Source organism: Oryzias latipes, chromosome 7 (genome assembly GCF_053564925.1).
Source record: "Oryzias latipes strain Hd-rR chromosome 7, Olatipes_Hd-rR_3.1".
NCBI lineage: Eukaryota > Metazoa > Chordata > Actinopteri > Beloniformes > Adrianichthyidae > Oryzias > Oryzias latipes.
Window position 1 is genome coordinate 11,202,501 of NC_136243.1, and position 68,764 is coordinate 11,271,264.

General features: G+C 40.1%; 2 protein-coding genes and 3 long non-coding RNA genes across 7 annotated transcripts; 3 read left to right on the forward strand and 2 right to left on the reverse strand.

Moving 5' to 3' along the window:
• Positions 1-3,537: 3,537 nt before the first annotated feature.
• pfdn4 (prefoldin subunit 4) lies at positions 3,538-9,621 on the forward strand. Its single transcript, XM_004086289.5, has 4 exons — positions 3,538-3,689; positions 4,038-4,145; positions 4,438-4,578; positions 9,274-9,621. Exons 1-4 carry the CDS (start codon positions 3,660-3,662, stop codon positions 9,403-9,405), a joined length of 411 nt encoding a protein of 136 aa, XP_004086337.1. The 5' UTR covers positions 3,538-3,659; the 3' UTR covers positions 9,406-9,621.
• A 21,511-nt stretch (positions 9,622-31,132) lies between these two features.
• LOC144994039 (uncharacterized) lies at positions 31,133-36,190 on the reverse strand. 3 transcript variants are annotated; one of them, XR_013657416.1, is made up of 4 exons: positions 33,802-36,190; positions 33,224-33,281; positions 32,106-33,075; positions 31,133-31,612 (listed from the first exon to the last, which is right to left on the reverse strand). It is a non-coding gene; the product is annotated as an uncharacterized LOC144994039 (long non-coding RNA). The 3 variants fall into 3 exon arrangements; XR_013657417.1 differs by having other exon boundaries at positions 32,106-32,201; positions 33,017-33,075; positions 33,224-36,167; XR_013657415.1 differs by having other exon boundaries at positions 33,224-36,190.
• Positions 36,191-43,538: 7,348 nt separating this feature from the next.
• Positions 43,539-45,092, forward strand: LOC144994040 (uncharacterized). Its single transcript, XR_013657418.1, has 2 exons — positions 43,539-44,072; positions 44,497-45,092. It is a non-coding gene; the product is annotated as an uncharacterized LOC144994040 (long non-coding RNA).
• Positions 45,077-46,633, reverse strand: LOC144994041 (uncharacterized). Its single transcript, XR_013657419.1, has 2 exons — positions 46,066-46,633; positions 45,077-45,443 (listed from the first exon to the last, which is right to left on the reverse strand). It is a non-coding gene; the product is annotated as an uncharacterized LOC144994041 (long non-coding RNA).
• Positions 46,634-62,517: 15,884 nt separating this feature from the next.
• On the forward strand, positions 62,518-64,562 carry LOC101160718 (N-acetyltransferase family 8 member 3). The gene is made up of 2 exons (XM_004086293.5): positions 62,518-62,656; positions 63,147-64,562. Exons 1-2 carry the CDS (start codon positions 62,638-62,640, stop codon positions 63,890-63,892), a joined length of 765 nt encoding a protein of 254 aa, XP_004086341.1. The 5' UTR covers positions 62,518-62,637; the 3' UTR covers positions 63,893-64,562.
• The last annotated feature ends 4,202 nt before the right edge of the window (positions 64,563-68,764 follow it).

Consider the following 68,764-nt stretch of genomic DNA (forward strand, 5'->3'; position numbering starts at 1 on the left):
CAGAACTCCGCTGCCCGACTTCTAACGGGGACCAGACGGCGTGATCATATCACACCAATACTGCGCTCTCTGCACTGGCTGCCTGTTTCTTTTAGAATTGATTTTAAAATCTTACTCTTGGTTTTTAAATGTTTAAATGGTCTGGCACCTCCTTATCTTTCTGAGCTCCTGCAGAGCCATTGTCCTCGTAGAGCTCTGCGATCTGTAGACCAGATGCTCTTAGAGGTTCCAAGGACTCGACTGGTGACCAAGGGGGACAGAGCGTTTTCAGTGGTTGCTCCCAAACTCTGGAATCGTCTCCCCCTGTCTATGAGATCTGCCAGATCCTTAAACGATTTTAAATCTCTGCTAAAAACTCATCTTTTTACATTGGCTTTTAACACCAGAGAGAATGATAATTAGACAGTTTTTTTTTTTTTTTTTTTTTTTTGTGTGTTTTCTTTTATTGATGATTTTATTATCATTTTACTGTGTTTCTTTGAATTTTACCTATGGTTTTAGTGTAGTTATACGTGTGCAGCACTTTGGATGTCTGGAAGATGTGAAAGTGCTATACAAATAAAGATTTGATTTGATTGATTGATTGAAGAATGAATTGATGAATGTATGAATGGATGGTCGGATGGATGGATGGATGGATGGATGAATGGATGGATGAATGGATGAACGGATGGATGAATGGATAAATGGATGAATGGATGGATGAATGGATGGATGAATGGATAAATGGATGAATGGATGGATGAATGGATGAATGGATGAATGGATGGATGAATGGATAAATGGATAAATGGATGAATGGATGGATGAATGGATAAATGGATAAATAGATGAATGGATGGATGGATGGATGTCAGAGATGGTTAGGCTCTGTACACCACTGCAAACTTGAATGAAAAACCATTAACCATCTGTACCAATGACTGTTAAATGTCCAACAGGATGTGCATGACGGTGTGACAGCAAATCAAAAAAAGTGTGTTTACACTCTTGCTTTGAGTTCCTCTTACAGTAACTTTGGAATATTTTGTACTCGTTCTCCATCCACCTTTAAAACAGATCTACAGTCATTATTTTACTAGTCCCATATTTGCTTTATTGTTGCCGTTTCCCAAGTCAAGAGATTTTTCTAATAAAGATTTTGTGTGCATTCAGCCTTTAGAGCAATCATAATTCAGTTTGATTTCCTACAACACCCACCTGTCAAGCCACATTTTATTCAAGCCCTTTCATTCTGCAGTATTTTGCCATTTGTCAGCAAAGTTATAATAGAAATTGCCAGGGAAAAAAAAGGAAGAAATGTGCAAAATGTATTGAAATTGATGATGACAAGACTTGGAATCTGTGAACACAATGTCCTGATTGTTGCGTAAAGCCTGCACACTGAGGTGGGAGTTGGATTTGGATTGTGCTCTTATGACTGCATGCAAAGGCTGCAGCTGAGAGACTTCAATCCAACTCTTCATGAAGTTCCAACGCAAAACAGCCTACAAGCTTTTATCAGCAGCTCCATTCTGACAAAAGACCTATTGATTTTATGGTAGAAGTAGCAGCAGATCAAATAAAACTCATGAGGTTTGGAGGAATTTGATGCCACAATTGCTCCGCGCAGAATTGAGATTTGTCCCTCCGATGTGGTAAATATTTGATCTTAGGTGCAGTTCTGTTTGCTGCCCAAACATGCACACAGCAGCAGTTCCGGATGTTATAGTATCAGCTTTGGCAGGCTTGTAGGTTATGTTTTCAGCATTTGTCTGTGATTATAAAAAGCTTAAGCAGAATGAGTAACGTTTAAATCTTGTAACGTGGGTTATCTGAAACCAGCTGCGTGATCGAAAGGCAAAAACAGACAGAAAGCTCTGCCAAAACCACGGAGGATTTCCTCTGATGCTGTAAGAGAGGGAAAAAATAAGATGAAGCGCTTTTGCAGATGATAAAACAACCGAAAAGTTCTGCTAAACAGGTACAACTAGTTAGTTTCTAAGATCAGCTGAAACTACGGCTGTTTTCACTATGTAGAGGATATTTCAAATGGCTGAGAAAACAATACTGTAAAACCAATAAAAACGTTACAGTTTTGTTAAAAACGAATCATTTAAAGCAGGTCTTCACAATGGGAGACCTGTAAGGAAGCCATTTGTTAAACTCTGCTGCACAACCCTTTTGTTGACATAAAATGACTTCTGTTAATGACAACAAGTCTATTTTTCTTCTCTTTATGAACAAACGGCTGCAGTTTTTGAGAGGTACTTTCTGCACGTTGAAAAAGATTAAACCTTCTTCAAAAAAAGGTGTTTTTGGTGTTTTTAACGTTTTCTTCTGGCATTTTTCGGATGACGGAGGTTATAAAGAAAGTCACATTTCTGAACAGTTGTTGATTCAAATGGTTGTGAACCAGAAGAAGAAGAAGTCTTGATGAGCTGGCATCTGACTCAAAACTGTACGGCTGTAGGTTGGGGGCGTGAGGGGCTGTAAGCTACCAGGAGAGCAGGTAAACCGAAAGCTCTATACAACTATGAAAGGAAGGAGCCCCACCCACAACTCAAAAGCAAATTTCTAATGAATTCCTGCTGCTCTGCAGACACTATGTTCTACACTATGACACAGTTTTTTTTTTGGTTATTCTTATTTTAGCTAAAACTGCACGAACATAATTGAAAACCACATGGGAACACTGTTAAAATGGATCCAAAGATGATCAGAGTCAGTCTTTAAAATTGCACAACGTCGTAGTCTTCCTTGAGCATTTTTACCTGTTTGATTTGGGTCAATGTACAATTGAGAAGAGCCATTGCTTGGTTGTCTCGGTTTTTTTGTTTGTTACCATTTGTGTTATTTGCCTCTTCTGTTATAGAAGTGTCAGAAGAAGTGCTGTAGCCTTTAACTTTAACATGTTGGCCTTTGATTTTTTTTCTAATCTTTATATAAGAGCTGCACTGTGGTGTAGTGATTAGCACTGTTTTCTCCCAGCCCTGGTTTGAATCCCAGCTGGGTCCTTTCTGAGTTGGTGTGGTCTCCTTGTGCACACTGACTTCCTCCCACAGTTGACAAACATGCTTCATAGGTTAATTGTTACTCTGAATTGTCCCTGGATGGGAATGTGGGGTTGGTTAGCCCTGCAACAGACTAGTTACCTGTCCAGGGTGTACCCCCGCCTTCAACCAGTGGTGGCTGGGACAGGCTCAAGCAACCTCTGGTTCCCAAAGCAAGTTTAAAAGGCAGATGGGTGAATTTTCTATGTCAGAAAAAAAACAACTTCACCAATTTCTTTCTGTGCTTAATTTAATTTAATTTGTTTTAATTTGTTTTAATTTAATTTAATTTAATTTAATTTAATTTAATTTAATTTAATTTAATTTAATTTAATTTAATTTAATTTAATTTAATTTAATTTAATTTAATTTAATTCTGCATGGTCACATGTGCCACCATTAGATGGTGTATTACTGAGAAGCACTTTTAAAACAAAGAAATACTTTTCCAAACTCAAATCTTTTTTGTCTTGCTCATTTAAACACATTTATTTCGTGTCAAGCTCCTGTTGGCGTTAGAAGGCGTTCAGTGGGTTGTGTAGTAATAACCATCCAAGCCGCTAGGTGGCGGTGTCGCTTAACCTCTCTGTGCAGCAGCAGCGTCTGTTTCCCGTCGAAGAAGGCACGATGGCAGCAGCCACCATGAAGGCAACAGCAGTAAGTGCCTTTTTCAAACAAATATTCTGTTTTCTTCCTTTGATGATGCTTTTTTTTAATTTTAGTTATAGAAACTGTTCAAACAAGAGGTTCTGCTTTCAAAGTAAAAGAGTCACTTGCGTGTGCTAGTTTTGTTTTAAAGCGGCGGTTTAGAAACGTGCAGCGTTAGCTAGCTAACTCTAATGAATCAGAAATGTAACTGCTAGCTCTGACATTTACGACAATTATAAAATAGTAACAATTAAAGAGGTGGCACAACGACACACACATGATAGTTAACTTGTCAAGCTAACTCTATCTAAAGCTTTTGAGGTAGTCTCTGTAACGTGCAGTGTTTACTTTTTTCAGGGCGTTGAAGACATCGTGGTCACCTTTGAAGACCAGCAGAAGATCAACAAATTTGCCAGGAACACGAGCCGGATCAAGGAGCTAAAAAACGAAATCGAGGCAAACAAAGTAGGTAGAGGAGAAATCCTACAACTGTGTTGACCTACAGGTTGAACAAAATATAGAAAAGTAACTAGAATTTACCCTAAAAACTGCAGGTGGATAGACGAATTTAAAGTCACTGCCTTTATTTATTATCATTGAGTGATGCTTTATTATGAAAGAACTTTTCTCTCCAGAATCGTAATGTTATGTACAAATGTTGGCGAGGCATTTTGAAACACAGCTGGATAAGCACCAGTTGACGTGTTTTGTTGTTGCTTTCGCTCATCTTTAACAGCCGCTTGATGTCTCCTCTTAGAAAACTCTGCAGAACCTGCAGGACGCCAGTGATGACATCATGATGCTGGATGACGACACCATGCTCATCCCGTACCAGATCGGTGGCGTTTTTGTCAGCCACTCGCAGGAAGAAACGCAAAAGATGCTGGAGTCTGCAAAGGTCAGCCTGAAATGATTGACACTTTGTTTGACACAATTAGCAGTCAGACAGACGCAGATGTGCAGTTTAAAAAAAGAAGACAACTTTAACTTTTTTTTGTCTTTTTAAAGATTAGAGCAAAACAATAGATTTCTGTTTATTAGACTGCTGACCAAGCAGCAGAGAAACAAGGTGACTTACTCAGACTGGATTTCACTTCTATCACATTGAGGTCTGTGACTACTTTAGTCTTAAAAGGTCAATAAAATATTAAGCAATTTTGCAGAAGTTCCTTGCTTCAGATATACTTTAACTTTAACCTTCAGATATACTTTAACCAAAAAAGTGGATCCACCTGGATTAATTTTAAATCACAACAATGCTATATATATATATATATATATATATATATATATATATATATATATATATATATATATATATATATATATATATATATATATATATATATATATATATTTGGGGGATATATATATTTGGGGGATTGTTTTTACAGGTATTTTTGTGAGCAGCAAGCAGACGATATTCAAAACCTTTTAAGAAGACAATTTGATCTTGCACGCATTTACTGGGAAGATTTGTCGTTGATTTACATGATCCAAAAATGTTACAGTGTGAGAACGAGTGGCCGTTAAATTCCCTAGGTTTATAGACGGACTCGCAGAAGTTAATAGAGAACTGATTTCTTCTGGCAGAGGAAGTAGAGTAGAGCTGTTTTAAGAGCACACCTTCCAAAACAACCATTACCATCTGTAAAAAGTTGCTGTTTTACTCCTTTTGTCCAAATCAGTTTGCAATCTACGCCAAGATTGAAGATTGATTAAAAAACAAAAAAGAATAAAGCTCAGGTGTAGTTCACAAGGTGGCCACTAGGTGGCCCCCTTGCCCCCTCTACTTGAACTTCTCTACAGGAACAAACACATTTTTTTTTTATCCCAAAACCTGACAAGGATCCTAGACTTATAGACAACAGAAGACCTATCACCTTAAGAAATTCAGACTACAAATTATTACCGTACATTTTCGCTTCTCGTCTCAAGACCGGACTCTCAGGACTTATTGCGGAAACACAATCTGGTTCTCTGAAGGGCCGTTCAATTCATAATAATATAAGACTGGTTATGGACATCATTGAATACCGACACCTTATAAAAGATAATGGTTTTATTCTCTTTCTGGATTTTTACAAGGCCTTTGATTCAGTGGAGCATCCGTTTATAATGACAGCACTGGAAAATTTGGGTTTTGGTACTAAATTTAGAAACCTAATCTATGGTCTATATCAGAATATCAATAGCTGTGTTATCCTTCCTAATGGCACCACCCCAAGTTTCAAAGTTGATGTAGGGATCCCTCAAGGTTGTCCCATCTCTCCGTATCTGTTCTTATTAGCCACTGAAATGTTGGCAATTTATATTAAGAATTGTAGTGAAATCAAAAAGTTAAATGTCTTGGGCACAGAGATCATTATTAGCCAGCTAGCAGACGCCACAACACTGTTTTTAAAAGATGAGCATCAAATTAAAGCAGCTATTGAAAAAGTAAAACACTTTTCCAAAGCATCAGGGTTAAACTTACATTTAAAGAAATGTGAACTGTTGGCTATTCATGACACACCTTTAAAAGAAATCAATCATATCCCCATTAAATCAGAAGTTAAATACTTGGGCATCTATATCAACAAAGACCAAAAAATAAGGCAATCAAGGAATGTGGGTGAAAAACTTAATGAATGTAAGACGAGGTTGAATATGTGGCTCCAAAGAGATATTTCGCTGTTGGGTCGGATCTATCTGACAAAGATGGAGGGTTTGTCTATATCAGTGTTTTTCAACTAGTGTGCCGTGGGAAATTGTCCTCATTAACTGATCTAAAAACATTTTCCATCTCCAGGATTTCAGCTCTCTGTTCATTCATACAGGCCCTGATAAAACACTGAGGAGTTAGGAATATAAAAGATCATAAAATACTTTTTCTTTGCGTTTATTTTATTTTATTAAACACATTTGATAAGAATGACTGTACAGTACCGCGATTCAGCTGCAGCTCCGGCTGTATTTTGGAAAAGTCCCGCCCCTTTGACTGTCTCCACCAATCATTCTTGGGGAGCTTAATCACATGTCATCAGTTTGACCAATCAGAAGTGGTTAAAGTCTTCACTTCCTTGTCCCGATTTAGCTCGTAAAGTCGCTCAGCTCTAACAAAAATACCAGCTAAAGCTCGTCTTTAGCGGTGTAACTTTCCACAGAATCCGGTATCAGACCGTGGAACAAGTGAACAAAACAATGAAGCTCAGAAAAGCGATCTCCACCGGCCGTTTAATGCACTACATCTCCCATGATGCATTGGGTTGTGAAGGTGACAGCGCACAAGGAGATCTGTTGTTAGTCTTGAAAACAACGAACACACTTCAAACTTTTTTTAAATCTTCTAACTTAACTTTTATTGCATCTTTTAGAAAAAAACAGCTGCAGTTTCCAGCTTTTTCTGTAACAATTATCTCAAAAATGCATGTGAGATTGTGGAGGGGCTGTAGATCAATACAGACTATGACTTTCTCTTTTTTTTTTAATTTTTGGATGCTGGTGTGCCGCAGGATTTTTTTTAAGGTTAAAGTGTGCCGTGGCTCAGAAAAGGTTGAAAAACACTGGTCTAGATGTATTATTCCATCTTACTCTAATGCCATCCCAAACAAAATGATCAAATCCATCAACCAAATGACTTTTAACTTTATTTGGAGAAACAAGCCTCATTACATGAAAAAAAACTATATGGTCACAGGAACAAACACATGCAGCCTGGTTTTTCATGTATGATTAAACGAACTACCCATAATAAGTCTAATGGGAGTGAATCTGTTTGACCCAAAATGGGGGCGTGGTCTTCTATTTGACAAGTAACTGTTAAATCTTTAGCTTTCAGGCACTTTTGTGGTGTAACCATCCATTTGTACGGTTTGATTCAAATCCTCATTTGTGGTTTAGCCAAAAATTCCTCCAGTGTGACTCGGATAAACAGCTGGTACTAAACAGTGCTGGTAAAGTTTTCCACTTTCCTTGTATTTCTTCCAGATCATCAAGTGTAAATTAAATAAGTGTGCAGACAAACAAGTAAAGAAAAATGAATGTCAAACCCATTCACATTTTAGTTTCCTAAAGTTCTGCTGTTTTTCCACATCCAAAGAATCCAAAAGGAACTTTATTAGAACATTTTAGCACACTGGATGGTCACATGACTTTGCTAAATTCATTGTGTTTTCACACATTAGACTGGAATGATGGACGGATCATTTTTTTGCTCATGTGTTTTCCGCTGTGATGCATTTGCTCGTTTTTACGTTATCGTAAAATAAACCTACTGAGCCTCAATCCAAATGATATTTCCCAACATCAATTATAATCGATTTATTTCGTTTAGAAAAGATTTTATAATGGTATAGGTGAATTCAATTACCAACATGCCTCAGACAGATCGATCTGGTTGAATCATCGGAATATAAATTAATTAACTGGCGAATCATTAGACCTCCACTAAAAAGTGATTAGATTGTATGACCGGCCTATTGCTTCACTTTCTCCACCATTCGGTTCAATGGAACAAATGTTTGGTTCTAAGCAGAGAATAGTGGCATCCCTACCATGTTCCCTTTTTTATGAAAAAGACAGCCTTCAGTGACATCATCTACTGCCAAGATGGGGAAAGTGAGAAAGGATAAAAGATCCTTGAAAGAAAAATTACAATCCATACCAGCACCAGATCTCATGCCACTGCTTTAAATTCAGGAAAAATAATAAGAATGTGGCTGTTTGCTGCGTTATTGGTGATATTTCCAGTAAAGGAATTTGTACTTTATGCGATCCAGGACTCACTCTAATAAAGATCCCCACTGGCTTTATGTATAAATGCTACTAATAAAGTGGTTCAAATGGGTTAATTTATGTTTACTCTACCTTCCTAGAAGGCTCAAATCGCTTTACACTCACATTCACACAGTGATGGTGGCTGATGGGAGCCAAATTGATTTTACCATTCTGTAATTCTGGCATTATTTTGGATATAGCTCAACCTTAACTGGAACATTTCTAGAAAAATCTTTTTCAAATAAGATCTCTGTGTGTAGCAAGTCTGCGGTCTGTCATGCTTTAACACCATCGTTCAGATTCTTCTGGTGGAGCTTTTTGACTGACATCCACCAACATGCCCATTTCCCCATTTCAAGTTAAATTATTAGTTTAAAAAAAACAATCAAACACTTGTATATTATGATAATTGTACTTTTTGTTTGGCTTCATCATTACTGCAGTGGCTGTGGCTTCAGTTGGTCCCAGTTTTTACTGAAGCTTAAAAGGAAACGACATTTTCCAAAATAAATTGCAGAAAAAGAAACTTCATGACATTTTATTCAAACATAAGTTTAAAAAAAATCTATATGATGTTTTTAAACAAAATTTTGAATCTACATTTTGCTACATTGCTTCTTCCTTTTTAGAATGATTCTTTTTTCAAAACACTTCCTTTCAAAATAAAAGCTTACTTAAAACAAGAAAATTTTCTCCTAAAAATGTTTAAAGTCCTTAGTCAGCAAAAACAAATTCCTGCAGCTGCATTTGTCTGTCATTTGGAAAGTCAGAGTAGACTTAGCTGTTCTCCTGAAGTTTTCTTGCTCATCAACAACTTCTTCTTCTCCGTGAACAGGAGGCGCTAGAGGAGGAGGTCAGAGGCTACGAGGAGCGAGTATCATCCATACAGCAGGTCCTGAACGACCTGAAGGTCCAGCTCTACGCCAAGTTTGGAGACAACATCAACCTGGAGGCAGATGAGAGCTGAGCTCCAGACGGACTCTGACGGCTGCACCGACACGAACGTTTCCTCCCATTTCTGCCTCGCCGCCATACATCAAGCCTTTAGAGTCGCAGTTTTTAGCCTCCCCCTCAGAGATCTCATGGTCATGCCGTCTGAAATGACAAAACAACCTGCATATATTTAAGGATTTTTTTTACTACAATTTCTGTTAAAAGTGAAATAAAGAACATCTGAAGTGTCTCTAGTTTAACTTTCACTCTCACAGAACAGAGCGTCACCTCACAATCTGTCATTTCAACCGTGGACCGGTACCAGGCATCAGAAAAACAACACAACGTTCATTTTTTTATAATTCGTTTCTGAAGGAAGCTTTATTTGTGAAAATTACGCAGACCATAAAAATGCATAATATTCAGCAAGCTGCTGTCTAATGTCAAGAGGATGCTGCTAATAAAGTTAGAAAACAACAGTTTTAGTGATTTTTTTTTTTTTTAATTTTAGATTTATCACCATACAAGTTAGACAAAGCTCAAGCGTGACAAACATCCACACATTTGTTACGTCTAAGCTGGATTAGTGTAATTCTGTTAGCAGTGTGTCCTAAAAATTCTTTATTAAATAGTTGTTTTTGATGTATAGAATTCGGGGAAAACAGTGCAAAGTAATGTGTTTCACGTTAAAACTTGTTTTATTAGGTCTGCATTCAGCCGACCACATTTCAATGAGTTCCTGTGTTTTATTGTCACGGTTACCTCCTTCCTACTCTGTTTATATCCCATAATGCACCACTATGGTGGCCGTTTTGGTTCAGTTGTCCCGCTCCAAGGACGGATTGTATTCAGGCGGAGGAATCTCAGAGTGAACAAAAGCTCAGTCTGGTTGATCACCTCCTCCAAAGATGGGTCAGAGAGCGGTTCCTGGTTCTGGATCAGGGTCCCCTTGGAGGTATTCAGACTGAAAATTTGTTCTGGATTATCGGAAACGAACTCTGGTTCACTAATGTGTCCAGTATGAATACATTTAAAGGGGCGGTTTACATCTGTCATCGGTTCATGAACTTGTTTAGAAGGCAGCATGAGATGTTTATGTTTGTAAATGTGTTGACCTCCTTCACCTGCACAGCTTCTTTTTAATCCAGGGATTATGTGCAGACTCGCCTGTTTGAGGCAATTTAACAGCAGCTTTCCAGAAAATGTTAACTGTTAAGTCTCCACACATTAAATTAGATTTTCCCGTATGAACACGTCCCACTAAAATTAATTTTCACTTTGCGGCTTGCATGAGTTAGAAAAAGATTTAGGAACATCACCAGAGGTTGGGGATCCCAATGAACAAGTTTGTGTCCCCGGTAGGTTTTCCTGCTTAGCAGTCACAGCTGTGAAGAGGAGTGGCTCCATCTACAGAGGCTTGTCTGTGAACAGCCGGCTGAACTTAAAACCCTTGTGCTATCTTAGGTGACCCCACCCTTACATTGACGTGTTATTCCTACCATGACAAAGGTGGATAAAGGTGGAAAGATTTCATGTAAGCCATGGACACCAGTGAAGGAAAAAAATCATTGAAGAAAAAAGGTTCAGCGCACTGTCTAGTGGGTCTAGATGACCCAACTCCCAATGTTAAAGTGCCTAGGATAGTACAAGGGTTACGACTCAGCTGAACTTGCAAGAAGTGACAGCTCTAATCCCCCCCCCCCCCCCCCCCCGGCCTTATTTAGTCTCCATATCTGTCTCCTCTCTGTCTTTTTTCTGTTCTGTTTTTTTGTCTTTGTAGTTTGTCTCTGATTTTCTCCACACTAATTTTTTAATGCTTAATTTTTTTCAAATGTGACCCCCCCAAAAAAAATCCAATATTCAAGAGCGGAATATGAACAAATGTCTTATTTACACACAAAAAAGACAGAACCATATTAAGTAGGGAAAAAAGCTGGGGTTTGAGGTTTTTCACTCTTCCAGTAACAGCAGAAACCACCAGCGGGTGTCTCTGTCTCTTCAGTCATTCCACTTCAAGCGGCTCCAGTTGCAAATATTGGAAAAATTTTGTCAAACAAGCTCATCTCATTATTTTTCTTCCTCCTGCAGAAGCAAAGTGAATGAAAGCAGGAGGGTAATGACGAAAAAGTCCAGCCAGAATCTGCAGCTCATCCAGTTGCAGGCATGGAAATTACAAGCGTGATGCTCAGGGAGCAGAGATGAATGCAATATTCAATGTTTGGAGGTATCAGCGCTGTTTTTAGAAAGTGTGGGGCTAATGTTCAGTCTGCATGAAAATGTGCGTTTAGAAGTTCTCCATCTCAACAAATCATTTGTTCTGTTCAGCAGATTTAAACAGTTCAGCATCTTACCTTCCGACCGTAAAGACCCACCCCAATAAAAATGGTGTTTTTAACATGTTCTTGTAGTATTTTGCTCTTGGTGGAGGACATACATAAAGAAAACTTAAGACTGAAGCTGCATTTCTTAGTATTTCTTTATTCAAATCCCAGTGAATGAGGAACAGAAGAGGAACTGCTCTTTGAAAGATTTCATGTAATCCATGGACACCAGTGAAGATCACAAATCATTGAAGAGGTTCACCGCACTGTCTAGTGGGTCTAGATGACCCCACTCCCAACGTTAAAGTGCCTAGGATAGCACAAGGGTTAACTCTAACCGTAACCAGGTATTTGGAAAGTTACACATGAATATTCACTTTCTTTCCGGCATTTTATTTTCTGTGCAAGTGAATTCAACAGTCTCCAGTCTGCTAGCTTCAAATCAGTTCTGAGCCACATGCAGTGCTGCTTGCTGGTTCCTAAATTTAAATGTAGTTCAAAGCGTTTTTCATGAGCTTATGAAATTTCCTTTTCCTGTGTAATTTTATTAAACAGACAGATCTGGTCCACACATTGTTTAAAAAGTCTCAATTTAAAACCATAAATATTTCACTTTTACACGTTTCTTTATCTCTAAAAATAAACTTTTGAAAATAGAGACTGTCAGATGTTGTTGTTTGTGCCCCCCCGCCTCTCTTGTGTCAAGCTCTTTAGTTATGGAAGACTCAGCTTGCAGAAAGGGGGTGGATCTAGGGTGGGGCTACTCAGCTCAGCACCAACGGCAAACACCCACATAGAGGAGATTTTGGCTTCAGATAGACATATGAATCATAGAAATATGCATTTTGGTTAAAATCTTTATAATCAGAATTAAAACACCACTGGGAACATTTTTATTAAAACAGTGTCATCGGGGCTTTACTATTATGACTTTTCTTTAACTTGACACTAAAGAAGTCTATCTGTTGAGTTTGACCTAATCGGACAATCAAATGTAAACAGCTGTTTGTTAGTGATGTTGGCAAATTATGGATGAGTAAACACCACCTTCTCTACCAGTAACACTGTTACTGAGCCCATGTTTTCAACACAGTTCAGCACAGACGATGTGCAACTAGGAGACCCTTAACTGAAGACTCTAAATGAAGGGTGTCAGAATCTAGGTCTCGAGGGCCGGTGTCCTACATGTTTTCCAATTAACCTGCCTTTGAGGCTCCTTATTGGCTAAAGACACCTGATCCAGGTAATCAGCAGCAGGTGAGGCAGGATTTCTGGAAAACCAGCAGGATGCTGGCCCTCTAGGCCTGGAGTTTGACACTCCTGCTGCCTAAACACTTTGTTTCCCGGCAGATTTGTCAGCTGCACATCCACAATGCCAATCTCCTGTTCCCCCACGTCCCAAAGGTGCTATATTGGGTTGAGATCTGGTGACTGTGGAGGCCATTCGAGTCCAATGAACTCATTGTCATGTTCAAGAAACCAGTTCTCCCTCAAAACATAAGGTCATCTGCATATGTCAAAACTTTAATGTTGTTGGTCTTCTTCAGGACTAGTGGCGGGCAACTCCAGGCCTCAACGGCTGGTGTATCTGCATGATTTCAAGATATCCAACCCCTACTAATGGCTGCATTGGGTGTGTCCAGCTAGTTTGGACATGGTCTAGCAGGGGATGTAGCTCTTTGGATGCATGGATCCACGGTGTTAAATGTCTCTTTCAGGCGACTGAGGACCATTAAGCAGCTTCTGCTGCGTCTATGTGTTTCCTGCAGAAGAATCACTGCCTCCAGTTCCCTCCTGCAGTATTTCCTCCCCCAAGTAGAAATTTAAACCAGTGACCCGGCGGTCAAATTACTGTTGCACCGACTCAGCTCTACTGTCACCAAATTAGTCTCAATTTATGGTGGACCAACAGCGAAAAGCAGTTGCCTGTATCCCTGTAATCACCCCCGTGCTCGCATCGTCTCCCACTCTTCCGAGCACACAGCTCAATTGATGAGTGAAACAAAAGTCGTGAACAAGGATGAATTACAAATTGTCCCTTTTCTTCATCCAATTAGATGTAATTGATGAACGGCAGGCCGGCTTTAATGTAAAACAACGCCAGCGTCTGACTTGTGGTCAAGCGAGTGCGCTGGAATTCCACCATAAACCCTCATCCCTGTGTTTTATGCCCTCCATTATCAGCCTGGCGCCGTGGTGTCTGGCTGTCGTCCACCTCCATCCTCCCGTTAACACCTCAGCGTAGGTGCTGCGTTGTGTTTTTGTTTAAGCACTTCGCTCAGCTCCAACTGGCAGATGAAACTTTGTTGTGTGCCAGGAAACTGAAGCGGACCTGCCAATTAATTGTCTGTTGAATACTTTCAATTAGGGCATTCGGGCAGCTCCAGGATGTAGAGGAGGGAGCATTGCAACACAATTAGGTCTTGCTTTATTATTTCACTGTAAATAGATGGAAAATCAAAAGCAAGAAAACTAAAAAAGTATTAATAATAAAAATTTAATAAAGCCCTATGGGCGACACTACAACCATACAAAGACTTATAAATCTGTTCTTTTTTTTCTGGTTGCTATGAAGTGGGTAGACTTGGGGACACAGGAGAGATCTTTACCGAGTCCTGGAGCTGTGGTGTCAGAAACACCAAAGTGATGAAAGGTTAGAAAGGTTTTATAAGAGCTGCTGGGGCAAAACTAAAGGAAAGCTTGAGGGATCTGTAGCAAGTTTTACTCCACAAGAATAAACTGAAAGCTACAGAAGCAAATTTGCAATAAACTTTGGTAATAAAGGGCGGCTCGGTGGCGTAATGTTTGGCGCTCTCGCCTCAGACCTGGTTCAAATGCCAGCTGTGTCCTACTGTGGGGAGTTTGCACGTTCTCCTTGTGCATGCGCGAGTTTTCTCCGGGCTTTCCGGTTTCCCCTTTCAGTCCAAAAGCATGTTTCATTGGTTCATTGGTCACTCTAAATTGTCCCAAGGTGTGCATATGAGTGTATGGCCCTGTGATACACTGACAACCAGTTCAGGATGTACCCCACCTTCACTCAACAGTAGCTTGGTCAAGTTGTCGTCAGATGCACAGGGGAGCCTGGAAGTCGGACAAAAAACATTATTAATGATAGTCCTCGCCTAAATCCTCAATGATTGGTTTCTTGCTCTCGTCGAGGGCTTCCTGAAACGGCAAGAATCGGGGATCACGCAGACGGGATAGTGTAATGGACAAGTGATGCCACAGAAGAGGTGGAGGGAACGTGTGACATGGCAAGAACTCTGTAAACATCCACAATACTCCTAAGTAAATGGATATGGAATGAGAAAAACACAGCAGAAACTCAGAGGGACAGACAAACTGCCAACCGGGACCAGAAATCCTGGTCAGATCGGGACAACTAGGGATGTCCCGATCTGAATTATCTGTTCCCGATCCAATTCCTAGTTCTTTAATTTTGATGCCAATACCGATAGTTTTGTAAAACCTATCACAAAATGAAAAAAAGAGTTATAAACAGATCCAGGTTGTTCCGTATTTTTATTTTATTCCTCTCCTTTTATTAATTAACACTTAAACAAAGCACGTCTGTGAAGTTGCTTGAATAATTAAGTACTACTAGTAAAATTATTAAAGTAATAAACGTATAAAATAGTAACAATGTTTGTTTGTTTTTTGCTGCAAAGGCAGGTTTCGTCCACCATAGTCTACAGCTTTGAGACTGCTGAGGACCACAGAGGAGAGCAATATTCCATGATAAGATTCAAAACAGTAAAGAACATTTTAATGAGACGTTCAGCAAGAATGACGCTAAGAACAGGAAGTGTGAGCAGGTGACATGCATGCTGCTGAAATATAAGTGAATGATGGAAGCGTTTTATGAGACCCTCACTCAACAGAAGGAAGACAGAGAGTCATCGCATCTCTGAGAAAATACATCTGGATTATGTTTGGACTTTTGGACATTTAATCTGTGGATTTAAAGTGAATCAGAATGTATAGACCTTAACTATTGGAGCGCAACAAACCATTAGCAGGGCTGCCAACTTTTCATAAAAGCTTGGAGTAAAAAAAAAGTCACTTTATACGTTGGCAAGCCGTAAGATGAGTCCGTTTTGTGAAAGTGTAATTGTGAAATAAAACACCATGAGGTAAAAAAAAATAAATAGATCAATTCAAAAGTAATACAAAAAAAAGACATTTTAAAGAGCAACACAAATAAATTATTCACCCTTATAACATGAGAAACAAGGTGTCTTGCCCAAGGACACTTCGACACATGGACGGGAAAGGCGGTAATCAAACCTGCAATCTTAGATATTTTATATATATATATATTTTTTATATATATATATATAATATCAAATAATCTAAACTGATCCTGTGACGGAGAAACTTTCCTTAAGGGTTCCGTAACGTAACTCCATGTGACCAATCGTATGAAGCCAGACAGTCACATGACTGTACATAAACTCTCCGTGGCAGCAAGCGTGAAGGAAAATCACTACGCTATCAACAATGGCGACAAAAGGTGCCGGTGATTCAGAGGCGGTTGAAGCAGAGCACTATTGGCCTCACATACAACCAATGTTTACCTTACATTCTATGAAAAAGTCTTCGACATCAGTAAATACAACCAGAATTAATACGGGGCTCTGGATTTTGAGGCGCACTGTTTTCTTTTTTTAAAGTCTTTTATTCGTGTCTTATAGTGCAAAAAATACAGTAAATGAACATCGTATCCACAGCCAAACACGGTGGTGGTATGTTCATAGTCTGGAGCTGCTTTGTAGATTCAGGATTTGCATTATTTTTCATGGGTGACAAAAGAATAAACTTGAAAATATGCCAAAAAATTCAGAGATAGAACATTTTATTATCGGAGTGCCTGGGTTGTGAAGCAGGTCAATGTTCTGACAGCGCCATGAGCAGGTGATGATGGACCCAAATTCCAGAAGATCAGGCTTGTGTCAGGAAAAAGAATAGAATAGAATAGAATGTCTTTATAATATAGCACTTTTCCCAGAACGAATCACAAAGTGCTTTACAAAAGGAGCAATGCCTTGGAATGAGAGATCTCCTCTCGTCGTAACCCTTGTGCTATCCTAGGCACTTTAACATTGGGAGTGGGGTCATCTAGACCCTTGTGCTATCCTAGGCACTTTAACATTGGGAGTTGGGTCATCTAGACCCACTAGACGCGCTGAACCTTTTTCTCTTCAATGATTTGTGATCTTCACTGGTGTCCATGGATTAAATGAAATCTTTCCACCTTTATCCACCTTTGTCATGGTAGGGAGAACACGTCAATGTAAGGGTGGGGTCATAGGATAGCACAAGGCTTAAAGCAGGTTTTTGGAACTCTGAAAAGATTTGGGTTGGAAAACCTCAAGGATCGGGCCAAAGAGTATGGGGTTGAAAGGTCAAATATGTACATCAGAGCGTGACCATGGAAGGCTCTAAAAAATGAAAGTAGAATTTAAAATCAATTCGAAATTTGACTGGTGACCAATGTAAACTAGACAACGGGGGATCGATGTGTGTCCGTTTACTGGTTCCTGTTAAAACCCTTGCTGCAGAGTTTTGGACAAGCTGAAGACGGTTTAGGGAACGTTTATTAAAACAGGTAAAAGGAGAGTTGCAATAATCTTAATGAGAAAAAATAAAAGCCTGAATAATTGTTTCCAGGTAAGATTGCGACAAAATACTTTTTAATTTTGCCACGTTCCTCAGACAATAAAAACAGTTCTTTATTAACTGTTTTGAGTGACCTTCCAGGGACATAGACTTGTCAAAGAACACCCCAACATCTTAAAAACCTACACAAAAAGGTTCTCAAGTGGCTTACAAGTCAAAAAAATAGGATGTTGTGACTTCATACAGACTGGTTGTGACACTCAAACCTTTAAAAGAAACATTTTTACAAGAACAGAGACCTCCTCTACGTGTGAGAACCTCGGTGTTACAGATCCTGCAGTAATCAATAATTTGATTTAAGCGTCTTTTCTTCAAGAAATTGCAATAAAATAAGTAAACATTCTTTCTGACAGTGTTCCATTGAGTCACCTTCTGCATCACTGAAGGTGTCTACGGTACTTCCGGTAGGGTTATTCCTGAGCCTTCTGAGATTCATGCAAATTGTTTCCAGACCCTTTATACAATAAAAAAACCTTTCCTTGCCCTGTTTTTGCTTTTGAGCTCTCTGAGCGTTTGGCGCCCTTCATTGTCTGTGCACGCCCCTCCTTCGCCGTAGGAGCGGAGGCTTAGAGCAACGCTGAAGCTGCAGCCAGAGGCTTGAATTAATGCCACTTAGAAGCCCCACGCTCCTCCAACACATTAATGGCCACCTCGGGAGATGCTGGAGGCGAAACGTCCGTCACCCCAGAAGACCATTCTGGTGGCAGGTGCCTCATGAAGGTGTCAGCCCTCGTTCCCCACCAGCTCTTCTTTTTCTGATGGTTTGATTAAAATTATGCAAAAGGTGGAAAATGGCTCTAAAATAAGGCTAGGTATTTCTATCATTTCTTTCTGCTTGTGGTGTTTGCATCATAATACACCCCTTGGGACCACATTAAACCCGATGGTCGGTTTTAATTTGAAACTGAAGGACAAGGAGATTGGATGTGGATAAAAACTTTTAGGTTAGAAAAAGGTCAAAACCAGAAATGATAAAAAAACCTGATTTCAGAAGGAAGTCACCGCCTGTTTGCATGTCATTTTACGCCGTTTTGTGTTGTCCCAAGACGGACGTAAAAAGTGTTTTATCGTGTACAAAACCACGCAACAAAAACACTGTTCAAGTGCGGTTTTCAAAACAGGTTTGTTGTGTCACATATGGGCATTGAAAATGCCATCATGTTTGAATAAAACAGCTAAGGCCGAAAGAAAGTTCTTGTTAGTTGCTATACTGGTTAAGACACCAGTGCTTTGGATTTTTCTCATGCAGAAATTGTGAGTTCATCTCCAGGGCACACACAGTGGATTCTTCATGTGTGTCATCTTTTTCTTTTGCTTTGACTAGATTTATTTGTGTTAACTATGGGTTAACGGACTTTGTGTTAAAAGCACTTTACAGTCAAAGTCCCATCCACCCATTCACACACTGATGTTCAGCAGCTCTGCGGCAACCCACAACCACCAGAAGCAATGTGGGGTTCAGTGTCTTGCCCAAGGACCCTTCGACACATGGGTGGGTAATGCAGGAACTGAACCTGCAATCTTCTGATCTGAGATCAACAAACTGCTGCACCATATATTGAAAAACAAACTCATGCCTATAAAAAAAACAAAAACAACATTTTGAGGACGTTTAAAATCTAGAGAATTGCCCTGATGTTTTTTATTTATACTTAAAGCAGTGGTGGGCCGTCAGGGCCTTCTCTGAAGGCCTAAAAATATATCGGAATCATGTGTTAATTATATTTTGTCCATGCATACTCATTAAATCATTAGAAATGGTCTGTCTCTTCCATTTTATTTTGTTTATGATGGTTATGCTGCTTCCAGACAGACGTATTTTCCTATTGGAGATTTAACCAATCGCATTTCAGCTGTAATTTGATGCCAGGCAGGGTAAGGGCCTTCACCATGAGTTGTGAAAGTCCTGTGAAATTGAAATCAATATCAGTCATTCATTTCTTTCAACCAATCAGATTTTGAGTTGGTGTCAGCAGGGTCCTCTAGCAGGCTTAGACAACGTCTCAGTGTTCAGACCTCCTGATTGGACAGAAGTTTCAGGAAGTCACATGCAGCCTTGCCCAATTTGACACAGAGCACTTTTTGATCCGTCTCAGTTAAAACAGAGCCGACTGGAATGTACGCCATGGGAGATTTAGCAGGAAAATCTCCCACTGATCTCCTCGACTTCATTCATCAGAAAAATCTGAGTGAGATCATGAAGCAGCCGTACAGATTTGAGTGTCTGGCGCTGACCATCCTTGTGTCCACTGCGTCTGTCGAGTGGACATTTTCTATGTCTAGCGATTTAAAACCTTCGCAGAAACTGGACAGACTCGGCTCTCAGCACTCGCCTTAATGGAACAGATGAAGACTTTGTGACGGAACTGAAGTGCGATAATCTACATGACAGGGCGATCGAACTGTTTTGGAGGAAAGAAAAGAGGATGGACATTGTCTTCAAATAATCCGATTTTTCAATGAGTGAAATGATAAATATCATAACAAATAATATTCCAGATTTATGTGGTTGTTTTTAATATTTTTTGCTGGCTGTAGTGGCAAAACGAGATTTGTTTTTTACTCTTTTGTTTATCCAGTTTCTTTAGAGGCATAAAAATGGTTAATGAGGGGTTGAGTGATTCAGACATAGCACCACTGAAGGCCCAGGTGTGGAATGCACGGTCCACCACTGAATATAAGTAATGTGTGTTGAGTAATTTAGCAAAAATAAACAGAATCAATGAAATATCAAAACTGTGCATCAAGAAAGCACCCGTGATGAGGTTTGAAACCAGGAGCTTTTGATGAAATAAAGTATAAGTCAAGTGTAATCAGTTCTCATTACTTAGAAACACCAGTAAGCTATGGAGCGTTTATTAGAAAGACATTCGCCCAGAAAGTGTTGGGTTCATAGATCAGGTTATCACAAAGGATTTGGTGATCAGTGGATTTTTTGACAGTTTTTAAATAGGAATTGACTGTTTGTGTTGTTACACAGTGTTGGTTTGGTAATTTGAGGACTACAAAAAAAGATTTTACATTTATTGTCAACGACAAAGATGGCTTGCTTTGATATTTTTAATTAATGAAACAAACGTTTGAAAAAACAACAAAAAAAGAAAAGACGAGGAAAAAGAAGCACTAACCGCATGTAAAACAGTACTGTTGTTAAAAGTCAGCAAAAGAAAAGTCAACAAACACGAAGAATCAACTGTGTATGTCCAACAGTTTAACTCACAATCCTCATACTATACCATCACAAAGTGTTACTGTTGTAACCACTAGGCTGGCTAGCAGCCAACTAAACCCTATTTCCGGCCCAATCCATTTAATCAAACATAATGACGTTCTTGAGACTCATGTGTGACACAACAAAATGGTGTTTTGGACATGCGGTGGAACGGCGTTTTGGTTGTGCGATTTTGTACCCGATTGAACGCTGCTTTTTACACCCGTCTTGGGGCAACACAAGACGGCGTAAATTACGTGCAACTTTTAAAATGTACGTACCTTAGCTCACCTTTACATAAATAGTTTGCGTGATTGAATGAATTATCTCACACTAGCTGGTTTGAAGGCATGAGTATGCGTGTGTGAACATTATTTGTATTGTGTACATGTTGACATGGGAATATTTTTGGAGTGTGTGTGTGGACAGGCCCCGCCCTTATAGACGTGTATTTCATCTGAACCTCACTGTAATGAGTTTAACCATCCAGAAACTTGTTGCTTTATACAGATTCATGGTCCCCCTCCCCCCCCCTCTATAATCACACTCCTACCCCCTCCTCTCTAACGTCCCTCTCTCTTCTTCCCTCCTTTCCTTTTCCGTCCGGTCCAACACAAAAGATTTTCAAATATGATTAAAATGAATAAAGTTTGGCCCCGATTACAAAAGGGGTTTATTCAGATATACCTCTGGTTTGTCAGAAAATTCATATCCCCTGTTGTTGAATTAAAATATGTCCAACACAAGAGGCCTCCCTTCAGCTCTCATCTGTTTGCCCAGCCACTGGACAGAACAAGTAAAAAAAAAAAAAAAAGATGTGCGTACAAAAATTGCGCTATTGATTGACAAAACGCTGTTCTTTACGCCCCTTTTTCTCACGATTTATGATACCTTTTGTTCGCCAGAGACTGCAATCCGCATCTACTTGGGCTGGATTCTTCTCCTGGATCTCTGTAATACAGCACTGAGAAGCCGAGCCCCCGAGCTACCAGGATGGTCAAATACTCCTAAAGGGGGACGCAGACGAGAAGGCGCTTCAACCAGGCTGGTGTAGACAAAAGAAAACGTGATGTCATCACACGTGTGCAGACTGTTTAAAAATTTAGTGACATCAAATTTGTTGAAAATGTTCTGTGCATTCATGTCACATTTTTTGCTTCTTCAATTATTTGTTTTACAAATGACCTGTTACAGTTTTTCCGTTTTAAACTTAAATTTCATGGTTTTTGTATATGTTTTAATTCCTGCAGATAAAAATGGGATACTATGGTTCAAATTTACTTATTATTCATTTTACCTACACTAACTGATATCTATGGCTACATTTTACATTATTTCGACATTTAATAATTGCACCAAAATGTGTTTTATATGGTTTATGTACGGAACTTAAAAAAATGACAATGATTACATGTTTTTTATTTAGTTTTCTGGGGTGTTTTTTTAAGTAGTTAGAACCATACATTTTTAGGATATAACTTACTCTTCTGTCACCACTAAAGAGAAAAAAGGGTAGTGTGGTTAAGATTTACCCAATGTAATTGTTTTTTTCCTGCTGCTTAAAAGCATTTCTAAACATTAATTCGCTCCTGATTCACATAGATTTGACTACCGAAATACTCTCTTATTAAAGTTGTGACTCATCTTTGCGGATGAATCTGTTTCTGTTTAAAGGTTTCAGCCTTTTCCAGCAAACCCCCCCCCGAACAAATGCAGAGAACGTCTGGGCCTCACGCTTCCAGCTTTGTTTTGATGCTTGACAAACCACACAGTGCATTAAAACCACAGCAGTGAAGCACTAAGTGCATGACAAATCTGCAAACAAAACTTCAAGTTACTGACACTTTTTTCTTTTTTCACAGCTGTAAAAGCAAGAGCAGACTCGGAGAGGAAAATGATTGCAGTGCGTTCGATGAAATAGCTGCTCTGACATATTTTACAGTCTGTTCTTGAGGACGTCAGGGATGTCTTTTCTTTTTGTAATGAAAAGTTTAAAGGTCTGAAACAGATTACATTTTGATCTTTTTTTGGATTACCTGGATTTTTACAGCGCGACTGATGAAAAGTTTGTTTCCTTTTTTTCCTCCTGCTTTTTGGGATGCTGCAGCAGGGCCCCTTTTCTCTGCTGTCTGTTCTTTTCCCCCCACACACTGGGACAACATCAATTATTTACCTTTTTTCACCGTGTAAGAAAATGGACATGAATTTTGAGTCCAAGTTAAAAAGGTAAACTTTGTATGTGGGAGCTGACACAGCCATCAGAAGCCATATTTGTCCAAACGGAGACGTCTCTGCTTTCCGATTCTGTCCTGTTTTACAAGTGGGCTAACACAGAGCTCTGGGACTTCCAATGTTAGGTCAGAAAAATGAACCGATGATGCATCTAAGATACTCAGTGTCCTACCTGAATGCATTAAATAAAATATGGAAAATGAAGCTGCAGGTCTAATCCTGATGGGTGTTCTGAAATGACAGGGGGCGTTTCCTCTGAGGCTGATTGACAGGTCTCAAATCCAGCCAAACCAATTGATGTTTTTTCTTAATTTGAGGTTATTTTTTCACGTTTAATCTTAGATAATAATGTGTCTATTATGTGCAAATTAAAACTCTTTGCAAGATAATAAAACTACCGTATTACTAAACCACCCCAGCTCTTCTGGATGTGGAGGAGCAGCGGCAGGACTGGACATTTCAGGCTTTCTGAGCAGATTAACTACATCCTCCATCTCTGGGGGAGACCACTTCCACCCTGTGAAGAAATCTCTTTTCTGACATCTATGCCCACGACTGCCTCTTCGCCAGACACAACTCCTTAGGGTGAAGGCAGAAACACAGTTCAGATAGGGAATTAGGAGCTCTGACTTCATTTTCTGCTATTTCTTAACCACAGTGTGGCGTAACAGTCAGTTTTACTGGACACCCGTTGACTCTCCTTATAGCTCGCCAGCAGGAGGGATTCCATGGAGTAGAAGGAGGAGCTGAAAGAGACCAGTGGAAAGTTCATCCATTCATATTTCTTGGGAGTGGAATCCTTTTAGGGTCACAGGGTTGCTGGAGCCTATCCCAGCTACAATTGCACACACACTCACTCTAGGGAAAAATTAAAATAATCAATGAACCTATGAAGCATATGCACTGGGAGAACATGCAAACTCCACAGAAAAAGCTCCTAGCTGGGATTTAAACCAATGCATTCTCACTGTGAGGCAAGAGTGCTAACATCTACACCTTCAGTCAAAGGTTCTGAAGATTTTATAACAACAAGAGTGCCACCAACATGAAAAACAGGTCTAGGAAAACAAACAAATAGAAAAATCCTCAGTATCTACGCTTGGGAGGACTACAGATAAACACTTAGGATGATAGAAAGGAGTGTCCTTCAATGGTGACTGGAGAACTTATGAAAGGGGTGGGGCATCGAGGGAAAGTCACAGCCAATCTGCAGAGAAAAAAATCCATCAATCCATTTTCAGAACCCGTTGAATCCATTTCGGGGTCATGTGGTTGCTGGAGCCTATCCAGCTACTGTTGGGCAAAGTTGGGAAACCCCCTGAACAGGTTGCTGGTTTGTTGCAGGGCCACACACTCACATGCACACTTGGGGACAAATTTAGAAATAGCAATTAAGCTATGAAGGATGATTTTGGACTGGGGGAGGGGAACCTATGAAGTTAGATCTGTTGCAAAAGTATTGTCTGTGTGTAAAAAGATTCGTACTTTTAATATGAGATTTGTGTGCCTGTAAAAGTCTTTTTAATCAGTAGGAAAAAAAATTCTTTGTCTGCGTGTGAAATGTGACGCACACATACGAGCACAAGTATCGATCAACACTAACAAAACCCACGTTCCAAGTACAGTTAGTTTTGCTTCTCAATACATCAACCAGTCAGCAGCCTTTCACTGTCACCCAACTCTTCCTTGGTGACTGTTTTCATCAAACAGTGAACAGGAAGCTTCAAAACATCTCCATTAGTTTGAAGACGCGTCTTCTCAATTCCTTGGTATGAAACAACAATTTCTGCGCTATTCTTGGGATCACTCTCTGTCTTGCTGAGTGGTCGGAGTGCTTGGTTGCCTCACCTGCCCCACCCATTATTCAGCTGCTCTCCACGCTCCTGCTTAGGCTCAAGCATATAAGCCCTGCTCCTTCATCCACCTGCTGCCTGACTGTCTGTGCTCCTAGCTCAGTCTGATCCATTACTGAGCTTGTCTGCTCCAGACTTCAGCCTTCAGAAGTCTACTCCAGCTCTCAGCCTCCCAAGACAGCCCTGTTTCCAAACTGCATCTACGCAGCCCAGCTCAGGCCTCCCCCTGGACTCTCACACCTTCCCAGAAAAAAACTCATAACTCAATTCTCTTTGCCTGTGTCTGCTACATTGATCCTCCTGCCTTGCGCTGAACCATAGCAGCTGCAAGTTGAGACAACTATGTGTGTAGGATCACCAAGTCATGAAATAAGACAGGACAGGATGGACAGAAACGTACATTTGTGACACTAGTGTTACTTCTCTGTAGGTTTGAAGTAACGGACTGTACAGTGGTGCAGTGCTTAGCCCTATCTCCTCACACAGAGAAGACTGTGGTTCAAATCCAGTTTAGGACTTTTCTGTGTGGAGTTTGTACGTTCTCCTCATGCATGTTTGGGTTTTCTTCGTGCATGCCGCCTTCTTCCCAAAGACACGCTTTAAAGATTAAATAGTCTCTTTCGATTGTTCCTAGAACTGAAACAAACTGGCAAACTGTTCAGGTGTATCCCACCTTCGCTAAACAGTAGCTGGGAGCCAGGCTGGATATAGGCATGGGCAAGGGGGGCAATGCCCCACCCAGAATGTGATGGCCTGCAAAAACTCAAAGTTAACAAAAGTAATGGAAATTACAACAACAAAAAAAGTAACTAATAAGTAACTAATAATATACCCCTGCATTTATAAGCACAAGTAGGACACTGTTTGTGCCTTGAGGCACAAACAGTGTCCTACTTGTGCTTATAAATGCAGGGGTATATTATTAGTGTGGCAGCTAAATCTGGGCGTGGCTAGGATAGGCTCCAGCAACGCCGTGACCCCAAAATGGAAGCGCTGGGAAAGCACTTGACTAAAATGATAGCCTGGCTGTTGAAAAGACTGGTGGATGTATTAAAAACAAAACAAAAACAACATTTACTGTATTTTAAGCAGCGGCACTGCATTGGTATCAATTCCTGCTTTTATATGTCATTCAGAGTGCAACACAAAGAAAAATGGCTTGGCACAGTGGCTTAAACCTTGTGTGTAATTTGATTAGTCCTCACGGACGCCTGTGAGGAGCTGGTAGATGTTAAGATGTCACTGGTGTTTTGAAAGTGCTCGCTCTGCATCAGCAGACTGGCCTCATTTAAGGTATGTAGAGTAGGAGGTTTTTTTTAACCAAACAAAGCCTCCACCATAGGATTACAAATGATCTCATCCTTCTCTGTGACTTTATCTTTATCGTACAGTTGGAGCCAAAATGTATTTTTGAACTGTGGCTCAGCAGGGTGGTGGAAATGCCGGAGCATCTGAACTGAGCGCAACAATGTGAGAACACGTTTGGAGATATTCTGGGAACAACATAAATATCATGTTAGAAATTCAGATTTTGTATACTTTTATTTTATTATTCTTTACAAAATTGGCAAATAAAAACCTTGTTTTCTGCGCTGGGGTGGGGGGTTGCTGTGACCCTCCTTTGCTTTCAGAAAGCCCATTCTCTTGGTTTTTTACATGTATGATATTTTCAACGTTTTTGAAGAAATTTTAAACTGGATGTTTTTCTTTTCTTTTTTTGTGCCTGTGCAATTTGAATTTTTTTACCCAGAACAATGTCCAGGAGAGTGCTCATTTGAAAAAGGCGTCAGTGCTGTTAAATTGTTATTATTTGGGGATTTTCATCAACGCCACAGGTCCAGCTCTGTGGGGCGGCTGACCGAAAAGCTGAGCGGCGGTGTGCCAAAGGACGGAGGCAAAAGGTCTGCGTGACACCCGGCACACAAAAGCTCTCACGGCCAGCGTTTCTAAAAGACAGCGACGCTAAGGACCCACTCACAAATCACTCACAGGATTGTTTTGATCTCCACATTTGAAGTTGGCAACACAAACTAAATTTAGAGCTGCACTTTAGAAGTAGACTGATTAAATGGGACTTTTGGAAAAAATTGTGTCTTCTGTGTTCTTGTGGCTTGTTTCTGATAATGGAGGACATATCTAAAGAATATTAAGCTCAAAATTGCATTTCTGAGTATTAATAGATTCAATTTGTGTGCATCAGGAGCAGACAAAAAAAGTTAGAAAAAAATCGTATTTGTTAGCAGGAAATACAGTTGGCAGGTCACAACCTCCCTGCTCCAATCCATTCTGATGCTTCCACTTGCAAATAGATCCATGTACATCTTTGTTTTCCTCACAAGAGCTGGAATCTGGATCTAAACTGTACGGCTGGATAGCTCTGATATTGTTTGCCACTTTTGTTGCACTGGTAATGGAAAGGTTGGGGTGTGAGGGGCTGTAAGCTAGCGGGAGAGCATGTAAACAAAGAGTGTCAGTAACAGGGAAGGGGGGCAGGGAAGGGGGGCGGGGTTTATTATTATTATTTGTTTAAAAAAAGAGTTAAACATAGAGGGGAAAAAATACTCAAGAACACAGTTAAAAAAAATATATAACTTACAGATTAAAATCGATCATTTCCAAAAATGAAAAAAAACAAACAAATTCTGCTTTTTTTTTGCAAAATGGGAATGAAATTCTAATTTAAGTGAACAAAACTGAACCTCCTGTTGTTTACAGACATTTTGTCTCCAACAAGATTTTCAATGATGAAAACATTTAAACAAAATCAACCACTCAATCCATCCATCCATCCATCCATCCATCCATCCATCCATCCATCCATCCATCCATCCATCCATCCATCCATTAAAAACCAAACAAACATCAATAAACCAACCACTTTAATTGTAGAGCACCTTTCATTAATGTGCTGTAGAATACAAGGTGCTCTATACATAAAGTATGTATATAAATTAAGACACATTAGATTAAAAGCAACAACAATAAAAAAACACGAACACAAAATGTTAAAAGTATTAAATTAGGGATGCACAAGCTTGACTTTTTGCAAATATCTGATGGACTAATATTTTTGAAATAGCAATAACAACAAATAATATTTAAATCTGCAGATACATCACTAACTCTATCCCAAAATTAAATTTTTAGTGGTAATTAAAAACCACGGCTATAAACATTTCAAACAGCATGTTTGTTGTTCTGACAGCAAAAATTCAAGATTTTGCGGAGGCACCATTGCGTTCATCATGGTTGTATTTAAAGCTTAATTATCCCTGCAGGAATTTTTCTACCAACCGATAATCACCTTTGCATGCAGTCAGCTGCCTCCAGCAAAAACGTGTCCACATTATTGTGCATCTCTAGAAGAAATAGTACTTTTTTTACATTTTTTTTTACATTTAATTATCCTAAGTTTGATACGTCTTTGTACGAATGTATAACTGCTGGTTGTTTTGTTCTGTGCATTATTATTGCTTTGATTGCTTGAAATAAACTATTTCAAATCAAAAATCAAAATGAATAATAAAAAAGAAATTAGAATAAGTAAATGAAACCTCAGAAGCTTGTTATTGTCCCCTTCTGCAATAACTTTAGTGGACATCATTTAAAGCTGCATCTGGTCTTGTTGACTCAGTGGTTTGCTTAGATCTGATTGGCTGAAATACACACTACAAAACATTGCTTCTTTTGTTTTTAGAGGGGTGGGAATAGATGCCAAACTGAACGTGTTCTGAATGATTTTTTTTATTCCTGTTCATCCTTTAATTCTGAGAGCTTGATTTGCATTCCTAAATAAAGCTTTCAACGGCAGAAGACAGAGAGCCCGGCTTTTATTCAGAGTGCATGATAGGATCTGCATTCGTAATGACTTATATCAGATAAAATGATTTGAAGCCTCCAAATATTTTTACACTTAAAAAGCCCTCTACATCGAATATAATTTCGCTCTTTACTTTGAAAGAGTCGCTTAAAAATTACTCAAACTCCGAGGGGAGTTTGCTTTTTAAATGAACTGAGTTCAAAAAATAAGTGCCTGAAAGTGGCAGTGACAGCCTGAACCTCTTTGCTGGGGTGGCTGCATTAAACTCTGGGGAAAAAAAAAACAGCATTCCAGCTTATTTGTGAGCATTAGCATCAGGAATGGAGGAGGATGTAAAAAAGACGTCCACATACTGCATGTGGAGTGTACACTTAAGTATGAGGGGCCGTATAAGACATTATTTATTCTGAACCATTCACATTCATACATTCTTGCTCTCACAGTCATATATACTCTCTTTCGCATACATATATTCTCTTACGCATCCATATATTCTCTCTCTCACATTCATACATTCTTGCTCTCACAGTCATATATACTCTCTTTCGCATACATATATTCTCTTACGCATCCATATATTCTCTCTCTCACATTCATACATTCTTGCTCTCACAGTCATATATACTCTCTTACGCATTCATATATTCTCACTTGCACATCCATATATTCTCTCTCTCGCATGCATATATATTACTTTACACATACATACATTCTCACTCTCATTGTCACTCTTAAAAAAGAATGTATGTATGTGAAAGACAAGTATATATGAACGTGTGAGGAAGAGTTTATATGTGTGTGTGAGAGAGGAGTATGCATGAAACGGAAGTTACTTTGCATGAAAAGGAAGGCACTTTGAATGAAAAGGAAGGCACTTTGAATGAAACGGAAGGCAGATGATTTCTCGTGCTCTGATTGGACGAGAGGCCGCCACCTCCCATTTTGAACAGACGCTAACATGAACCAATAAGAAGGCCATCGGAACCTTAAGAAATATTTTATCTTCACCTCAAGTGGTCACAAATCTGTCTGCATCTCTAGAGACACAAAGGAATGTCTCAAATACCAATAATGGTAATAGAAGTGCCACCGAAACAGAAAATCCGTATCCACCTTATTCCTAGCCCCCATGAGCCTTTGCGTGAATTATGGGCGACACTTCCTGTAGACGCTGGAACACGCATTTACATTAAAACAAATTCCTCTTGTTTTCGATCCATAACTACATATAAATGTGGGAAAACCAGCTGTCATTTCTTAAAAAAGGCAACGGTGAGGTGGAGATGAAATATGTGTTAAGGTTCCGATGGCTGCAGGACCCCCGTGGCTACTTCTTGCCGGTTCGTTTTTTTTTAAAAATAAACTTTATTAACAATATCTTGCACATACAAAATACCAAACACAAAACTCCACTTTGTGCAAAATACAATCTTCACGTTCGCCATGAGAATGAACAAAAAAACATAATGATAACCATGTAAAACAGGTTATGCAAAAAGAAAACAAAAATAATAAGGCAAAGGAATCTGTTAAAGTTTCAGGAGAGACCATGTTTCAACTGTTCTGACAGCTTTTTTGTTAGTGGAAGATTTAATACTGTTCACATACAAAACCATTTCTTTCTGAAAAACATAAAACACGGTTTTTTTGTTGGCATATTTACACTTGTGTATAAAGTATTTAGCCATAATTATAAGTAAATTAACTACATATATTTTTTCTGCATTAAGTCTTTCTTGTGTAAAATATCCAAAAATAATATGCTCGTAAAATAATCTATAATCTTCACATAGATGAGTTCTTATAAAATGTATCACATCTTTCCAAAATAGTTGAGTGAAAGAGCAAAACCAAAAAAGATGAGGCACAGTTTCTGGTGAGGAATGACAGAATGAACAGTTTATGTCCAGATCTTTTTTAAACTTAGTAAAGAAATGTTTCACTGGATAAAATTTGTGAAGAATTTTGAAAGAAATTTCTCTGATTTTATTGGTGATGAAATACTTTTGTGGCAGGGTCCAAACCTTTTCCCACTGAATTCTACATCCAAAGCTGTTCCAGTATGAGATAACATACGGTTTTGTGGCAATCTCATTTTGAAACAGAGAACAGATACTTTGATTATTCCTGCTAGCTGAAAAACATACCTTTCCACACCACAAGTCTGTTAATTTGGGATTTCTTGCTTGTTCATGTTAGCGTCTGCACTGTAATCCCTAGCGAGTTGACTGAACTTAAAAATTATTTTGTAACAGATTACGCAACAGTTAAGTTATATTATTAAAACTTTTAAGTTAACATTTATTAAAATTCATATTGTCAGTTGGCTTACATTTGTATTATTTCATATAAAAAATATTAAGATTCCTCAACTTATAAAAGAGAGATTATTTACTTAAAGTTTTTAATATTTTCCAACTAAAAAACGCTTTAACTAACTATATTTTTATATTACTCAACTCATAAAATATGTAAAATTCACTCAAATGCTTTATAAATTCTCTAACTCATTAAATGTGTAGCATTGAAAATATTTAAAATTCTTCATCTTAAAATGTATTCTAAACAGAGATATTGATACTGCCCCACTACATTTTAAAGGCTAACACTGATAAAAACCAACAAACGTGAAGGCCACACAATAGTGATTGCTTAATACACTTTTTTTAATTGCTCTTTAAAAAAAAGCACAAATATCAAGAGGATGAAGAAACAATAAGTGCAATAAAACTGCATTATAAGAGTGCCACACAACATATTGACAAAAAGAGTTGGTTTTGTATTTTACGGCAGAAAAAGCAAATGATCACAACAAAACACATTAGTTACATAACACTTAAACCAACAAATAGTCCATTCTGGAAGACTCACTCAACGAAACATTCTTCAGCGTCAATAAATGTCCTTTCAGTGGTTTGCTGTCCTCAAGGCTCAAGACAGCATTCTGAATAAATATGAAGGCAAGTTCAAGTTTTTTGGGGTGCTGTAGGTCCAGAGCATAGATGTCCCCGAAGAGTTAGAAGAGATTAGTCAGCCAGATCTGTGGGACCACTGACGGCAGCATCCGGAGCGTCACCACGACAACTGAGAAGATACCCACAGAAGTGTCTGTGAGGTCTGGTATTCTGGAAAATACAAAACAAAAAACACAGATGAGTTCAGACCCTCAAAGATATTCATCACACTAATGTACAAAACTGACATTCCTGCCATCTGTCAATAGGAATCTTTTCATGCTAACATTCTGTTAGCTTTTAATCAACTGGCTATGATGTTTTAAGGACCAACTCCAATTAAAATTGTGTTTTTAAAAAGTTCTTTAGCATTTTTCTGAAGGAGGACATTTATAAAATAATTTAAGACTAAAGCTTCATTTTTCTTTATTCAAATAATGATGGATCAGGAGCAGAAAAGGTAAACGAAAAGGTTCCCACTCCTTCCAATCAGGAGTCCCTGATGTTCGCCTTTCATCTTCCGTCTCATTTTTAAAACCATTTAAAAATATCACTCAGTTTACAAACTACAAACAATTGCCCTATTTATTATGTCACTCAATAAAATCTCAATCAATATTAAAGGATTAGTGAAAACCATTGACAGGGAGTCGTGTGCACTTACTGTACAGGTCTTGAAGAAGTTGGAGGCATCTTCATGCAGATAAACAGGAAGTGCAAGGAGGACAAGTGCCCGTCTCATGTTCAGGTCACGCTGGTCCTAAAAGAATAAAAAGAAATATCCATTACCTTTGAAGCAAATGCAGAGCAAACACTTCCAATATTTACTTAAGGAACTTTAAGAAATAATAAAATGATACCTTTTCTAGATGTCTATTTCTAGTAAGAGGACAATACAGTGTTTATGTCATGATCCACCTCAGGTCAAAGACCCAAAGTCATTTGAAGGCAAGTTACACCGTGGCTTCTTACAGCTGTTTACAAATGATTTGTTATCCGTTTTTGAATTATGCACATTAGAAATTCACCTGGAGGTCATAAATCCTAACCAAGCTGGCCAGTTCCTGTCTGTTTTGGTGGACTTAGTCTCAGAAAAGGGCAGCTTTAAGTTACACAAACATGTAAAAACTGCACAATTTCCTCTGACTGCATCTACTCTACATAAATCCATTTCAGATCTTGACAGATGAGTTTTCATGGTTTCAAATGATGGAATGGTGCTAATGCAACATCATTTTATTATTGTAATATACTGTCATAAAGACATGACAATATTCCAAAGTGTCTCCACATACATGGCAGTGGAAACACTTTGGAATATTGGCTATGTAGTACAGCAGTATTATATGTAGTACTGCATAGTGCCAAAGTAACAGAACACAACTTGCACCTCCATTCCATTGTGCCACCTTCAGCCTGCAATCTAAATATGTTTAGTTCAAATGTAAATAATTTCAGCTCTATTTAGACCTTTGGCTAGTTAAAATGTGCATAAATGTTTCCATGCTGCCGTATAAATCTAATAATGGTAATAGTTCAGGATGAATGTATTAAATAAGTATAAAACTCCCCCACTTGACGGCTCTTTTCTGGTGAAATGGTGACTTTCTGGTGAACTTTCTGAAGTTCAGTATCTGAAAAAGTCCAAAAGAGATTTTTCAATGTTAAAAAATGTTTCAATTATATTCTGATCAAAAAACATTTATTGCACTACACAACCTATTGCATTTTTTGTTTTTTTAAAATAGCTCTAGACAAATAACTGATCAGGAGACAAGTTACCTGGCTGGCCTTGGCGTCTACCTGGAGGTGAAACACTGAACACTCTGTAGTTCGGTACCTGAACACAACACGAGCACGTTGATTAATTTATTTTTACAAAAACCTTTTTTATAACGGAGATCAGTGATTTATAAAAGCTTAAAGCTGCATTCAAAACCCAATGCTTCCATGTAGCAACCAGGCTTAAAACTGTTGGCGGTAGCTCCTCCCACACAACCGTTAGAGGCTTTGAGTGACATTTTTGGACAAATGTCCAGCAGCAAACTTTAGCCACAGACAGAGGCCTCCAACGCGAATTTCACACGCGGATCATGTTTAGTGTGATTGCAGCATAACAGATCATTTCTACCTCTGAAAAAAAAAAAAACCTCATCACTGTCGTAACTTACGGGCAGAAATGCAGTTTGGGTTTGGCTCGCCATACGTCTGCTATGACAAACTAATCATGTATACATTTCCACATTAATCTCTAAAACAATCATAACACACATATGTTTAAACAACAGTAAACCACATTTACGGTAGTATAAGAGCATTTTTAAAGCATTCATTCAAAATAAACCATGAACGATACTTACCAAATTAAATCAGGGCTGAAGACAAGACGGCACCATCAGCGATGAGGCGGATGAAATAAAAAACCCGAGGTTGGGGCGTCTTGAAGCGGGACGAAATCGCAACGCTTTGCAGAATAATAAAATGCTCGACTTTCAATTTCAAACGTCGCATACTCGCATTCGGCAAATCCAACATGGCCACCTGAGCTAACGTAGAGAAAACGAAAGACCCTCCCACCAGTACGTGATGACGTCATGACGCTACTTCACGGATCTTAAAATTTTTGAGTGCCAGATACAAATAAGCTTTAAAATATTTAGCACTGTTAAGTTAAATTTGAAAAAATCTTGATAGAGCTTAATACTTTATAGTTGAATCAACTACAAAATGACATTTAAGTTGTGTAACCTTAATAGTTATGAGTCAGTACAAGTGATAGGGTTTAGAGTGTGTTCAAAATGGGAGGTGGCGGCCTCTCGTCCAATCAGAGCACGAGAAATCATCTGCCTTCCGTTTCATTCAAAGTGCCTTCCTTTTCATTCAAAGTGCCTTCCTTTTCATGCAAAGTAACTTCCGTTTCATGCATACTCCTCTCTCACACACACATATAAACTCTTCCTCACACGTTCATATATACTTGTCTTTCACATACATACATTCTTTTTTAAGAGTGACAATGAGAGTGAGAATGTATGTATGTGTAAAGTAATATATATGCATGCGAGAGAGAGAATATATGGATGTGCAAGTGAGAATATATGAATGCGTAAGAGAATATATATGCATGCGAGAGAGAGAATATATGGATGTGCAAGTGAGAATATATGTATGCGAAAGAGAGTATATATGACTGTGAGAGCAAGAATGTATGAATGTGAGAGAGAGAATATATGGATGCGTAAGAGAATATATGTATGCGAAAGAGAGTATATATGACTGTGAGAGCAAGAATGTATGAATGTGAATGGTTCAGAATAAATAATGTCTTATACGGCCCCTCATACTTAAGAGGCCGTGTCACGCTGGCATCTAATTTTAAACCTGCGTACTTTTACATCAGCTCTTGTGTTTGCTGTGGTTTTAGAAGGGAGAGGTTTTCACCGCTCACATGTCCTCCTGCAGACCACCAACAGTTTTACATGAGCTACTGAGGCCACGCCCCCTTTTGATTGGTAACATTGACTGTACATGAGAACTGGACTGAGTGTGATGTCACTCATAGAATATGGTTTACTTCAACCAACCAAATTGAGTAAATTCAGTCAGTGCATTTTTGTTGCCATACGAACACCGCCATGTTGGAACCACAAAATCGTCCGCAAGCAGTGATTGGTCCAACTTGTTCAGAGTAAATATTTCAATGGCAACCACTCTCACCAATCCATTCAATTCAATTTTATTTATACAGCCCAAATTCACAACAACAGTCGTCTCAATGGGCTTCGCACCGGTAATTGTAAGGTAAACATACAATCAAAAGGATCTTAAATATATAGAATTCAATAGGATAATGCTAAAGTAACTAAAAGACAAAAAGAAAAAACTTAGCATTAAAAAGGCACAAACCAGTGTCCTGCTTGTGCTTATAAATGCAGGGGTATATTATTACTTGTCACCCAAGAGTGCGGCAGGCTAAATGTGGGCCTGGCTGGGATAGGCTCCAGCAACGCCGTGACCCCAAAATGGAAGCGCTGGAAAAGCACTTGACTAAAACTATAGCCTGGCTGTTGAAAAGACTGGTAAATGTGTTGTTTTAAAGGTTATACCGTGCTCTAAAATTTCTTTTTTTAAATGTATTTTTAGCAGCGGCACTGCTTTGGTGTCATTTCCTGCATTTATATGTCATTTAGAGTGCAACACAAAGAAGAATGGCTTGGCATAGTGGCTTATGCCACTCCTCCATCTCTTCCTGCAGACCACCAACAGTTTTACATGAGCCGCTGAGGCTACGCCCCTTTTGATTGGTAACATTGACTGTACAAAATGGTTTACTTCAACCAACCAAATGAAGTCAATTCAGTCAAAGCATTTTTATTGCCATACGAATACCGCCATGTTGGAACCACAAAATCGTCCGCAAGCAGTGATTGGTCCAAGTTGTTCAGAGTCATCATTTCTATGGCAACCACTCTCAACAATTAATTCATTCAATTCAATTCAATTTTATTTGTATAGCCCAAATTCATCTCGATGGGCTTCTATTTTATTTTATTTTATTCACCACTCCAAGGCTGCTGCAATTTCATTGTATCACCATGTACAATGACAATAAAAAGGATTCTGATTTTGATAATGCTAAACTTACCAAACAGACTAAAATAAACTGGACATGCCTGCCCTTAGCCCCCCCTTCGGGGTAAGGAAGAACTCCTAAAAAACCGGATTCTGTAAAAAACGAAGAAACCTTATGAGGAGTAGACTTGTTGGAAGGCCACACCCCTACCACTGAAAGCAGAAAAATCTGTCAATCAAAGATTTTTTACGTTCGTTAGATCATTTTATTTAAGCATCTGAATGGCCAGTTTAATTGGCAAAACAGAATATATGTCAGGAAAAAAATGCTTCACAAATGGTTATTCTGACAAATAATGATTGAACAATCGCTGTTTATTCCCCTATTGAAGTTTATTTCTTGGAACCAGTGGGTACTTCCTGTTTTGCAGTGCAGTTTTAGGTACTAGTTACATTGCCCAAAACATTATTGAGTTGGGGCAACTTTCTCCCACAGTCCAAAAACAGGCCTAATCAGTTAATTGATGTCTCTAAATCATCCCTAGGTACGCATGTGACTGAGTGTATGTGTAACCCTTGTGCTATCCTAGGCACTTTAACATTGGGAGTTGGGTCATCTAGACCCACTAGACAGTACGCTGAACCTTTTTTCTTCAATGATTTGTGATCTTCACTGGTGTCCATGGATAACATGAAATCTTTCCACCTTTATCCACCTTTGTCATTGTAGGGAGAACACGTCAATGTAGTGTTGTTTCACTCCTAGTTATTTCATCCCTTTTTCTTGCACCATAAGTGTGGAGAGGGCAGAGGATGAAGACATGGGTGCGAAGTTCCGGCTGCAGCAGGCATGTCAAAATAAAAGCTTCAAGTCTCCTGTTTGACTTAGCTATATCCTTATGTGTCACACTGCGGGCACGGAAAATGCCGCCCCCTATGATGTGTCGCCCTGGGCCACTGCCCACCTCGCCCATATCAAAAACCACCACTACACACACCAATACCTATTTGTTTTTAAGAGTTGTTAAAATACTGTTAACATGCTCTTTAAATATCAGCTTCATTGCAATCTCAGCTTCAGTTTTGTGAACAAAGCAAACTCTCTGACTCTGTCTAAAAATCAAAAACTGAATCCACTGCTGTCTGGCAACACATAAACTACACAATTATTGTGCTCAGCAGAATATGACAGAGTATTAGGGACACCATGAAGGAAAATAAATAAATAAACGTGCGAGAATACAGTCGTAAAATTATGAGAAAGTTTATGTGCCGACTAAATCCATCAGTGCATCTGTTTATGGTCATGCCGTCAGGCTTTAGTTCATCATAGGAGTCCATGTACCATAATGCATTTGGATCTCTGCAACTATGCTACCAACAGCGTAAACGGTGGAAATCCACTCCTTTTTGATCAATAATATTCTTCTGAAGAGGCCTAGTTTCCTGAAATTATTTTAATATCCTTATACAGTAGTTATAATGATACAATGTTGACTCACTAAAAGACTTAGTATTTCTTTATACCATGGTCTGGGTGAACCCTTAATTCTGACTGGCTGCTGGGTGTCCATTGAGTAAGGGTTAATGGCCGACAAAGTGTGCATTATCACTTTTTAACCTACGCCGTGGAACCCTGAATGGTTGCTTCAGCGAAGTGTGTTAAAATGTGTTATACCATGGTCCGGGTGAATACTCAATTCTGATTGGCTGCTGGGTATGCGTTAAAAAGTGATATACCACAGGATAACCGCACGGTGAAAAAAGAACTTTCGGTCACCTAGCTTAAATTTTTTATATCAATTTCTTTTTGAACTGATGCTTTCTTCAACCCATCGGAAAGATTAGAATATATATGTATCTCGAATCTTGACTGCAGCGGTGGTGCGGCGCGACGCAAACTATTAGTTACGTGGTGCGGCTCCACCTAACAAATTTCATCAAATATGATATGGAGAGTCGTGCTCACGAGGAGCAGCAAAACCTCGGAGATTCATGAAGAGATCTTACCGCCACTTCTCCATTGTACGTACCTGTGATAACATTACTTCACCTCCTCTACATTAATAACATTTGTTAATATTTACTCTAAATCGCATCAATGCAGATTTTCAAGAAACACAAGGCAACATAAAAAGAGGGAAAAAAGCTGTTTCCCCCTCTTTTTATGTCGCTGATGTTTCTCAAGCTACTTCAGGGTCATCAAGGTAAAAGCAGTTGTGTAAAAAGTGTTTGTCTTCAATTAGTCTGTTGTGAAAGTGACTGTGTGTGCACAAAAAACAACCTCTGCTCACTTGATTATCCTGATTTATGGTTTTCTCCCCTAACTGCTTCTCTCCTTATCAGAATTTCCTCCGGATATGCTTCCAAATGCGCCTTGTCTGAAACAAATCACTTCTTTAATTTTGCTCACAGCCAAGCTCGTCCAAGGGACCGCAATTAACCCCAAACAATATCAGCTTCTCCTCCAGGGGAGAAAAGAAAGCAGATCCGCAGCTTTATTTTGCTGCAACATCCTCCCCACCCCACCATAATCCCCAAACATCTTCTGGCATTTTGGTGGCAAGGTGGTGGTGGGCAGCTTTTTAAGGGTGATAGATGGAGTTTAGTTAGAGGCTGCTGCAGCTTCTTGCAGTGACACAGCCATCCCCCTCGAGAGCCTTACTTTAGTCTTCCTCAGAAGAGTTTCCTTTACTGTTTCATCTGGATTCAGATGGAAGTTTTTTAACCCATTATTCAAATTAATATTCAATTCTTAATTGACATTTGACTCTGCAATTTGAAAGATTCCTTGTGCAGTTTAGATTTCAATATGAAACAATTACAATACATTTTATTTAAAATGCAATTTTAAGTAAGAGCAAAATAAATTGCATTTTAAATTGTCATGCCTTTTTGGTACCATTGTTCAAATGAAAATGCATTTTGCAATTTACAATTAAATACCAAAAAAGGACATTTCAATTTATGGTTTGCTTTAACGTTTTAAAGGATCATATAGGGTTTATGTAAGGGTTAATGGCCGACGAAGTATGCATTATCACTTTTTAAGGCACGCTGTGGAAGCCTGAACTGTCCGACGTGAAGTGCGTTAAAAAGTTTTATACCATGGTCCGGTTGAATACTCGATTCTGATTGGCTGCTGGGTATGCGTTAAAACCTGATAACCGCACGGTGAAAAAAGAAGTTCCGGTCGGCTAGCTTAAATGATTTGTATCACTGCGCCGGCTTCTGTAAAACAACCTTTTGCTTCATCATCTGGGCAAAAACAAGCGGTAAGCGATTAACTTTCCCTCTGAATTGATGCTTTATTCAACCCATCGGGACGATCAGCATATATATATCGCCGAATCTTGACTGCAGCGGTGGTGCTGCGCGACGCGGACTATATGTTACGTGATGCGGCGCGATGCGCCGCATCACGTAACATATAGTCCGCTGTTTATGAGAAAAGTGATCCAAATCGGAAAAAAAAACAAGAACTAAGGACTAAAACCTGGTTAATATGTATTGCTTTTGTAAGTGACCATGGTATAAGCGGGTTAATGGCCTTCGAAGTGTGCGGTTACTACTTTTTAACGCACTTCGCGGAAGCAACCGTCCGACGCGAAGCGGAGGACGGTTCAGGCTTCCACGGCGTGCGTTAAAAAGTAGTAACCGCACACTTCGTCGGCCATTAACCCTTACTTAACGAATACCCAGCAGCCAATTCACCGGGACCATGGTATAAATTGTGCTAAATCAAATTTTTTTTCTAACTTTCTTAGTGTATTATAATGTATATTCCTCACGAAAAGAAACTCCAAAGCGGTATTTCGATCCATCTACGCATTTATGAGTATTCCTCTTAAAACCTGCTGTCTGAGCACCAGCCCCTCCCTCTTCTTTCTCTTTCGGCTTTTCCCATCAGGGGTCGCCACAGCAAATCATCCTTTCCCACCTCACTCTATCATGAACTTCTTCTACCCTAACATTAGCCAACTTCATGTCCTCTGTTAAGACATCCATATATCTCCTCTTTGGCCATCCTCTTGCCCTCCTGCCAGGCAGCTCCATCTCCAACATCCTTCTACCAATATATCCACTATCCCTCCTCTGGACATGTCCAAACCATCTCAGTCTGGCTTCTCTGACTTTGTCGCTAACACAGGCAACATGAGTCGTCCCTCTGATGTACTCGTTCCTTATCCTGTCCAACCTGGTCACTCCTAAGGAGAACCTCAACATCTTCATCTCTGCTACCTCCATCTCAGCCTCTTGTCTCTGTCTCACTGATACCGTCTCTAACCCATAGAGCAGAGCTGGTCTCACCACTGTCTTCTACACCTTTCCTTTGAGTCTTGCTGACACTGTTCTGTCACACAACACTCCAGACACTTTCCTCCACCCGCTCCAACCTGCCTGCACTCGCCTCTTCACCTCTTTTCCACACTCCCCATCACACTGAACTGTTGACCCCAAGTACTTCAACTCCTGCACCTTCTTCACCTCAGCCCCCTGTAACCTAACGCTTCTACCTTGATCCCTCTCGTTCAGACACATGGATTCTGTCTTACTACGACTGACCTTCATGCCTCTTCTTTCCAGAGCAAACCTCCACCTCTCTAGCTGTTCCTCCACCTGCTCTCTACTCTCACTGCAAATTACAATGTCATCCGCTAACATCATTGTCCAGGGAGATTCCTGTCTTACCTCGTCTGTCAGCCTGTCCATCAGCATAGCAAACAAAAAGGGACTCAAAGCTGATCCTTGGTGTAGTCCCACCTCCACCTTGAACTCCTCTGTCTGACCTACAGCACATCTCACCACCGTCATACTTCTCTCATACATGTCCTGAACTACTCTGACATACTTCTCTGCCACTCCAGACGTCCTCATACAGTACCACAGCTCCTCCCTCGGCACCCTGTCATACGCCTTCTCTAAATCTACGAACACACAATGCAGCTCCTTCTGACCATCTCTGTACTTTTCCATCAACATTCTCAAAGCAAAAATGGCATCAGTGGTGCTCTTACGGGGCATGAAACCATACTGCTGCTCACAAATCTCCACCTTCTTCCTAACCCTGGCTTCCACTACTCTTTCCCACAGCTTCATTGTGTGGCTCATCAACTTTATTCCTCTATAGTTGCCGCAGTTCTGCGTGTCACCCTTGTTCTTAAAGAGCTGGACCAGAACGCTTCTCACATTCTTCTCACTCTCTAGAATCCTATTGAACAAACTTGTTAGAAATTCCACTGCTGTCTCTCCTAAGCACTTCCATACCTCCACAGGTAGGTCATCAGGACCAACGGCCTTTCCACTCTTCATCTTTTTCAGAGCCTTCCTAACCTCATCCTGCTCCACAACAACCACATCTTCCTCCCTTCTTTCCCTGTCATTTTCCTCGTTCATCAGCTCCTCAAAATACTCCTTCCATCTTTTCTGTACACTCTCCTGGGTTGTTAGCACCTTTCCATCCCTGTCCTTAATCACCCTTATCTGTTGCACGTCCTTCCCATCTCTGTCTCTCTGTCTGGCTAGTCTGTACAAGTCCTTCTCTCCTTCCTTTGTGTCTAGCCTGTCATATAGCTCATCGTAAGCTTTCTGTTTGGCCTTTGCCACCTCTCTCTTCACTCTACGTTGCGCTTCCTTGTACTCCTGTCTACCTTCCTCAGTCCTTTCTACATCCCACTTTATTTTAGCCAACCTCTTCCTCTGGACGCATTCCTGTACTTCCTCATTCCACCACCAAGTGTCTTTACCGTCTTTCCTCTTTCCAGATGACACACCTAGCACCTTCCTACCTGTTTCCCTGATAATCTCTGCTGTAGTTTCCCAGTCATCTGGAAGCTCATCCCGACCACCCAGGACCTGTCTCAACTTCTGCCTAAATTCCTCACAAGTTTCTTCATTCTGTAGCTTCCAAAGCTTGGTCTTCTTTTCTGTTTACCCTCTCTTCTTCTTCCTGACCTCCAGAGTCATCTTACACACCACCATGCGGTGCTGTCTGGCTACACTCTCTCCTACCACCACTTTGCAGTCATTAACCTCTCTCAAATGACCTCGTCTACATAGGATGTAGTCCACCTGAGTACACCTCCACTTCTGTATGTCACTCTATGTTCCTCTCTCTTCTGGAAGTAAGTGTTGACTACAGCCATTTCCATCCTCTTCGCAAAGTCCACCACCATCTGTCCGTCCAGATTCCTTTCCTTCACACCAAACCTTCCCATCACCTCCTCATCACCTCTGTTGCCCTCACCAACATGCCCATTAAAGTCTGCTCCAATAACAACTCTCTCTCCTCTGGGGATACTCTCTATGACCCCATCCAACTCACTCCAACTCTCCTTCACTTGTAACTCACAGCCAACCTGTGGCGCATACCCACTGACTACATTCACCATCACCCCTTCAATTTCTAACTTTAGGCTCATCATTCTGTCTGAGACTCTTTTCACCTCTTGAACACTGTTTACAAACTCCCCCTTCAGAATCACTCCTACCCTCCCAATCCACTAAAACAAGCGGGTTCTCACATTGTGTAGGTTTCCAATGAACCTATCAGGGCGGGAGCGTGTGGCTGACGCATGTTCTCCACAAGAAAAAAGCAAAACAAAACAAAAGGAAGTGTGCAAAAGAAATTAGGGAAAAAGGATGTCATACACTTGCAGTCGTTTCCTTGCTTTATTAACATCCACAAAAATAAAAATAAAACAACAAACATAAAATCCATTTACTTTCTTATTCTTATATGAACTTGAACATGAACATGCACATGGTCAAAAAAAGACCGTCGCGCTCCTCACTCTGTCTCCTGCTACTACCGATACACCAAACTCCCTCGCCCCCTTCTCATGTCGGGTGCGCTACGTTCTTAAAGGTACAGGATCCTATTTCTCTGCACATAAAAAAAATCTTCTAATATATCCACAACCAATATATTATTCAAATAATCTTGATAGAGAGAATAAAACGCAGCCAAAAATATAACTGAGATCAAACATTTTCTACTTTCATAACTAAAACTACGTTCAGGTTTAAACTCCACCAATTGAAATTAACATTAATCTTGTGACCTCACATATGGCACTTATACATTGTGATGTAGATAAGTTAGGAACAGCCCCTTCCAGGAAGAGTCTGCAGTACCAGGACTGCTTCCAGGCTAACACACAGGCACACTTTTTCTCCGTGTGTGTCTGTGTGTGGAGCTAGCGGTGATCAGCTAAATCAAATTCCTTTTAAATGCAAAATATGCACATCCGACTTTGAATGTTTTCGTGGGTGAGATGCACACACGCTGCTGAGGCTACGGTGGCCCTGAAGTGCAAAGCATTCAACAAATCACTCGATACAAAAACATTTTTAAGATCACAACAATTAAAAAAAAAATAAATTAAAAAGCAGCATTACATTTTAGAAAACAAAACAAAATTTCAGAAACCAAAACTTGAAAAACAAAAATGACAAAAAAAAAAACATTTCAGAAAACAAAATTAATTTCCAGGAAAAAAAATAAATAAAAAATAAATAAAAAATGAAAACATTTCAGAAAAAAAAAATCCAGAAAAAAAATGAAATATTAAAAAATGAAAAACATTTCAGAAAAAAAAAATTCCAGAAAAAAAATGAAATATTAAAAAATGAAAAACATTTCAGAAAAAAAATGAAATATTAAAAAATGAAAAACATTTCAGAACACAGAATGAATTTCCAGAAAACAAAACGAAATCTTCAAAAATGAAAAACATTTCCAAACCGGAAGAGGCAGGTACTATGGGACAACGCTGATTGGATGATGATTTTTGTCAATCATTTGAACTGAAAAGTATTTTAAAAGAAGCGATGACGGATTTTATCGTCCAAACAACAATGTACTATAATAATCCACGTATTTCCCATTTATATATCAAATAAAAAATGCAGCAAACTGTTAATGAACTTTAAAATTATTTTTTTTAACATTTCGCCTGACACACGGTCACCCGGAAGTAGTTTGTGAGCACTTTTACTTTGAACGCTGTGCGCTAATGTCTACGGCTGCGAGGTTCACGCTGTCAATCATCTTTAGGTAAGTATCAATTCTGTGATCTTTTCTTTTGTCAGTCACATGTCTCTAAGGATGTTAATTTTAGGATGTTAAAGTGCTGCTTTGAAAAGATAATTTCTTTTTATCTTGCGCATGCGCAAAAAGAACCCGATGGAGACGAACCGTCTCCACATGATAGCCGTTCCCGTTTTCGGTGACAACATGAGAGAAAAAGCTCCGAGCCAGCCTGATTCTGTGATTTATACAGTAATTACAGTAATTATATGGCATCAGTGTTGCTAAAAATCGACTTTAAGACTGAAATCAGTAAACAAGTTCTTATGGGAAATAATATTAAAGTGCATTGTATATTTTTGAACCATGCATATACATATACTGACACTTAAAAATGAACTTTAAAAGTTTATAAAATACTTAATTGAATTAACATGTGATATTTCTGCAGGTGAAGTTTCTCAAAGCGAAGTTCCAGAAAGGTTTGTGCTGCAGAAGAACAGATGGCAGCTCTACATGGGAATACAAAAAGACTAAAGTCATTCATATCATTGTGCAGTGTACAGGCAAGTCACTATCACTATGATTTATGTGAAATGTAATCAATAAATATTATTTAACCTTAATGTCTAATTTTTTTTTGAAGTTGCAGGTCCTGTAAAAAAAAGTCTTTAACCTGCTGCATAAGCCTGATTAGTTGTAAATGATGCAGTGGGGAGTGAAAGACGAAGCACAATTCCTGGCTTTAGCGTCGGGCTGATGATCTGGAAATCACATCTGAGGAATCGCATCAAACACTTGTACAACTCCAAACAACTTAATGTTCCTTTAAGCAAAACTCCAGTTTAAAATGTTCCTATTAGGCTTGCTTCATTTAGGAGTTTTTCCATGTTTACCATTTTAGGTTTTAAAGCTTTATTAAAAAAGATGATGTTTGATTTTCAAAGCTGTTGTATAGAAATGTTTCTTTGTCAATGAAAAAACTGAATGCTGACGTGAGGATTGTAATAATGGATATGAAAATAAACAAATTTGTTTCATAGCAAATGCAGTATATTTATTGAAAACTTAACATGAATACGTTATTCAATAACAGAAACAAAGAAACAGTTGTGGATTTTCCTTTATGGGCTTCTTCATGCAGTCAATCAAATGTTGCGCTTACATTCAGCATTTACTCAGCGTACCTGTCAGTCACATTTATTAGAGGAAAAAATGCATCTGGGAAAGTCTGTTTGTGCTTAACAACTATATCAAAAAGAGTCATGTCAGGGAAGTTTTGTCCACATTGCTGCCCAGCATCACATCCAGAGGAAGATGCACAGGTAAGAGACCCCAGTTCCTGCTCGTACATGCTTGCAGCTTCCTCTGCACTGGACTCCAGCTCCATTGAAATCCCTGACAGAAATAAATTAATAAATTAAAAATCCCTGACAGAAAAACATTAGCTGCCGTTCATCTTTCATTCAGGAAAAAGTTGAGTTCATCAAAATGAGGAGAAAATGGGTTAAACCAGAAAGTCATTAGGGAGGGGTCAAAACACCAAACTCAGAATAAAATACATTATTTCAGTCTTATAAAAAATAGATTCTAAAACAATTTGGTATTCCTCCTCTGCCTGAAAGACTAAAACGTTTTTTTTTAAAGATTTATTTTACACTACAGACTTTTCACCTTTAGTTACACACCTGGACGTGTCTGATGATGTGCACATCCAGTCATTTACTGTCATGTTTCTGTGCACTGACACACTCTAAAGTCACAGATCTTAATAGTATGAATAAGAAGCATTCATAAATGTTCTGAGACACAAACTGCTGCAGTTTACCTGACAGCTTTGCTGATTTATGCTGCTGGTACACCTGTCTGAGAATCCTGCCCACGTGACCCCCCCTCTCCAGAAGATGAGGTAACCTGTCATTAACGTATGACTGAAGGATCTTGGATCTGTCTGTAAACACCCTCTTAGAAATCCCGTTTAACGCTACATTTATTAGATCAAACAAATGTGCCTCCATACCTTATCAGTGGATGGCGGGACTGCATTTCCTGATGTGCGCCGTCTTTAACACCCGTTTCTTCGCAGCTGCTGCTTTAGACAGAATCTTCTCACGACATTTTGAAACATTTGTAAACCTGGTTGGTGTTGATATTTCTGCGTGCGTTCTGTCATCACATCCGCTAAATATTCAAAGATTAACGTTTATGTTAACGTTTTACCGTCCCTTTCTTTGTTTACCTGCAGAACGGACGTCATCCGCACAAACTACTTCCGGGTGACCGTTCTGCTTCAGACGAAATATTCAAAAAAATAATTTAAACCTTCATTATCTGTTTGCTGCATTTTTGATTTAATATGTAAATGGGAAATACGTGGATTATTATAGTACATTGTTGTTTGGACGATAAAATCCGTCATCGCTTCATTTAAAATACTTTTCAGTTCAAATGATTGACAAACATCATCCAATCAGCGTTGTCCCACAGTACCTGCTTCTTCCGGTTTGGAAATGTTTTTCATTTTTGAAGATTTCATTTTTTTTTCTGAAATGTTTTTCATTTTTTAATATTTCATTTTTTTCTGAAATGTTTTTCTTTTTTTTTTTTTTGTAAATGTTTTTCATTTTTTAATATTTCATTTTTTTTCTGAAATGTTTTTCATTTTTTTATTTCATTTTGTTTTCTGGAAATTAAATTTTTTTCTGAAATGTTTTCATTTTGTAATATTTCTTTTTTTTTTCTGGAAATTAATTTTGTTTTCTGAAATCTTTTTTTCTGAAATTTTGTTTTGTTTTCTAAAATGTAATACGCTTTTTAAATTGTTGCTGTGATCTTAAAAATGTTTTTGTATCGAGTGATTTGTTGAATGGTTTGCACTTCAGGGCCACCGTATGAGGCCGACTCTAGGATGATGTATGAAATAGGCGGCACCCACAAAGAGCAAATGCCGGTGCTTCAGATGTGCAGTCGTCTAATTTCTGGGTTGGAAAAAAGCTCAGGAAAAAAAAGACAACTTTATTTTAAATAATTGCTTTTTTGTGTGCCAAAGGTGATGTATTATCGTAAACATGGATATGATTTACTATAAAAAGGCTTAAGAATAGCAAAGAAAGAGGAATCCCCCTCCCTGCCACTCCCTGCTTGCTCCCGCTTGTCCGGTGTGAACACCACTGGTTGAATGTGCGTTCATTAAACCATGTATAGCGAGTTCTTGAACGTGCCACACAAGGCCGGTGTGAACGCAGCATCAAACTCTGATCAGTCAAATTAGTCTTTTGCAAAAATGGGCAAAATGTCATTCTTTATTATGTCAATTGCAAAACGCAGTTTTTCAATTGTGTGATCATATTGCAAATTGAGATGTCAATTAAGTGTTGAATATTGCTTTGAATTATAGGTTAAAAAAAAACATCCAGAAGATCTTTAAGGAAACCAATTTTAAATTTCTGTACTTTCCCCCTAAAAACGTCTTTATTTTGATCATAATACAATTTAAATTAAATCAAATAAAACTTTATTTATAAAGCACTTTTCAAACAAAACTGACATTTCATGCTTTAAAGGCTTAAAACATACAGCATGCCCTTAACCCTCCCAGCCCCCTGCGCTCCAGTATAAATATAAATAAAAACATCCATTGAAATGGATATTTGCATATTATTTATTTCAAGATGAACAACTGCAGAGAATCTGGCTGAGTCCTGGTCTTTTAAAACAAGTGGGGGCCCTTCAGTTTGTGTCTGCCTGAGGCGCTGCTGTCTTCTCCTGTCTTTAATCTTTTAATGTGCCACCTACAGACCACTTCATGAAACAAACAAAATTAATGCTTTGCATCATGGGTATTGCTCATGATTTAAAAGTCGCCTCATCAATGTCTCATGGAGCATAAATCTCTAGAGCTAAGGAGCTTTTTTTCTGTTGCCGGGAAGGAAAATGACCAAAAATTGTTTAAATATTAAAGAGGGAGAAATTTAAAATTAGAAGCAGCTGCAAAAAACTTTTGCACTTGCAAGAAATGTTCACTTTGTGTGGACAACATAAAAACTCATACTTATCAACACTAATGGTTTAGGTTATTTGTGTTACATGGACATCAGTAATTGTGAAGTTGTTCACCTGACTTGACCAGGTCTACTCTCCCACATTCTGTAACCTAGACAAATGGCTAAAAACAAGAATAGAGTAACAGATGGTCAGATTTAGACAATTAAAACAAAAATCTGAAATTTTTGAAAAAATAATATGAAAATTAAAAATCAAATTGCAAGCAAGTGACAAAATTTCATGAAACATTGTTTCAGTCTATGAACAGACTTTACAGTAAGTTTGGAATGTCTTTATTTCATTTTATTTATTTATATTATTATTATTATTATATTTATTTATTTATTTGTATCTATTTTTGGTTCTCTATTTATTTATTTTCTTTTTAGGAGGCGGGGGGCGCCCTGGGGGGGCAGTGTGCTAGTCCCTTAGGGAAATCAGGGCATGAATGGTGGGGCTGTACCTCCTGCCCCTCAGGGTTGGCACTGGGCCCCTTACTCGTGACTGTCTCTCGGCGCAGCACTGGCCTCTATCTGCAGCTGGCTTGCCGCCTCCTGACTGCCTGCCGCCCTGGGAGGGGGGGCGCCTACCGCGGCCGGCTTGGGGGCCGGTCGCTCAGGGGAGCTTTCTTCCCCCGGTTGTGGCTATCCACCTGCTCATCCCAGCTCCCACCCAAAAAAACATTGCACACAGGTGCATAGGGCTCCGGGAACTGGATGGGTGGGACATGCTGGCAGGGCACAATGGGGGTGTCTCTCTCTGGGGTTGCGTCGGCGCCCGCCCTCCATCCCACTTTTACTCGCATATTAGACACCCTGTTTCATCTAGGGCCTTGTGGGGATGGTGTAGTGGAGGGGGGTATGGCGAAACATCCGTGCTCATCTTGCACTAGTCCCCCCCACAATTTTAACTTCCACTTTAGACAAACACACGCTGCATGTTAGCAGCACACACAGCGAATACACACCACACACAGAGGGAACCCGGAGTGGGGGGGCTGTACTGCTTAGCAGCGGTGGGGCCCACCACACTGGAGACCTCCTATTTTACCTGCAGCAGACACACAGTTCACCCACACCACCACACATGGGTGGGGTCGGGGAGGGGCGGCCGGTCTTCACCCGCCTGGTCCTCTCAGGGCGGCCAGGCTCGTGGGTACCCTGTCAGCTGCAGTGGTGGTCGGGCGTGTGGCGCTGAGGGGTCGATCGGCCGGAAGGGGTTACTGCATGGCGACGGGGGGTGGGGGGCATCCAGAAAATTGTGAGCATGTTTGCGAGAGTACATGGGTGGGACAGACCTTGGGACTGGCTCACCGGGTTCCTATGGGGCTCTCCCTCCCCATCGCAGAGTGAGGAGGGCATTAGGGGGGGTATGGGAGGAGGGGTCGGATAATATGGCGGGTGAGGAGGGTTGTAGAGGGTAGAGTAGTGTGTGTGTGTGTGTGTGTGTGTAGGGGGGTTGGGGGTGGAGCGGTGATCTCTTGCTTGGGTCGGGTGCCGGGGCTGGCTTGCGGAGACAGGGCGGCGGCTGGGTGGTGGGCGGCTCATGGGTTCTCGGGCCCTGGCTTCGTCCCTGACCCGCGTCTCGGTGTCCGACGCCCGGTGGCCCCAATGGCTGCGCCTGGTACGGCTAAGCACGCCTGTCCTGTGGCCAGGTTTGCCTATGCCTCTCTGCGCCTCTGCGCTTGGCTGGGCGGCCCCCCCCTCCCGGGCTGCTTGGGTGCCGTCGCCTGGGGCGCTCCCAGCCCGGGGCCTCTCCCCCCGTCTCCTGGTCTGGCTGTCTTCCGCTCATCTTCGTGTCAGAATTTCACCTTTGATGTAATATTTGTCTTTCCACCAGATCTGGTATAATTGTTATAGCTTAAAATAATAACTTATTTAAATCAGCATTTGTATCCCCCACCTTCTCCACATCTCTTTCTTTTAATTCTCTTCCACCCCCCCTCACATTCTTCCCCTCTCCCTCCCCACACATACTAAATGTAACAAAGAAATAAAAAAGAATAAAGTAACAAAAAGGGGTTTCTACAAATTTACACTCTGGTTTTTCAAAGTTCTATAACCTCTTTTTGTGATAGTAAAACCTGTACAACACAAAAGCCCTTCAGCTCTAATCAGTTTGCTCAGTTGTTGGACAGAACAAGTTAGAAAAGAGGAAAAAAAAGAAGAACCAAATGTTGCAGTCTCTCAAATGATCACTAGGATCCAGTTTCTCTGGTGGGTCAAAGGTAGTTATTTTATTCTCTTATTTTATCAGTTTTATTTTAATTTATGTATTTATTTTTAAATGTTTGGCCACTGTTAATTGCTGCTACCCAACATTGACAAAACGGACAAAAAAATTGATAAATTAACTTTAAAAGCTCAGAGAAAATTACTCTTGGGTTCTCGAGGGTTAAAATGGAAGAATTTCTGATTGGTTCGCATATTAAAGTTTCAGATTTTACGTGCAAAATTATTATTATTATTATTATTTTGGAATGCAGTTGATTTGGGCGGAACAAACTCGAGTCACCACCCTGTGCTGTTTTTAAAAGTTTAGAAAAAACATGTTTAGAAAAATAGAGCAGCGTTTAGCAGTGTTCCTGTGTTAAATGGCTCCAAATAAAAATCTTCACCTCATATATCTGGTATGAATGTTAATAAAATCCAGGACGGTTTGGGTCTGAAAAGACAGGAAAAACCTCAACATTTTCACAGAAAATCAGTAAAACTTCAACAGCAGCCTCTAAAAAGTTCTGTAAAGGAGGTGAGATTCACTCTGTGAGGTGTCACTTTGTCTCATAGAAAGCGCTCATGCAGGACCAGGCTTGGCTTTGCATCACGATGAAAGAAATTACTTTAGGAGATGTCTCATCCTTTTTTGAGCCATTTTGTTGTTTACTTTCACTTTTCTCTCTGATGTTTGATGATCAAAAATCTCTGAGTTTTTTTATACGACTACGGAATCAAATCAAATAAAAAACACAGACTTTAATTAAAAGCTCTATTTAAACTAATTCTCACTTCAACCTGGTGTTGCTTTTGTAGTTTGATGTTTATTTCAGTACTTTATGTATCCTTGCTGCATTCTGAATTTTTCTATTCAGTTGCGGACATTGAAAAATAGCATTATGATAAAGCTTATTTAGCCTTTATATTTTTCATTTTTTAATACCACTTTGAGGAACATTGGGTTTTTAAGATGTTCTTGTGGCAATTTTGTGATGGCAGAGGACATGCATAAAGAAAATTAAGCTCAAAACTGCATTTCTGGATATTTCTTTGATTTTTTTTAATCAGGAGCAGATGAAATAGATCGTATTTGTAATGTACAAAATACGCAAATATGCATCCTGATGCATCCCCTTGTCGATGACCAGATTCATGTACGTCTTCATTTTCCTCGTCTGAGCTGACATCTGGCTCAAAACTGTACGGCTGGATAGCTCCCATGTTGATCGCCATCTTTTCGCACCATAAATTTTTGGTTGTATGTGTGAGGGGCTGTAAGCTAGCAGGAGAGAGTGCAAACAGAAGGATGATGGGAAGTAGGGCTGGGCTTACTCCCTTCAACAGTCCAGCCAACAATTCAGAGGTGAATTTTTAATGAACTACTGCCGCTCTGCAGAAACTATGGCCTAGAAAACGAGACAGTTTTTTTTTTTAATTTTGACTAAAAACGTCATGATCAAAATTAAAAGACCACTGGGAACGCCTTTACAATAGATTAAAAGATGGGACTAAGGCTTTGTAAGATAGATAAGGGTTTCAGAACAGCTGAGACACAATCACAAACAGCTTTTTAAGAAATTTCTTAAATTTCAACAGAGGGAGTTTGGCGGATGATAAATTTTGGTTCCATGATCCGTCCTGAGATACTTCAGTTTTAAAGGAGTCGACTGGCAGACTGCAGCAATGACATCATAAAAACTGACTAATCACCTGTAACCCTTGTGCTATCCTAGGCACTTTAACATTGGGAGTGGGGTCATCTGGAACCCACAAGACAGTGCGCTAAACCTTTTTTCTTCAATGATTTGTTATCTTCACTGGTGTCCATGGATTACATGAAATCCTCTTCACCTTTATCCACCTTTGTCATGGTACGGATATCACGTCAATGTAAGGATTGGTTCATCTGGTCCCCATAGGATAGCACAAGGATGAAAGGCTCATTGAACTCAGTTGTTGCAATGTAATGGACCAACAAAGGGTTGTCTTCATTCAGCTGTGACTCCTGATGACAATTCATACAACACCCTGAAGGTTAGACTATTCCTGTCATGGTATTTGAGACTTTGAAGCAGACCCAGATGCTGGAACCCAGCAGGAGAGATTTATGGTAAGTATTTTGATTTATTTTTCTTGCTGATGATTTTCCAAAAGCGGGAATCTTTGGTTCCAGATTGCAGGCGAGTAGCAGGAAGACGTGGCGTGACTGGAGGAATTCTGTGAAGGCTGTGAGGGCATGAACAGCTGACGAGGCGAGTGTGGAATGATCAGACCGTTCCGGAGGGAATCCCAGGTACCACTCGTGGTGATAACGTCCTGGAAGCAAGGCGAAAAGGCACAATTACTGAAACAAGAATTTTTCTTAGGAACAAACATGAGTGACCTGACAAGCACCATGGAGGAGCAACGAACTGGCGACGAATACTGGCTGTGGATCTCCTTAAGAAGGCAGCAGGCTGATGAGGTGAGTGGCAACAGCTGGGAATCCTCCGGAGCAGGGCAGACAAACTAAGACAGGTGATGATCATTGGACAGTTTTGTCAGTCACAGGTACAAAGTGAATCAGCTTAGAGTGACTAGGTGGCTGTTGGGTTGTTATTTTTAGTGTGGAGTTCATGGCTTTTTTAATGCCCTGAACCTTGTCATTGAAAAATACAGCACACTCATTACATTCAGATGTGCAAACCAGTTCTAATGGCAGCTGAGCTGGAGGGTTTGTTAATTGGTTTACTGTTGCAAACAATACACAAGAGTTGCTGCTGCAACTTCCAATGATTTCAGAAAAGTACCTTTCCCTTGCTCTCCATAAGATTTGGTTGTAGGTGTACAACTCCCCCTTACACATTTCGTAATGAACCTGAAGTTTTGACTTGCGCCACTTTCGCTCATCTTTGCAAAAACTGTCTTTTCTGTGCCCTGACCAACTCATCATTTGTCCAGGGTGCTTTCTGTCTACTTTTTCTGATTTTAATCTTCATACGGGCAATGGCATCCAGAACATTCAAAATGCTATAAGTAACAGAGTTCAATAATTCCTCAACATTAGCACCAGAGGTGTTTTCAAAGTTTGTCATTTCTGTAAACCGTGCCCTAGTGTCGTCATTTATGTGTCTCCTTAGGACAACTGCAGGATTGGGTGATCGTGTTTGAGCAATTGACAGGTCAAAGAACAGACAGAAATTGAAGCCATTTAATTTCATGAAGATTGAAGTTTTGTTTTGTTTCTTTATTTTAAGTTTATTTTTCTGTGTGCTTTGGCACTTTTTCTAAAGGCAGGTAGCTGCTTTATTTATATTTTTTAAACTCTGTTTTTTGTGTTCTGCTGTGTTAGGGGCCCTGTAAAAAAATATTTTCACTGGACCCAAACTCCCAAGCGGCGAGGTAATACTTCAGAGAAAGAACGAAAAATTTCATCCAATTTTTCAGGTGTTTACAGGCTGTTTTGCTTTTAAAAATTTAAATTTAAAAATAAATGTGTTTTTTCTCAGAGCCATTTTATTTTGTAAAATGCAGTTGTACATCAACACAAGGAGAGATCCTAATTTTCAGCTCGACTCTTCTACTGCTTCAGTGAATTTGCTGTTGTGAACTCCATTAGGGGAACGCTGAAAGGTTGAGAATTCCTAATGTCATTGTTATAACCACTGGTGTTGTCGTTGTTATTCTCTCCTTTAAAATCACTCACACTATTGAAACATGATTGCATTGATAACGGCTCATCTTCCCAAGCAGCAGCTCTTCCCTCAGAGGCACCACAGCAGAGACAAACACAATATTTGATCTTTTTTTTCCTTTCTTCTTTCTAAATCATTTGCATCAGATAATAACCACATAACCACAAGTACCTTTTTCTGATAAAAGCACCGGAGATACTATCCTGAGAGAAGAGAAGCAAATTCACTTCTTTTGGTTTTTATCTTGAATTTCTTACTCATGTTTTCCGTCAAGAGTTTCCTTTAGTTTAGATTCTCATCCAGTGGTTTGGGATTTCATTCAATTTCTTCCAAACACGATCAAAACAGATTTAAGTTTCTGATCACCACAGCTGCTTTGTTTTTGCTGATGGTCCCTTAAGCTGTTTAGTGTTTTCAGTACTTGTCAGTCAGGTCTTTGCCTAACCCTAATTTTTGTGTGGTTGTGGTTAGGTGGCTGTATGGTTTAATACATTCTTTTGAAATAGTTTTGCTTAGTTTTAATAAATCAAAATTACCCCCAACAACAGGTCATCTAACCTGTTGTTGGGGGTATGCAACGCCCCGCCCCGCCTCTTACTAAGAGCGCGCTTCAGGCCGTCTGTCTGCGCGCGCACACACGCACACTTTTAACCGAACAGCATTTGGGAAAATATATTTAATATTTAAGTTGCACACAAAAGAGGAATGCATGAAAAGATGAGGCTGGAGGAGGGACATGAATCAATAAAAATATGTGTTTTTTTCCTGCGGGACGGAAGACGATACAAAATCAATGCATCTCTATTACTGTGCGGGAATTAATTCTATGAGTTTTGCGGGTGCGGGCGGGAGTGGACATACATATTGCGGGTGCGGGCAGGAGTGTAACGCATACGTTGCGGGAGCGGGCGGGATTGGTCAGAAATTCAGCGGGCGCGGGGGGGAGCGGGATGAAGAAACTAGTCCCGCGCAGGGCTCTACACCATAGTTACCTCAGCTTCAAAATTACTAGCAGTGTGGCATTTTAACATTCATGAACAAAGATAAGAGGAGTTTTGTAGAGTAGAGTGACAATACTTTCACAAACTGACTGAAGATTGCTCTACTCTGCACTCAGTGATAACTTCAAGAACAGCCTCTTAGCAATGTGTGCAGGCAACTCCTGATTTAACAAAAATCCAAGGTATTTTTCTTAACTAAAGTGAAAACAATCCACTCCCGTCACTTTGGGACTTACTGGCAAATAGCTCAAAGCTAGATTCTAGAAAAAAGCAGAGTTTAAAGTTAAATACAGTCAGTTTAAATATTTCGAGGAATAAAAAAATTGCTTTTCTTGTTGTGGAACTATACGACTGAGTTTTGGGCCACCAAGAAAAAAAAGTAAAATTACGAGATTTGAAGTGGTAAATTTACGAGATTAAAGTGGAAGTGAGCATACGGAGCAGCAAGTGAACGCCGCGCACCACGCAGCAGAGCAGACCGACTAAACTCAATTGAACAGGTGAGTTGAATGTTTATTGATAATGTTCCAAAGCTCATTTTTTTATTTACGATTCTATAATGTTTTATTTATTGATCGATGCATTGCAGGATCTCTGCAGCCGTTAATGAAGCCATCGGTGTCCCTGCAGCTGTCCCCTTCAATCCTTTCTTCCTCTACCAAAGACAAGATCTCTAGGTTTGTGTGACGCTTCCGTCTAAGAGGAGCACTTTTTGGCATTTTCAACGTTCTAATGCTAACATGGCAGACTATTTACATTCCTCTTTATTGTTTTATGTTGAAACGGGACGTTTCATCTGGAGGAGGGCGTATGTAACACTGTTTACTTCCGCATTGGTTTTCTGATGACAGGTTTATGACGTTAGGTGACAGATGAACTTCAGGGTGTGTGAATGAAAAGGAAAATGAAGGCTGCAGCGGTCCTCCACACCCAAACGTGTCTCTGAGCTCCTTATTTCACATATGAAACTCCGATTTACCGACACCGAACCCCGGAAAGCCGGCTCCACTGATAATGATCTGATTTTGAGTCGCCTAAAGGTTCGGAATCTCTTTTCTTTTTTAAACCTATCTGAAAATAAAGCTTCACAAAAGGTTCCACTTATTTCATCTCCAAGCCAGGTTCAGATAAAACGAAAACTTTAGTGTTTTTTCCTCGTTAATCTATGACTTTTTTCTCGTAAATTTACGAAACTTAAACTCGTAAATTTATGACTTAAAATGTACTGCTTAAAATCTCGTGATTTAACAGTCATGAGTTTCTTTCTCGTAAATGTACGACTTAAAAGTCGTTATAAAAAAAAATGGTTTTTTTTGTAAACTGGCCCTAAAACTCCGTCATAAAACTAAGATTATGCTTCATTGTAAATTGTTTTTAAAAGAGTTGTAGAAAAGCATTTTTAAAAATACAAAAAATGATCATTTGTTTTCTTATTTAGCGTTTTAAACATGCTCATTTTGAGCAGCTACAAGTTTAAACAACAATGTAAAATTCTCTCCATCTTTTCAGAGATGTTTTAACACAAAGCTCACAGTGGACTGTACCAAGAAGGATTTAAAACAAAGGGAAAAAAGGACAGCACACACAACTAGAAAGGGAACAAATTGTTACAAAAATGCAGGTTCATTTACAGCCTTTCACAAAAACTGAACTGTTTGCAACTCTAGGCAAAATGGGGATGTTGAAATGCTCACACTGCAGCCTATCCTCTGCCACTATGCCATGGCTTTTAAGCTTCTCCACCTGATCATTCAAAACTCCATCAGCTGACAGCAGGTCAGGGAGGTGACAGCTTCTACAAAGAAAGAGAAAAATGAGCATGAATAAAATAAAACAGAATGGCATGATTCTACAGTTAATGAGATGCAATTCTTTGACAAGCACATATTTTAAGAATACGTAATTTCATGTACACATATGTATGAATGTTATACAACACTACAATCATACTTTTACACATGACTCATCAAGCTTCTACTGATCATCCCCTCAAAATAAGTTTAGCCAATCAATTTATTATCATACCCACTAAAATAAACATTCTCAATTTAAAATTTTAGTTCAAATCATTAAATACATTTCATTTCATGTTTTAACAAATACAATAAATTTAAATACACTTCATTAACCCTTTAACACTGGAGACGTCACCAGTGACATCTAAATATCATGTGCTTTTTGAAATATCCGTCTGGTTTTCCAGAAATCCTGCCTCATCTGATGTTGATTACCGGGATCAGGTGTGTTTAGCCTATAGGAAGCTTCAACGGTGGTTTGGTTGGAAAACATGTTGGACACTGGCCTGGATTTAGACACCCTTGGTTTACACGACAATTGTCAATAAGCTTATTTTGATGCGGACACCCAGCCACTTTCACCTGTTGGTTTCTCATCATCACAATGAAATGTGAGGTATTTCCAACAATGCTAAATGAGTCTGTTTACATGGTTTTACACAGAATTAAACACAATTTTATGGTTGGTTAAATTTTCCTTAAATTTAGGAAATAATTACAGCGCTCAGTTAAGCCAAAAATTATTTTTCTCATTGCTGTAGCTTGTGTGTAATTGAATTCCTAATAGGCGAAAGGGTTAAATGAAAAGTTTTTCTCATTTTTATTTACAAAAGCTTTGAGTTTCAAAGTTAGTATGTAAATAAAAGGAAACTTTGAAAGATTTGAAAGTTTTTCTTTCTGAAGTAGTTCTTCAGACAGTGTTGAAAGAACTTGAAGTCTTCAAAGTGGTGGCAGGGGTGGGTTGGGAGTCTCAGCGCTCAGAATTCAGGCGGCGGCGGGCTGAACAGTTCAGGAATCCTCCAGACGAGACTGACCTTCCAGCTCCCCCAGATTCATGAGGCAGGGCTATTGATTTAAACAGGTGTAAAGGCCCTTCACACCCAGCAAGGCAAATGCAATCATGTCCAAGGGCGACTGCATTATTGCACACGACACATCACCTCCACAGGACACAGTTATGTCAGGAGGTCGCACATATTAATTCTACTTTCACCTTATATCAAGGAAAGGAAACAGTCTGGATGTCTCCGGCAGATTTGGAAGAGAATCGAACCAACTGGCGTACAGCAGCAAGTACTGGACTGAGCTGCAGTTTCATAATCTGCTCTGTATTCACTCATCATCCTCCAGTTGGTAACATCACAATAATCAGGAACCCGAATGAAAGCTTAATAAGTGTTCAGTTTATGCTGCATTTTTTCTGTTCAATTTTTCAGCAAGGTTCATCGCTTCTGGATATATTAACTCTTCTGCAAGTCATTTTGTAAAAAAATTCCCATTATGCAACAATGCGTTCGGTTAAAAAAATGAAAGAACTGATTTGACAATATCTTAATATACATGTTATATATGTGTTTATTATAATGTACAAAAGGAGTCAGATCTTAACTGAGCTTCCATCGTTTAGTAATTTGTTAACTCATTTATCTACTATCATATTTGGGTAAATGTCCACAGTCAAAAACATGTTTCAGAAATTTTTAAGATAGTATTTTCTTTGTTTTCTATTCATGACATGTAAAGCTGTGGTGGTGGTAATAGAAAAAAACTGTTTTATTTTAATGTTATTATGAATGTTATTGTTTGTCACATTAATGTTCTTTGACTAGCAGGAGGGTAAACCTGTATGTAGATTTAACTGAATTCTCTCTATAGTATTTTCCTGTTTCCAAAACCGAAACGGTGTTGGTTGAATGAATCACAGATTTTCAATAAAGCCATGTTTGAAGGGAATCATGAACTGCATTGTAATTCACAAAACCATTGTGACGGGGTCCCACCGGGAAAGGATGCAGAGGAGCCAAGGTGAGGAGGTTATGTCTTTATTCAGGACACAATAGCACTACGCAGGGCACCTGACACCTCAGTCTCACTTCTCCTTTCACTACCTATGGTGCTCCCTTTTGAACGCTAGGCCACGCCTGTTGGGCGTTGCTCTCAATTATTGTCCAGGTGGCACCACAGGTAGTAATTTTAAAACATAAAACACAAAAATACACAAACAATAAAACACAGTGTGGTCCCCCTCGTCATCTGACGGTGCCACACCGTCACACCATCCCCCTCCTCTGAGGGATCGACAATGTGCGGCGATCCAAAAACAGCAGCCCGCCGCCGCGCAAGCCCATCGCCGAACCGCCAGACACGTCCTCGCGTCACGTCAGATGGATGCATGGGCTGCAGCTGCTCCACGACGGCGACCCCTCCGATCTGCTCCTCGGTGCCCGCTCCGGTCGTTCCCAGCCCCGGCAAAAGGCCCTTCCTTCGGCCACACGCCCCCGCTGGTCTCCTCCCGGATGGCACCTTAGCTGATCGACAGCAAGTTCCAGGCGAGATGTTGCGCCTCTCCCGGAGCACTCCGCTGACGGCCCAGTAGACGTCGGTCGCCCCCTGTCCCTCTCCGCGCAGGCCTCCAATGCCTGCATCGGCGACAGTGGAACCGGGCGGTGTGCCCGTCCCGCCTCCGGCCGTCTCTGTGCTCCGGCGGTCCGCCCTTGCTGTCCGCGTGGTCCGCCGCTCGTCATGGGCGCAAAGATGGATGCCGTAGTTCTTTCCGGGCCCCTGGCCAGGCCTGAAGCACCGCCAAGGCTACCCGGATCCACCCCCTCTTCCTCAGAGGGTGGACTCCTCAATGGAGGAGCTGTGCCTGAGGATCTTCCTCCCCGCCTCTGCGTCCTCACCTTTTTGTGGTCTCCTCTGCGATCCCACTTCTGACACCATATGTGACGGGGTCCCGCCGGGAAAGGATGCAGAGGAGCCAAGGTGAGGAGGTTATGTCTTTATTCAGGACACAATAGCACTACGCAGGGCACCTGACACCTCAGTCTCACTTCTCCTTTCACTACCTATGGTGCTCCCTTTTGAACGCTAGGCCACGCCTGTTGGGCGTTGCTCTCAATTATTGTCCAGGTGGCACCACAGGTAGTAATTTTAAAACATAAAACACATAAATACACAAACAATAAAACACAGTGTGGTCCCCCTCGTCATCTGACGGTGCCACACCGTCACACCATCCCCCTCCTCTGAGGGATCGACAATGTGCGGCGATCCAAAAACAGCAGCCCGCCGCCGCGCAAGCCCATCGCCGAACCGCCAGACACGTCCTCGCGTCGCGTCAGATGGATGCATGGGCTGCAGCTGCTCCACCACGGCGACCCCTACGATCCGCTCCTCGGTGCCCGCTCCGGTCGTTCCCAGCCCCGGCAAAAGGCCCTTCCTTCGGCCAAACGCCCCCGCTGGTCTCCTCCCGGATGGCACCTTAGCTGATCGACAGCAAGTTCCAGGCGAGATGTTGCGCCTCTCCCGGAGCACTCCGCTGACGGCCCAGTAGACGTCGGTCGCCCCCTGTCCCTCTCCGCGCAGGCCTCCAATGCCTGCATCGGCGACAGTGGAACCGGGCGGTGTGCCCGTCCCGCCTCCGGCCGTCTCTGTGCTCCGGCGGTCCGCCCTTGCTGTCCGCGTGGTCCGCCGCTCGTCATGGGCGCAAAGATGGATGCCGTAGTTCTTTCCGGGCCCCTGGCCAGGCCTGAAGCACCGCCAAGGCTACCCGGATCCACCCCCTCTTCCTCAGAGGGTGGACTCCTCAATGGAGGAGCTGTGCCTGAGGATCTTCCTCCCCGCCTCTGCGTCCTCACCTTTTTGTGGTCTCCTCTGCGATCCCACTTCTGACACCATATGTGACGGGGTCCCGCCGGGAAAGGATGCAGAGGAGCCAAGGTGAGGAGGTTATGTCTTTATTCAGGACACAATAGCACTACGCAGGGCTACCAGGGCTACACAGCACCTGACACCTCAGTCTCACTCCTCCTTTCACTACCGATGGTGCTCCCTTTTGAACGTTAAGCCACGCCTGTTGGGCGTTGCTCTCAATCATTGTCCAGGTGGCACCACAGGTAGTAATTTTAAAACATAAAACACATAAATACACAAACAATAAAACACAGTGTGGTCCCCCTCGTCATCTGACGGTGCCACACCGTCACAACCATGTAGAGCAATTAATCTATTAATAAAGACAAGCCCTAACTGTGATATAAACACCTCTTGTAATCCTCTCTGAAGGTAATGCTCACTGCTGAAAACAGTATTTTTATAGCACCATTTTGAAAGTTTAATTTGCACTTTGTGTCTGAACACTTTATTTTTTACTGTTTAAGGAACTAAAGCATTGCGAACATTTGTTTTAATTTCAGTGTCTGACCTTGAACCACCACCCTCCCTTGTCAAACAGGTCCTAAGTGACGAAAGGGTGTATTCAGACTGGACGCATTTAGTTTGCTTAAAGTGAACCAGAGTTTGTTTTCTGGTTCCTGGGACCAGGAACCGCATCTTGGAGGTGGTATTGGTTTGTTTCCAATCGGACTGCGCTTCAGTTTGCTATGAGATTCCTCAGTATGAATACAAGCCGTCTTCAGTGTGAAATAACTGGACAAAAACGGCCACCTTAAATGGTCATGTGATGTGACCATGTGATGTGACGATGTGTATCATGTGATGTTCTTTTCATTTCCATTCCCAGAAGCCAATTTTTCTCATTACGTCATGAACCTGTCATGCATACAAGAAACACCAAAGCTGAAGGAAAACTGTGTTGCATACGCCCCCTCCTCCAAGTGAAACGTCTCGTTTCGACATAAAACAGCAAAGGTGAAAATAGTCTGTTATATTGGCATAAGAATGTTGCAAATGCCAGAAAGGTGCTCCTCCTCAGACAGAAGTGTCACACAGACTTAAAGAAAAGAAAAGATTGAAGTGGACAGGTGCAATAGCGTCATCAACGAGCTACAGAGATCCTGCAAGCCACCAATCAATAAATAAATCATTAATAAATCGTAAATCAAACAAATGAGCTTCCAAACATTTGTAACAATATCAATAAACATTCAGCACCTGTTCAACTAAATTAAGTTGATCTGCTCTGCTGCTGCGTGGCATTCACTTGCTGCACATCATGCTCACTTTGACTTTAATCTCGTAAATTTACGTTTTTTTTTCTCGTAAATTCACAATTTTCAATCTCGTAATTTTGCTTCCTTTTTTTTTTTGCGTCCCTAAAACTAGAATACAGATCTGGACCAAATTAAGCGGACCAACAGACCTTCCAGTCAGACTACACCCTTGGATTCATCTTGGAGGAGCTACAGGAAGTGAGAGGATGGTCTTGGCATCTTCGTTTAGACTGTTCCCCCCATGACCCTGCTTTGGATGAGCAGAGGAAAATGGATGGGTTACTGGATCTATCATTAACATTTCAAATTAGATCAAACGTATTTTTTACAAAAAGACTGAAAAGGTTAGAGTAGTCATGAAAATAATAGTTTATTTCCTTTTAGAGGACTTGTGCCATCACAGTTTAATTTATGCAAATTCATCATAGTGGCAACATTTTTGTTTAAAGGAATTAGTTTTCAATTTTCAGCACAACTTTCTATTTTATAAAAACTAAAAACTCACTATTTCATGTATGTTGGAGTAACGTCAGGTCTTCTCAGTGTGCATGCGTGTGTGCAGGTGGGCATGCTCAGACTCATTTAAATCCTTTTTGTGAACAACTGATTATCCCAATCTGTAGCTTAAGGCGCAGTGCTGCAGCAGCGTTGAGACCTTCAGTCTGAGCAATTGACGGGGGGAAAAGAGTCGGCATGGCCCCGAAAATTAACTGTAAGTTTGACGCTTTATCTTTTGTCTAAATTGCTGAGCTGATTAGGAGTACAATTACGAACCAGGCGGCAAAACAAACGGCACTTACAATCGATGTCCTGCAGCACAATTCAGAGAAAAAACTAAAAAGGTTCTTGTACTGCCTCAGAATTTCACCTTGTTTTTTTTTTCAGCCATCAGCACTTTTGAAGCCTAATTGTAGATGTTCAACAATGACTCACTTGAAATCATAGAAGGAAACAGAGGAATAATAATTTCAGTTTTTCATTTTGCCTCATGCTGCCACAGATGATTGAGTTATTTTTATATGTTACAAAGTTTAATCACAGGTGTAAAGTATAGTGTGCTGACTATTCTTTTTTTCTGAATGGGTTGCCTAAATACATTAAGCCTTTTGTGAAATTCCTCAGGAATTCGAGTTGCAGCGGCAGGCGGCTTAGTCTTTTGGTTTCTCCCTTTTCTCCCCTCCTCCCCTTTCCTTAATTTGCAGTTGAGTTCTCCATCCGGAAATATGGGCCTTCTGAGGAACGTGAGGTCTTGGCGCTCTTTCGGGATGGGATTCTCGAACATGTGTACCCGGCGTTTTTTAGGGCCATGAGTAATGTGGACCACCTTGGGCTTACTCTGAGTATCTCCATGGCCGGATATGTGCTCGGTGGGAGCTCCTACTTCCAAGCTTTCTTCTTTGGCTTTGCATGGGCTGGCCTCATTTATTCCTGCTGCCACGAAATCTACAACAGCTACATGATGAGGAGGCTAAACACAGATATGGCCGACATCGAAAGCAGCTACCTAGAAAACCCAGATAACGGCTTCTGGGTGGCAGAAGCAGACGTCAACGGTCAGACCAGGGTGGTGGGGATCATGGGGGTGATGGGGAAAAGCGAAGAGGAGCACGGCGAGAGGTTCAATGACTGGAACGGAGGTGTGAGCGGCTCTGAAATCGGCCAAGACACCGTGGACGGGAGCTTCGGAGAGGTGTGCCATCTGGTGGTGGCGTTCCCGTGGCGCCGCAAGCAGCTGGGGTCGCAGCTGACTCGCAAAGCTTTGGAATTCTGCAAAGAGCGAGGGTTCACCCGGCTCGCCGTGGACCTCAGCTCACCGCAGACGGCGGCCATTTCCATGTACCAAAAATTAGGCTTTGTTCAAACTGCGTCCCACAGCAACACTCACACCAATAAGTGGTTCTCCAAACTAGCCCGCATAAATGTGGTGCACTTAGAGAAAATCATTTGAATAAAAGAAAGCAGAGACTTTAGACCCCTGACACATGCTTTTGCGTCCAACATAAAAGTTAATTTATGGTTTTTCTTCTTTCAATGCAGAAGAAAATCTCCAGTGTGACATCACCCTTGACTCACCGTCAGTGTTATTCAAAGGAAAAAGCATGAAATTTCCCATAAAGAAGCCTTGCTATCCTTAGTTTTCTTGTATTTTTTTTCTTGCCTTGATCTATTATGTACATACCTGCACTCCACTCTGTCTATTGAACAACTTGTTGATTTTTTTTTCTAAAATCATATTAGCTGTTGTTTGCCAATGCATGAAAAATAAGTCTCTTAAACGTTTAACTGATTATAGGGAATGAGGCGTAATCCCCTTTCAATATTTGCTTTGTTTGGACGGAGCTGCATGAAAACGTGACAGGAAAGATGCAGTCGTCTGAAAGCAGGTGAACTTTTTTCCCGGGAAAAGTTGAGTCCCTCTGCCTGAGAGGAATTAATGCCAGCTGACTCGTAAGACCCCGCAACTCTTTGCTTAAAATACCAATGGAAAATGCAGTAGCTTCAGGATAAAGAGAGGTTTAAAATTCTTTGGAGCTGAAATCTCACATGTGCACGAGAAGAGAACAAAGACTTTCAGGTCATCTTGAATAAAGCAAATGACCATCAAAAAACACGAAAAAGTCTGGTCCCTTATTGGTGGGCTTATGATAAAAGGTCAAGGCAATAGAAACATTTTTTTTCAGGAAGGTTGTAATCGGGTTTGCTGCAGTTCCCTGGAGGCTTGTGTAACCACCTTAATAACCCTTGGGCTATCTTAGATGACTCCACTCTTACTTTGACGTGTTATTCCTACCATGACAAAGGTGGATAAAGGTGGAAAGATTTCATGTAATCCATGGACACCAGTGAAGATCACAAATCATTGAAGTGAAAAGGTTCAGTGCACTGTCTTGTGGGGTCTAGATGACCCAACTCCCAACGTTAAAGTGCGTAGGATAGCACAAGGGTTACAGGATGTGATGAAAATGGAACATACCATTGTCGTGCATGTGGTAAGTGGGGGTGGGCGGTCTTGGGGATAAACATACAATTACCCAAAAAAATAAAGGCAGTAAGAAAATATCAAAGTCACTAGTGAAAAACAAAGCAACATTGTAAGAAACATAAAAACATAAACAACACAACATAAAATCATGTCATTCGTACAAATATAAGGAGTCCGCTCTCCGATGAAGCAGGGAGAGGAGAGGCAAAGTGTAAGCAGCAGTGAGAGAGGAGGAAGTGCTCTGAAAAACTATCAAAGTATCAAAACTATTGATCTCATCATGCAGGTATCGATACTTCACCTTGGTATTAATACTATCGATACTCAGATCGAGACGCCCACCCCTAGGTAGGATTAATGTGAAGTATTTGTAAGGCTAATGTAATTTACACACACAGGACGTACAGATTATGATATCTCATGGTGCCCTCACGCCACACTCTAGTAAAGTGCGACTACTGGCCCCTTACTGACCATGAAAGGGATGTGCATGTAATACGTAAGTGCCGTAGGACACCCTTCACAAACTTTACTCCGATTTTCTAATTACATCATTTCTAAAAGTCAGACTTTAAGCATAAAGCATGCACCTACTATATGAACAGCACTAACAATCTGTGCAGGATTTGGGGAGTTAAAAAAATTAAAAATCTGAATGACGTACCTGCGTCTCACTTCATCATTTTACTACTTAACCATATGCTACATACCCACCGCTTTAGTTCACAGAGCTATTCCAATATATTAAAGACTTGGGTGTCATATAATTGCAGCCGGGAAGAAACTGCAGTTATTTATTTCTCCTTCATAATCAGTTATCAAACGGTTGGCACTTCCATGTTTTGAAAAGGATGCTACCCATACATCACTACCAAATCCAAGTCTCTGATTGGTCAAGGTTCAACTGCTTTAACTTTTGACGCGTGTACAATCGGGTTTTGTACTTAACGCCCAAAAACAGACATAAAAACCTGTGTAGCACACGTGGACGCAAGAGTTTAGAACACGGGAGCCTGAATGCTCAGATATGCGCATTTACATAGACTTTTCATTGAAAGCAGTCGCATACAGGTTTCTCCTATTTTTCACCCACAGACATCAAGTCCAACCCTTAAGGGTAGTTGTGACTAAGGCCTAACTAATGTAGATCTGTTGATTTTTGAATCAATAAAAACATATTTTTGTTCATTGTTCACACAGGACTCTTCAAAATAAAGCAGGCGATTTCCAGTGAATAATAGGAAATAACCTTATTATATCTGCTTCTTCTACATCAGTACATCAACACAAGATGACAACAATATATAATCAAAATGAGTAAACAGTCATTATTTCCAAAATAAAAAAAACCTTCCCAAACCGATCTAAGTCACTAGTTTACAGTTTGAGTTTACCTAATTATAATTAACTAATAATAACACTTTTGTATTGACTTGGTTGTGCATTGTTTAGTTTTACAACTTAGCACCATAAACTGATGTATGTGTCTGTTTCAGAGGCGTATGGCATAATGAGCGTGACAAATCCCTCAAAGGTGATGATAATTTCTGATAAATCATCAGCGCCACCTGCTACCCTCAAAAGAATGTGCATGCTACCAGACCTGCAAATGAAAATATCATGCAGCCAGTGTGCAAGGACAGGTGTGGCCTAAACGAATTTCAAGTAATGGATGGATGGAGCAGCTTGGCATTCAGATACACACCTGTCAGAGACCTTCAGGCATCAATCATTCCTGCTGAGCCTGTCAGAGAAGCATTTGGCCGGTGGCCAACAGGCAGGTGTTAAAGCAAAGGAAGATGAGACTTAATGCTGGCCGGCCTGTTGTCACACTCGCACAATTACCAGTGCAACTGGCCTTTAGGCGATGACACCTCGTTGTAATTCTGCTCAGACTTGCACTGCATGGGAGGAACCGGCGGCCACGAGAATCCAGTTGCAAGGTTTGATACAAAAGGTTTCGTCAATTCTGTTGTGTCAACTGCATGACTTTCCTGAGTTTTATCAAAAATTTCAGGAACAAAGCTGATTTAAAAGAATTTATTTCAGATATTTATATAAATGTATTCTGTGGATGTAAATGCGGAATTAAAGAAAATGATTATTGATGCCATAACTGGAGGCAATAAAAACCATATGAAAATTAATTATTCAAAATGTTAATTTAAAAATGCTTTGATGAAGTTAGGTGTTTAAAATGTACAGAAATAATAAAACTCGCAAAATACTGACCTTAAAATGTGTTCTGAAGACAAGGTAAAGAAAATAAAAGTAACATAAATATAAAATATCTGAATATTTTTTATGAAAAGAAAAGCTCTTTGTATGTGAGTTCTGGCAGGAAAATATCAGTTAATCTTTCAAAGTGAGCTGAAGTGAGACACCTACATTCTGAGTCCTAGCAAACAGGGAATAATTAAAGTGGAAGATACTTAATATTTCCACGTGTAAAAGTGCACTCATGAACAAGTATGGTGGTATCAAATATTCGGATGAAAATGCAAAGACGTGTGGTCGTCTTTTCTTGACACATGACAGATATTTTAGCAGCTCAAGAATATCCTCACTGGCAGTGTTTAAACATCTATGAGGCTCTTCCGGAAAATATAACTGAAAAACCAAAGGCTATAATTCTTACAAAAATAAAAAGTTTTTAAATTTACAAAGTTGAGGAAAAGTTTTTCAGAAACCTTTCTACTCTGTTAAGTTATTTAACACGCAAGAGAGCTGCACTGGGGGGATTTTTGTACTGAATCTCATTCTTTTTCATATTTGACTTCCAAATTGTGTCTAAAAGAGACACGTGACCTGATTCCTTAGCTCTACAACCATTGACTATCTGAGAACTGGACCAAGTAAGTGTGACTTCCTCCATAGAAAATGGTTTACTTCCACCTCCAACACAATGAAATCAATTCAGTCGCCACTTTTTTGCTTTCCAGATGTCGCAGTGTTGGAGCCAGGCGTCAGTAAACAGTAATTATTTTGAAAATATGTCAAACGTCTTGAACGTTCAGCATGACACCACATACTTTTATTGAGGCATTTGATTGGTTAATTTATAGCTTGAATAACTTGCACTACAGAAAAAAATACTATATGACAAATAAATTTAGGATTTTCAAGAAAATTTTATAAAATGGTATCAGAGCAAAAATGATTATTTTGTAAAACGGTCCAGTTCTCTTATACAGTCAATATCTACAAACGATGATTGCATAAATGGGAAAAGTCATTCATGTGTTTGTACTCTGAGTCAATCTGATACCAGTTTACAGACTTTGTTGACTTCGCCACTGGGAACTTCTAATGTTAAATCAACTCAACATAAAACCTCATATTAAGAAGTTTGGTTTAGTTGAGACGTATTTGACGTAAAATTTTAATTTACACGAACGACATTACCAACAGCTTGTTCAGTTGAATTACAATAATACATTAAATCAACAAAAATGTTTAAAATGCACTTTACAGTACCTGCAATACTTCCTTGAGAAAATGACTCCAATCATTCGGTTATTTTCGTAACAGTATGTTTGTGCAGGTCAAGTTCAAAGTTGTACTAGATGAACCTGTCTGGAGGTAACAGACATGAGCTTTTGCTCCTTTATTCTGTCATTGCATCGACTCTAATTTGCCCGTCTGTTTTTACCCGCAGCGGTGGGTTCACGAGCCAATCACAGAAGATAGACGTTTTTAAGTTGACAAAAGCATGTCCATACCTGTACATCTTATGTCTCCCTGTGGCCTCAGTTCATCATCAGTTGATCGTCTCTGACATGGTGCCTCTGCCAGCTGCTCTCCCCCTCCCCTGCCTGCTCTGCTCCGGACGCGACC

Coding starts and splice junctions, on each gene's coding strand:
- pfdn4 (XM_004086289.5), top strand. CDS start 3,660: ATGGCAGCAGCCACCATGAAGGCAACAGCA. Junction 3,690..4,037: donor CCACCATGAAGGCAACAGCA/GTAAGTGCCTTT, acceptor TACTTTTTTCAG/GGCGTTGAAGACATCGTGGT. Junction 4,579..9,273: donor AGATGCTGGAGTCTGCAAAG/GTCAGCCTGAAA, acceptor CTCCGTGAACAG/GAGGCGCTAGAGGAGGAGGT.